General features: G+C 35.4%; 1 pseudogene; it reads right to left on the reverse strand.

Moving 5' to 3' along the window:
* Positions 1–17,058: 17,058 nt before the first annotated feature.
* LOC131827811 (probable mitochondrial glutathione transporter SLC25A39) lies at positions 17,059–34,301 on the reverse strand (annotated as a pseudogene).
* Positions 34,302–72,089: the final 37,788 nt, after the last annotated feature.

A 72,089-nucleotide genomic window follows, 5' to 3' on the forward strand; every position in this document is an offset into this window, starting at 1 on the left:
CAAGGATAAAACTCTATCAAGGCACTATTGGTTCAGTTTCCTTTCTCCCTTCTCACATTCTCTCTATCCGCTCGCCACTTTTTCAGTCATATGTATACATGAGTCAGTATATATTGGCAGCAGGAAAACTGATCTATGCCCTATCTTATGTTCTTTTCTGATTGTTATTAACTTCATCATCCAGAGATTTGGGTTCTGTATCATGAGCTGACTGGAGTTAAACCAAGCCAAACCAAGCCCTTTTTGAAATTCAAAGCAATTTTTTTTTCTCTCTCAAGTGCCTAGTTATTGTAAATCAAAAATTGTTTGCGTTCGGTCGATTGTGCCTGATGTGAGTTGAAAATCCATTCAGCTCAACAGATATCTTTGTTCTGCTCTATAACCTACTCTTCCTGAAGCAATGAGCACCTGTGATTAAATGGACTGGGAATGTTAGGCTAAGCAGGAACAACAGTGACTACAGAGATCAAAGCTACTGATTAATATTTCAGAAATTTCATCCAGATACAGTCATGCTGACTATTCAAAATAACCAAAAACAAACAGTAAAAAAGAACCTGCTTTTTTTAAAATGGGGGCTTTGCTTGTTTCTAAATATAAATTAAATAAGAGTATGCTGTTTTTACTGGTATTTTCATCACTTTGTTTCGAGCTTGGCGTCAATAATTTATACACATAAATATAGCAAAATTTCTTCTCTCAAAGAGCACACATACAATAATAAAAATTACATTACAATGTCAAGAAAAAACTTTCTTCTTGTCTCTATTTTCTGGACTCGATACAGCTGAGAAAATATTCTCTATATTTTTATACCCTTGGAAGTTGTGCTGGGGGAGGAAATTTCAAACTCTTCACCTGCTGATTTGGTAGCTTACTTGGTAAGAATCAGATACATACAGGATCATAGTTATTAGGGGATGGAGTTTGATCCATAATATACGCTTTCATAGGTGATTCACAGGAAGAAGAAAAGAATCAAATATTGCTTTGGGTTCTTATTTCCATTCAGTAAGCTTCCTACCTTCTAGACACAGCCTGGAAGAGTGTATATAGAAGCTTGGAGATACAGGAAGGAATGGAGAACAACAGTAGTGTTAAATATATGCTAAACAAAAATTAATACTAACAAATAATGCAAGAATACTGTTTTCTGAATATTAAAATAGACATAGAATTGAGATACATGACAATGTATATTAATATATTATAAACTCAGGCAAAGAAAAAATAGAGTTGAAATATTCTAAAACCCTTGCATTGATAAAGCAAAGATGCATGTTATGACCTCTTGAATAATCAATAAAGTAATAATAAAATGTATATAAGTGTCATGCTAAAAGAAGAGAAAAATGTTATAATAAAGTTAATCTATAAAAAAGAAGATAAGAAAAATAATTGGTACAAATACAGAGCAGTAGTAAAATGGAGTTAAACTCAACAGTGTCTGTTGACAATTACCAAGAATAGATTACTTCAATTAAATGCACAAATTGCCAAACCAGATTAAGAATAAGCAACTATATGCTCTTAGAAAATCATGATAGGTGACTAAAGATAAGAAGTTTAAGTAAAAAACAAAACAAAACAAAACAAAAACGGAAGAAGATAACCCAGGCAAACACTAGCCATAGAAAACTGTTACTTGCTGCGCTGGTATTAGACAAAGGAGATTGGGTTCAGGGTCATGGCATAATAAATAAAGAACAGATTTACTAAGAAGCTATAACAATTCTAAATGCAATTGTATGTAACATATATATACATACTATATATATATGTATTTATATATAGTATGCATATATAAAATTTTTATATATAATTTATACTTATAGAATTTATAATATACATCTTCTATAAATTATGTAATTCACATAAAGTGAAAGTTCAAAGAACTGAAAGAGAAAGAAAACCATCTATAATCATTGGGGAAATTTTAAAACACATATAATGCATATTGTTTTGGAATATTTGTAAAAATTGCACATATAGGGCTTTAAGAAAGTTTCAGTGGACTTCTGATGAGTTAAATCATGACATATAATCTCTGAACATAATATAAGTTAAAACTGGAATCATTTAGCATAAATTCTTTTTTTTTAAAGATTTTATTTATTTATTTGACAGACAGATCACAAGTAGGCAGAGAGGCAGGCAGGGAGAGAGGAAGAAGCAGGCTCTCCGCGGAGCAGAGAGCCTGATGCGGGGCTTGATCCCAGGACCCTGGGATCATGACCTGAGCTGAAGGCAGAGGCTTTAACCCACTGAGCCATCCAGGCGCCCCAGCATAAATTCTTCACAGTAGAATTAAGCTAAAACAATCTTAAAACGTTATTAAAATCACTAAACATTTTTTGTTTATTTTTTTACTGAGGACTTTGTGTTAATTCATTTCTTTTTTAAAATACACTTTTTATTTAGAATGTTTTTAGATTTATAGAATTATTTTGAAGATAGTTCCAGAGTTTCTATAGATCCCATAAGCAGGTTCTTCTATTATTAACATCTTACATTAGTATAGTACATTAGTCACAATTAGTGAACCAATATTGATATATTATTAGAAACTAGTGTCCATACTTTGTTCAAGTGTTCCAGCTTTTTCTTAATGCCCTTTTCATTTCCAGGATTACATTCAGAATACCACATTACATTTTGGTATTCATGTCTCCTTAGGCTCCTCATGGTTGTGACAGCGTTTCAGACTTTTCTTGTTTTAGATGACTTGGACAATGTTGAGGAGTACTGGTCGCTAATTTGTAGACTGTCCCTTTATTGGCAGTTGTCTAAAGTTTTTCTTATAATTAGGCTGAGGTTATAGGTTTGGGGAGGAAGACTGGAGAGGTGAATTGTCATTCTCATCACTTCGTATCAATATGATTATTGATATTGAGGTTAGACTTGATCACCTAGCTTGACATAATATTCATCAGATTTCTGCGCTATAAAGTTACTCTTTTTCCCTCACCTTTCCACACTGTGCTTTGTAGGAGAAAAGCACTACGTGCAGCCCAAACTTAAGGAATGAAGAGCTATTCTGTCTTTTAATAAGGGTAATTACATCAGTGATTTGAAATTCTTCTGAATGGGAAATATCTCTCTTCTCTCCATTTATTAAATTACTCAATAGTTTACATCAGTTTGGACTCAGGAATTTGTTTACATCAGTATGTATGGACTCAGTCTATAGTATGGTCCACAGTAGAGTATAGTCTACACTATAAAATATAAAGTATGTTATACTTTAGGTTAAAATACAATGCTGCTTTATTTATGTTATTGCTCAAGTTGTTCTAGCTTTGGAAAAATGGAACCTCTTTCCATTGATTTCTTCATTACTTAGACACACTCCATCATTATTTGTTGCATGTTTGTTCATTTTTAGCATTTTCTTACTTTCTGTCTCCACAAGATGTTCCAGGATCATCTTATCTCTTTCCTACCCCAATCCCCAACTCATCCATTTCTCCAAGGAGCCCTGGCTTCTTTTAATGGGCAATAAGTAATATCAGAGACCAGTATCTGGGCACTTGGTATGCTTGGTAAGATTGGGACATTATTTCTCTTAGGTCCTCCCAGTTGAAAGAACAAGGAGATACAAACGTGTGTTTCTAAATATTTCAAATTGAAACTATCTGTGTCAAGCTAAACACAACTTCATACTGATGTATCGAACTCTGAATCATTATCACAAGAATGATTTTAAGATCTTCCCCTTGGTTTTCTCTAACCTCCCGCTGCACCACTGAGAAACCCATCTTCCACCCTCTACTGTTTACTGAATTGTTCAATTTAAGTATGGACTTATAATGTTTTCAGAATTGTTAAATAGTACCCGATAGGGTAGAAAAACTGTCAACTACAGTAAAATGTTTACTCTTCCTTTTGCTTTAGACTTATAAACCCCACTCATTTCCAAAGTCACTGAGGTCAACACTTACCCCCTCACCCTCTTCACTGAGGGTGAAGAGACAAATATACATTTGTCTACATTCTGAATCCATCCTGAGATTTCGAATTTTTAAAACTTTACGTATATTAAAACTCACTCATTGTGCTATAAAGTTTTGGTTTTAGAAATGTTTGATTTATTGTATTTACCATTAGAGTATGCTACAGAATGATTTCACTGCCCTAAAATATCTGCTATACTTCACCTCTCACCCCTGAACCCCTGGGAACCACTGATCTTTTTTATTCTCTCTTTATTTTTGCCTTTTAAGAAAGTCATATTATTGGAACTATATAGTAGGTAGCTTTTTTCAGTCTGGTTTCTTTTACCTGTCAGTATGATTTAGGATTCATCAGTGTGTTTTTGTGGCTTCATAGCTGTATGAGCGCTTACCTTATGACAAAGACAGCATTGCTGAGCAGGGGTGATAGAAAGGCCTGGCTAGCGAATGGTACTGGGTCAAAGAATTATACAAATTACAGCTCTAAAATGTTAAAGGCCAAACAGACTTGGGAAGATACAGAAAAATATTCTCACAACCTTGAATTAGAAAAAACATTCAAACAACTTACAAAAAAATGAACCATAAGGGGGAAAACTTGAAACTAAATTAAACTGTAAAATTTCTGTTAATTAAAAAATAGCATTCAGAGAGTTCAAAAAAAAGCAGCTTACAGAGCAAACAGTGAATTTACAACTCATATATGTGATAGGATTTATACACAAAATGAAAAAAGGACTCCTATGGATTAAAAAGGAAAAGAAAGACTTCCAATATAATGATTGACAAAGTGGTTGAACAGGCACTTCAGAAAAAGAAGACATCCGGTTATCTAATAAACAGAAAAAAAATGCTCAACCTCATTACTACTAAGGGAAACACTGATTAAAAGAGAGATTAATGAGATACCATGTCACACTCACCATTGATGCATTTCCTAATTAAAAGAATGATGGTACCAAATATTAGTAGACACTTGGGATATCAGAACTCTCGTACACTGCTGGAGAGAATGTAAATTGTTACAACTTTGAAACCCAGTTTGGCTTATCTTCTGAGGCTGATCATGTAATCTGTGACCCAGTAAAGCCAATCTTAGGTATAAACTTAACAAAAAGTTTATATGCATACCAAGAATCTTATATATGAGAATGTACCTAACTGAAATATTCTTAATAGCCAACACTAGAAGAAAACCCAAATATTAGGAGTAGAATAGGTTAAAAAACTGAATGGCCTGTTAATAAAACAGAATAATAGGCAAGAATGAAGATGAATTAGCTGCAGCTACAAAGAGCAATCTTTACAAATTTCTTAAATATGATATTGAAGAAGCCAGATATAAAACAAAATATGCCTTAAACAAGACATATACCTACATTAGACACGAAGAATGTGCTCACACAGACAAAAGTCATGTGAAGACACAGTCTTCAAGCCAGGGAGAGAGACCTCAGAAGAAACTCCTTCATCTTGGATTCCTGGCTTGCTGAACTATGAGAAAATAAATGTATGTTATTTAAGCCACCCAGTCCTGGCATTTTGTTTTGGAAGCCCAACCAAATTCAATACAGATTATATGTTTTATATAAATAAAATATACAATGTTAAGAATCAAACCAAACTAATCTACAGCTTTAGAAGTCAAAATAGTGGTTATTTCTTAGGAAAAGAGAGTAGTGACTTGGAAGAGGTCCCCAAAAGATTCCTGGACAATATAGATATTCCATTTGCAATAATTCATTTTGCTCTCTGCATATTTTGTGCATTTTTGGAATACATGTCATCTACTAATAGAAATATTATATTATCTATATCTGTCTATCTATCATCTAGCTGTCTCATAGAAATAGCAATGTCATAAGAATTTAGGAGCACTCATTCTGTACTTAGGGTCTATTTCAGGATTTAATACACATTTATCTTGGAAAAATAAACCAGATCAGTAAACTCATAATATTTTGAAAAGAGAGGTATAACTGTGTATCTGATCTTCCAGATATGCACATACATTTAAAAGCTACATTACATAGCTATTAGAACACATCAATGGGTGTTTTGATCAATGGTACATACTTGCTGACTCTAGTGTTTAAAATGTTTCATAAATCACGTGCAGGAATTACTAACTAGTAGGAATGGGTATGTGATAAAATAAATAGTACTGAAAAACTAATCCATTATTAATAAGTAATTTATATCCCAACTTTATGGCAAAATTGAAATAAATGTCAGGTAGATTTTCTTAAATAAGTTAGAGTTTAAAATATTAAAATATTTCCTGACATGGATATTAACATAATCAGATGGCAAGGGATTTTCTAGTTGTGAATATAATGTATTGAAAAAAAACTGTTTGATATGGTCAAAAATATAAGCTAAATTCCAAACAGCAACCCGAGTAATAGCTTTTTATGTGCATGAATGAGAAATGATAATGTCCTTAATATTTAAAGAGTTTATACAAGAAACAGTGTAGAGTAGAATTTCAGAACTCTGATTTAAGAGTAGACAAGTTTGAACTGCAGCTTAACTACGTGTTAGCCATTTTACCATGGAAAAGTTACTTGATCTCTTTAAATATTAATAGCTCATGTATAATGTAGGTATAGTAAGTATCAACTTCTTAGTTTCATAAGAAAGATCAACTAAAGTAATGCAGTGTTTGGCACACTGTAAGCGCTCAGCTATTATTGATACTATCTCAATTTCTATTATGTTATAAGTTCGTACATATTTTCACCATAATAGCAAAGACATAAATATAATATTCCAATTTTCTTGTCAAAGTGGTTTAGGTAGAGAAAGAAAAAAATATTATGTTGTATTGATGATATAGTACAAATTGCTGCAAGTTTCAAATACTTAATTTAGTCAAGAACCTGAAGAATGTTATGTTCTTCCAGTGATATGACTTCTATTGCATTTTTTAAACTAATCTGTTTCTTTCTTAGACAGCCTCTTATTTGGTTTGACTGTTTCATTTGCCTCTGTGTCTATCATTTCCTTTGTTGTTTTAAAATATTCATTCTGCTTCTCTTTTTTCCTTTTATCTTGAGATCTTTTCTAGTCTAGTTTTAGTTTGCTAATTCAATGTTTGTATTTCAAATTTTCCCATTATTGCTTTTAATGTATTTAATTTTTCTTTTTTAATACCTTTTCAACCCTTTTCATTTTATTTTTATTGCTATCATTTATGTTATCTGATTCACTTGTTTTATCAATTCACATTTATCTGATATTCCCCCCTTCCTGCCTTCCTATGTTTCTTCTTTCTTCTTTTTTTCTATAATGCAGATACAATCTAGATTATTCTTTGGCTTTCTGTTGTAAATATTTATCTAACACTTGTCTTGCTTTATAGTTTTAGAATAGTTTCTGTCTTGGGACGCCTGGGTAGTTCAGTTGCTTAAGCAGCTGCCTTCAGCTCAGGTCATGATCCCAGCGTCCTGGGATCGAGTCCCACATCAGGCTCCTTGCTCAGCAGGAAGCTTGCTTCTCCCTCTGCCTCTGCCTGCCACTCTGTCTGCCTGTGCTCACTCTCTCTGACAGAAAAAAAAAAAAAAAAAGAATAGTTTCTGTCTTTAAGTCACAGAATACCTTTTGAATCAAAATGTTGTGTTTTTTTTTTTCCTGTTTATTGATTCTTGAATTAACAGTAGTCTATCAGGTTTGATATTTGTGCCTAAGATAGTGTCAGTAGATTACTTTCCCCTGGATTCCATTGCTGTCTACTTGAACACAGAGAATACCAACCTCTCATATCTCAAACCACATAATAAACCGAAGCATCCCTAAATACACAAATTTTAAGTGCCTGGTATATTAATAAGGTAGTTTAACTTTGTTGATGTGATAAATCTGATTTTGCCTAGCCAATCCATTAATTTTGAAAAACACAATATATTTAGACTGTATAGAGTATATAAAAAGTATTCAAATACACTGTTCCTGATGCTCTGAGGGCCAATCTTCATGAACAGTTCCTTTTGTCTTTATACTTAACAGCTCCTAATCAAACTGTTTTCCCAAAGTTTCTTAGATCAGCCCTTCATAGAACCTGTTTCACTGAGGTTGTGTCATACAATTAAAAAGTTTGATACAGTGGCCACATCTTGCACTGCATCCTGGGATTAGTGGGTGTATGCACGTGTGTGTATTTGTTTTTTTATACATCAAAATTCACTTTTCATGATGCATAGCCTTTTGGGTCTTGATGAATGTATACAGTCGTGGATCCACTACCTCAGCAGCATATATAACAGTGCCATCATTCTAAAAGTTCCCATGTTTGTCCTCTTCACAGTCAACCTCCCTACGCTATCAATCCCTGGCAACTGCTTTCCATTTTGTAGTTTCTTTCCTCTCTTTCTTTCTTCCTTTCTTCCTTTCTGTGGCATGTCATATAAACAAAAGGGATCATGCAATCTGTGACCTTTGGGTCCAGATGCTTTTACCAAGTAAAATGCATTTAAGATATATCCATGTTGGATGAATCAATAGTTCATTCCTTTTTATCAATGAATAGTATTGCATTCTGTGCATGTACCACAAGTACTTTATGTATTCCTCTTTTGAAAGACATCTTATTGCTTCTAGTTGTTAGTGGTTATGAATTAATGTGCAGGTTCATGAATTCATGTACAGGTTTTTGTGTGAACATAAATTTTTAATTAATTTGGAGGAATATTTAGGTTTACAATTGCTCTATTGGATAAGTCTATGTGCAACATAAAAATAAAAATAAAACCTTGCCAACCCGTTTTTGAAAGTGGCTATATAATTTTGCATTCCATTGATACTGAACGGAAATTTCTTTTGTTCAACATCCTTGTCAATGTTAGGTATTGTTGGTTTTTTGGATTTTTCTGAAAGGTGTATAGCTGTACCTCATAATGATTTTTAATTTGTATTTTATTATTACAATTTGTTGATTGTCTTTTCATGTGTTTATTTGTCATCATATAGCTTCTTTGGCAAAGTATCATTTAGATTTTTGTCTTTTTAAAAAAGATTTATTTATTTACTTTAGAGAGAGAGAGCACAGAAGCAGGAGGGACAGAGGGAGAGGGAGAAAGAATCTGAAGCAGATTCCTCACTGAGCCTGGAGCCTGACATAGGGCACAGTCTCACAACCCAGAGATCATGACTTGGGCCAAAACAAGAGTTGGATGTTCAACTGACTGTGTCAACCAGGTGCCCCTTCTGCCTTTTTTTTTTTTCTTTTTAATTAGAGTATTTGTTTTTCTAGATTTTTTTTTTTCATTTGACCTCCTAATATTCTAATACCCCAAGGCAGTGAGAAAGATCCATGTAGATATGCCTGGATCACATTACTCCCATTCTTAAATCCCATTCACAATGTCCCCATTCTACTAAGTATAAAATACAAAATTAGGAACATTCTTGCCTTCTTCTTCAAGACTTCATGTGCTATTTCTACCTCATTATACTCTTACCACACTTGCTTTGAATTCTTCAAATACTTAGTCTTTCCCAATACAAAGACTTGGAATATATTTATCCCTTGGAAACACCTACTCTTCCTTCATATTTTACATTTCAGTTTAAATACCACTGCTTCTGAGAAAGTTTCTGTAATCACACAAAATAAAAAAGATACACACACACACACACATACACATACGTACTTTCATTGATCATACTACCTTTATTTATTTGTTTTTAAAATTTATAATATTTGTCCTATCAACTAAGCTTCAGGAAGTGAGCTGTAGGAAGTCAGGAACTTGTCATTGTAGGTCCTTCAAGAAGCCAAGCAAGCAATCCTTACTCAATGAATACTTCGTACACAAATGAATTAACTTAATGAAGTGGTAACAAGATGGTGATACAGATGTTGAAAAGTATTCATGTGGATAGGTATTCGAATTTGATCTTGATAATGTATAAATATGCACATCTCTCCCATAATAATTTGAGTCTCCTTGAAGTCCAAAATATTCTTCTTTAGTAGGCAAAAGTTATCAAGGCAATCAAGGTGATCTGTAATGTATGCCTTCTGCTTCAAGAAAACCCCAGTAAAAATGATTTATCTTAGTGGTTCTGACCTGATTAGCTATTGTAGCACTCAAAAACTATTCTTCATGGGATACAGTTTCAATTGTAAGTTAGAACATTGTAGGAGACTCTCATATCTTTTTTATTTGTGATCTAATTGACATATGACATTATATTAGCTTCAGGAGCACAAATAATGACTTGATATTTGTATACACTGCAAGACAATCACCATATTAAGTCTAATTTCCCCTGTCACCATATAAAGTTAATATGCAACATAATATTATTGACTATATTCACCAAGCTGTACATTAGATTCTTATGATTTATTTATTTTATGACTGGAAGTTTATACCTATTGACTCCCTTCTCCCATTTTGCCTACACACCCAACTCCATTCCTCTGACAACTACTAATCTGTTATCTGCACCTTTGAGTTTTGTTTTGTTGGTTGGTTCTTTTTTTTTTTTTTTTTTTGGTTTTACGTATAAATAAAATCATACAGTATTTGTCTTTTTCTGTCCAACTTATTTCATTTAGCATAACATCCTCAAAGTCCATCCATGTTGTTGCAAATGGCAAGATTTCATTCTTTTTTTTTTAATGACTGAATATTCCATTGTATGTATATATATCACATCTTCTCTATTCATTCATCAATCAATGGACACTTAGATGGCTTTCATATCTTGGCTATTACAAAGAATGTTGCAACATAGGTGTACTATATCTTTTTGAATTAGTATTTTTATTTCCTTTGGATAAATACCCAGAAGTGGACTTAATGGATCACATGGTAGTTTTATTTTTAGTTTTGGGGGGAACCTCCATACTGGTCTACAGAGTGGCTGCATCAATTTACACTTCGACCAGTAATGCATAAAAATTCCCTTTCTTCAGGTTCTTGCCAACAGCACTTGTTTTGTTTGTTTGCTTGTTTTATGTTTTTGTCTTTTTGATACTAGTCATTGTGGCAGGTATGAAATGGTATCTCACTGAGATTTTTATTTGCATTTCTCTGATGATTAGTGGTGTTGAACATCTTTTTAATGTGTCAACAGAGATCTGTATGTCTTCTTAGGAAAAATCTATTGAGATCCTAATCTTTGCCCATTTGGATTGTTGTTGTTGTTACTAAGTTGTATAAGTTCTTCATATATTTTGGATATTAATCCCCTATTGGATATATGATTTGCAAATATATTCTCCCATTCAGTAGGTTGCATTTTAATTTTTTTGATGGTTTCACATTATACTGGTTTTTGAGGACTGATCTTAACCAGCTGTAACCTCAAGTTCCATTGTGCATGTGCTCCCATTCCAAGAAGCAAAAGCCTGACCTGATGTTGAGGTCTCAGCCTTGCTATACTCATATTTAGAGTGATTAAAAAGTATGAGCACCTAAACAACATTTTTTGAGGATCATGATCAAAATAAAAATAAATTTATCATGGTAAAAATTCATGGTCAAAAATATACAGCTTTAAGATTACTTTACTTGTTTTCTTACAAGTTTTTATAACCATGAAGCTCTTCTGTATAATCAATAACTTCAAGAAGCACTTAACTTCATCCTGTCACTAACACTAGATCTTAGCAAACCTCCATCCAGCAAACCTTCCACAAATAAGTTGAATTTACTAACACATAAATCTATTAGAATGCTCTTTTCTTTTACTTTTTATAAAGAATAAAAGCATGAATTTAAAATACGGGGTGGAATCCTGAAATAAATGTTTGAATTTGAGTGGCAGGTTTGACACTTGACTGTATAGACTACTCTCAAACAACACAAAATTAATGATAATATAACAGAAACATGATAGTGACACGTGATGCTTTAATTTATGTTTACCCTACAAATAAAAATTTTCAGCTTCATTTGACCAGGTCAAAACTAAGTTCAAAAGTGGAATCATAATGTGTTAAAGAAATCATTCAAAATAAGAAAAAAAAAACAGAAATATTCTTTGGTCTTGCATAGATAATATATATTTAAACAGAAAGAACTATTTTGCTGAACTTGCACTTTCCAAACCAAACACACAGACTCTATTCCGACTTCTGTCTTTCTTTTATTAGTTGGTAAGTCCTAGGAAGATTGTCTTTCCCATATTTTTCCAGTCACATCAGCAGTGCTTTCTTATTGGTCTCCTGTGCTACTGCAATACTCTTGTACATTATTTGACTACATTTTCGCATTATTTTACAAAATGCACTCTATGGTTGCTTGCCTTTGAAATGTATGGTTGATAAAAAGAAGTTCAGTAGTTAAAAACTGTGTAAGGTGCTGCATGCATTCTCCCTCCCCTGGAAATCTGTGATCCACTATAGCATATTCACATCTCTGAGATGTTCCTGCTGGGCTCCCAAATTTGTTGTCTTTGTTTTACTTTGCTCCAGAAACTACTAGTAAAGAAGGAACAGGTAAATATAAGGAGAAAGTTGCAGTGGAGAAGAAAATAGCTGTTGACTCTTAATTCCTCCAGTTGGCGCATCTAGGTCACTGGTCTTGGCAGTCCACATGGATTGAAGCATTTGCTGGGTCAGAGGAGCCAGAACAGCAAACTCGCTATGTATTATATCCCCAAACTTATCAGTACCCAGAGGCAACTTATGCCATCCTATAAGGCAATGATACTGCTTCTCAGAAAGGCACATCTCAATGCTCTAATGGTTTGATTCTATACCTTGAGCATCTTGCTGTGTCAGCACAAGACACATCTCCATCTATCTACTTCCTCAAAACAGGGGCAAGAGTTTTCCATTTTTATTCCCGTAGGGGATTTTATTACACATTGCCTATTAGAACTCTAAAGTAAAGCAATCTATCTAATTTTGTTTAATCCACAGTTCCCAAACAAATCTGACTAGAGAACCCTTCCTTTCCAACTTCCAACTAGTGTCTGGTGTAAATATCGTGTGGGGAATTACTTCGCTACAATGAGCTCTCCCTACATTTGTGTGCCCACAGAAATCCTATTAAGAATAATGAATTCAAAGAGCTGAGACATTTGTGTGATTTCTGTGAGCTCAAACCACAAAATTGCAGCTGGATTTTTTATGGTGCATATTTTAATAAGAACACTACGTAGCACAACAGATACTAATACAAAGCTAAATTTCTAAGGCAGAATGTGGCTTTTCGTAGCAGCCTCCTATATCTCTTCCTTAAAGAACTTGTAACAATATTTAACCAGTGGGTTTAACTAAGAAGAGAGCTCCAATACAATTCCAGATCTTTCTATGAATGTTTCATTCAGTTTTGTGTTGGAATCCTTCTTCCTTCTCTTCCTTCTCCTCCCCCTCTCCCCTTCTCCTCCTTACCAATCAATCTTTGCTGAATTTTTTTAGCATTTTACTTGTATTACTTGTATTTACATTTTACTTGTATTTCTTGTATTTGTTTAGTTATTTGTAAAAGTATTAAGACCACCTAGTCCCCACCCTGCCTGCTTTTCTTTTCTTCCCTCTTTGCTTCATGAACTGATTTCAGTAAGTTGGTATGTATTCCCCTATAACTTTATCCTTAAGTTATTTTATCCCTATATATACACCTATATGTACTTTGTTTTAAATAAATGGATTACATACTATAAATGCCTGAAATATTTCTTAGCTTATCATTGAAATTCAATAGACCTAATTAAGCATGGTTTGCATGTTCCTAGTATTGTGGAATATTATGTAATGATAATACTTGTGACTAGTGGGAATATAGAGGAAAGTATACACTGTAGAATAAAATGGGAATTGATGCAGTTTTTTTGGAGATCTGATATCCATTAAAAAGATAAATGTATTGGGATGCCTGGGTGGCTCAGTCGGTTCAGCTGGTGCCTACGGCTCAGGTCATGATCCCGGGGTCCTGGGATCGAGTTCCACATATGGGCTCCTTGCTCAGCAGGGAGCCTGCTTCTCTCTCTGACTCTGCCTGCTTCTGTGCACTCTCTCTCTCTCTGATGAATAAAAAAAATAAATAAAATCTTTAAAAAATAAATATATTAGGGAGGCATGTATTGCTTGGAACACTGGGTGTGGTGCATAAAAAATGATTCTTGGAACACTGACAAAAATAAAATTAAGATGTTAAAAAAAGATAAATGTGCAATGCTTTATACATATATATGTATATATATGAATTCTACAATATAATTTGTGAGGATGACACAAAAACTATTAATTAGGGGTGCCTCGGCGGCTCAGTGAGTTAAAGCCTCTGCCTTCCACTCAGGTCATGATCCCAGGATCCTGGGATCGAGCCCCGCATCGGGCTCTCTGCTCCGCGGGAGCCTGCTTCCCCCCACGCCCTTCCTGCCTCTCTGCCTACTTGTGGTCTCTGTCTGTCAAATAAATAAAAATAAAATATTTAAAAAAACAACTATTAATTAAATGTATATAAATGATTATGTGTTTTAAGATGGTGGTGCAATAATGTTTTAACTTGATGTTACCTTTCTCTTGACTCTATCCTTAAGTCTACTTTTAAAAGAAACCTTTCAGACTTAACATATTGCTAAAAAGAAAGAAAGAAAGAAAGAAAGAAAGAAAGAAAGAAAGAAAGAAACCCACATATATCTTCTCTAACTTTCCACTCAAATTGATAGAAGGGCATCATGTCAAGAGACAGTTGAAAATGTAAGTTTAGAACTCAGAAATCCAGAGGTGAATATTCAAAATTAGGACATTTCTAGGGTCATGGTAACATTCTGTTTTAGGATTAGAGTTACCTAGTTGTGTTTTTATTTTAATTTGGGGGAGGTGCACATTTATGGTTTATGTGCTTTTCTCCATGTATGTCAATTTCAATAAAATTTAAATGAATACAAAAATTTGCCTACTTGTTAAGTTTGACTTCCCACAGTATCCCAGCTTTAAAAAAACATAACAGACTGTACATTGTCTGTCTCTTCTTTTTTCTTCTAATTATAAACATGCTCCTAATTGGCAACCATTTTGGGAGGAGAGAGGGGAAATTTAGATCTGGATCAAGGTTTCTCAATCTCAGCTTTATTACCTTTTTTTTTTCCCCCCGGAATAATCCTTCATTGTGGGAGGTTATCCTGTGCATTGTAGGCTATTTAACAGCAGCCCCTTTGCATCCAGCAGGATGCCAGCAGCATCCTCCTAGTTACAGTAATGAAAAATATATCCAGACATTGTCAAAAATCCCCTGGCGAGAAGCACTGCCCCCTGGTTGAGACTAACTGGTTGAGGCAAACTAGATATGACAAAGGAAGTCTGCGCAGAATCCCGAGTGATGAAATTAGATCATTATCAAGATTAAAACTAGGAAGGGAAGCCTGCTGAAAACTGGTCATTGAAGAGAATTAGATCAAATTTCAGAAAACTTAACAAACTTCCAGGAGTAGAATTTATACTCAGAGTTTATAATAGCATCATTGTCCTCAGTCACAAAACCAATATTGGAAATTCCAAGAGAGGACTAAATTGTCATGCAGCATTCCTTTGACAAAAGTAACACCCATAAACTCCCTATTAGGATAACTGATTGTGTATATTACTAACATCTAGCAGTGCATACTCTTTAATCTCAGAAAATAATATTGTTTTTTCCTTTTATTTCTTTTTTTCTTCTTATTGTATTATGTTAGTCACCATACAATACATCATTAGTTTTTGATGTAGTGTTCCAAGATTCACTGTTTATGCACCACATCCAGAACTCCATGCAATAAGTGCCCTCCTTAATACCCACCACCAGGCTCACCCATCCCCCACCCTTTCCCCTCTAAAACCCTCAGTTTGTTTCTCAGAGTCCACAGTCTCTCATGGTTTCTCTCCCCCTCCGATTTCCACCCCCCTTCAATTTACCTTTCCTTCTCCTAATAATTTGTTTTTCTAACTTCATCTGCATTTGGTCAGTTTTAGCCTAATTGGATATTATGAAATGTACTCATGGTTTGGAGGAGCAGTAATTCATGCACATGATAAAGTTATCCTTTATAATTAAGTAAGCTCTTAGATGAACAGTTCTTGGTCCGGCGTACTCATATTTTATATCAGCTACTATGGTGAATGGTGTAGCACCTAATTATTTCTTATTTCCTGTAGCATCTTTAATGGAAAATGTCATCCATCAGCTACTGTACAAAGTTTCAATCTAAATGGTTGGATTAACCAGGGTGACCCTGGAAAGTAAAGAAATGAATGCATCACTGAGGGCATAACTACTGGCAATCTGTTAAGATTTTTATAGCTTGTATAGTTAAAATTCCCCCCATATTATTATGAACTGTTGTGTTTTAAGGATTGAGTGTTTTCATCGGTGATGGCTCCTGTTGTGTGAAATGCCTTCAGGAGACAAACTATGCATAATGCAAAACCTTGTGAATGAGGTATTTACTATTACACAGGAGCAGCAGACGGCCTCTTAGACTTACAGAGTAACAGCGGAGCAACACACCCACAGATGCAGACAGGATTAAATTTATTGGGCTCCTTCAGGGGTGAGAGACATACTTAGAACATTTTATATGTAATATGGCTTGAATTAATAGATGCTTTTAATTAGCCTAGCTTTCAGAAAACCTGAGAGAACATCAAATCCCTATTTGGGCACAAAGAATGTTTAAGCAAATGCACCATCAAACCATACTACCATGTTTTTACTAGAGCTATTATTATGCTGTATCTCAATTAGAGCTTTTATCTTATCGATATTAAAAAAACTTGCAGCCGTGTTTTTCAGGCTGCACAAGGCATCACCTTATTAACACATGTTTTGGGAAATCAAGCCGCGCTTAGGCTTAGCATATGCTTCCCGTTCTCTATTTTTCTTTGCCTTCTCCACCGTAGTAATTTTACACCTACACTGAAGACATTTTGCCCAGATGTAATGTTCCTGAGTTTTCTGTTTTGCTATTGAAAGTGTAGGGAAAAAAATGTACCGGAAAATCTCAGTTGACAAAACATTTCCATCAGCCTGATGTAGATTTACTAGTCCTCATTAAGAGATCGTCTCTATTCAGACTCTCTGGATTTATCGTGTGTATACATACAGGGTTTTAGGAATTCCAAGGGTTTCTGAGAGCTTTAGCTCTTCCTGTGACTGGTTGATCATCGGCGTGTGAAGTGTCGGACACGATCAGAGCACAGGGGAAATATGTCAGCATCTCGGTCAGGTGCCAGGAGAAGTTCCAGGTCCTGAATAAATTTTCCCTGCGTAAACAGAATGTCCAAGGCAAATTCAATCCCAGTTCTGTTTTGTCCTCTCCATGGCTACAAGTGGAGATAGGGGATTTTAGAGGGACAGTCTGTTTTTTTTTTTTTTTTTTTTCAATGGTTTGTAAGATTTACCGGTCTTTTGGGGTCATAGATACTTTGCTATGGTAATGAGAATAACCTCCAGACCAAAGCTGGCCCTGAGGTCTTTAGGTTTCTGAAATGCTATACTAAATTGAATTTATTTTATGAATAATTATGTGCAGCTGGCTCTGCTCCCTGCCTGGATCAAGTATTGGATGATAATAGGAAGCCTGGCTGGGATTTGGAATTAGTAGTGGTTTGAGGCTAGGAGCCCTGGTAAAGAGTGAGATTGGTTTAGAGAAGGATAGAGGAGAAATACTGACAGACTGTTTTGTAACACGTGTCTTTATGTTTACAGGCAGCTGACTTTGCTGACAATTGATGACGTTATTCTTACCATAGATTGTAGAATCATAAGACCTGTTTTCTAATCATGGATCTTTCCTTACTGGCATTTTTCCCTTTGGTAATTTTCTTAATCTCTCAAATGCTCTGTTTTCTTTTTCTTTTTAGATTTTAATTATTTATTCAGTGGGGCGGTAGTGGGAAGGAGCAGAGGAAGAAGGGGAGAAGATCCAAAAGTAGCCCGACCCAGGGCTAGATCTCACAACCCAGAGATCAAGAGTCAGTGGCTCAACTGAGCAAGCCACCAAGGCACACAGCTCTATTTTCTTATTTATAATAGGATGTAATGATTCTATTTTAATGAGGGATATCATAAGCATTAAGCACCTTTAAGATGACTAAATGGTTAGCAAGGAATTCCGGGTGAACCCTGGGTGTTCGTGCCCTGTGGATGTCACAGAGGACAATGGATCTGTAGAAAAAAAATTTTAATATATCAGGCTGTGAAATTCTGAGGATAAGAACTGTATCTAATATCACTTTGCATAACATTCAACACAGTGTGGAGTATATAGTGAACACCACACGTGTTGAATTAATTGAATGATGTAGATCCAATTGTAAGGAGAGAGAGAAAGCTGGCGGCGTCCTGTTAGACCCAGTTATCTGCTGTGGAACAGCATTTATGAGACTGGAATCGTCGGTTCCAAAATTTTCTCATCATCATAAGTGTGAGTTATTAGTTCACTGACTGCAGTATTCTTTTCTTGCCATTCTTTTAGACTCAAAACATATCAATATACCATTTTAGATAATTTGAGGAATAAAAACAATATTATAAGTAGGTAGTGGAGAATTTATTACCACGGTACTATGTTAACATTAAGAAATCCCTGCCAGAGATACAGTTTAGTACTTATGAAAACAAATCCTAAACACTAAAAAATGTTATTCATTGCCATTGATAGTTCTTTATACACTTACAGAAGACGTTTCTCTACTTTCCCCTCCAAATTAGATTATTATGTTGGGCTTTGATGTGCAGTATGAAAACTGTGCTTGTAGAAGGTGACAGTAGAGTAGATAATTCATAAAACTTGTTTCTGCTTATTTGGATAGTTTTTTCTCTGTACGTCTCTTTTTAAAATTTCAGCTTCATTGCAGTTTTTATTTATTGGCTTGTAATATCTTTTAACTGTTAGCAAAGTATTATTGTAATATTGGCATATTACTAATAATGGAATTTTTTTTAAAGATTTTATTTATTTATTTGAGAGAGAGACAGTGAGAGAGAGCATGAGCAAGGAGAAAGTCAGAGGGAGAAGCAGACTCCCCGTGGAGCTGGGAGCCCGATGCCAGACTCGATCCCGGAACTCCGGGATCATGACCTGAGCCGAAGACAGTCGTCCAACCAACTGAGCCACCCAGGCATCCCACTAATAATGGAATTTTATTTCCTAGAAAAAGTAACCATTTCAGCTTCATTTTTTAATTAATAAGTACTATAATATGGCTTTTTCCAGTTAAGATTTCAAAAAATTCTTAAAGGATAGGTCTCCTAAAAAATAAAAAATTCCTCCCACTTAGACTTTAAGAATAACACAGTATATGTGCTATGATCAGTGCTGTGAATGGTATGACTGAAGAGTCACAGACCTGTACCTCTAAACAAGTAATACAAATTATAATATAATAAAACATATTATAAAATATAGCAACATATAAATAATATAACATAAAACATATTATATAATAAAACAAATTATATGTTAATAAAATTTTTAAAAGAATAATTTGACACTAGTTTATTTCTAAATAAATAATTTTCTAAAATTTATAATTTTAACATTAATTAATTAAATTAATAAATAGTAATAAAATTAATATTTCTAAAAAATAAATTTGACACTAGTTTATTTCTAAAGAATATGTTTAGTTTTATATTTAACCTCCCAGAAATTAGCGTAATTTATCTGGTCTGGGCCTATATGTGTGTGTGTGTGTGTGTGTGTATACATATATATTTTTAAAATATTTTATTTATTGAGAGAGAGAGAGAACAAGCAAGGGGAGGCCAGAGGAAGAGGCAGACTCCCTGCTGAACAGGGATCCCAATATGGAGCTCTATCCCAAGAGCCTTGGATCATGACCTGGGCTAAAGGCAGGTACTTAACTGACTGAGCCTTCCAGGTACCCCAAATATCTCCTTTTTCTTATAAGTAAATTCCTAAAGATTGAGATGATAGAATTGTTTCAGTAATGGCCAGAAAGAGGCAAAGAATCTGGGAGAACATGCTTCCAACAAAATAAGACAAAAAAGGATATTCAGGGTAAAGCACTTTATTTATTTGTTTGTTTGTTTTTAAGAAGTTCATCATCTTTAGACTTAAGGAGTGTGGATACAGACTACACCAGACCCAGGGTTTTGAGTCTGCTGGGAGTAGACACAGCTATGGCAAACACAGGGAAATGGTGAGAGGGGAGGGGACACATAGTAGGCTCTAACTTGGCAGGGATGGTGGAAAATTGATGATCATGGGGGGTTGGAAATGAGGAGCAGCAGGAAGAAAGTTGTCTAAGATGGGGTCTGGCAGGCCCAGAGGGCAGCCCCCTTTGTCTGGGGCTCATAGTTGAGAGGGAAGGAAAATGAGGCCCTCCTCTCAGTGCTAAGGACCAGGCTCTTGGCTCAAGTTCCTTCTGCCCCACCCTCATCCATGGAGGAGATAGGGTCCTTGCCCCCTGGCTCCTTTCAAGAACCCAGAGGCTTTCCCCATTGAACCTCTGGAAGAAGCTTTTGCTGAACTCAACTCATAAGAGCTGATCATGATGACGCATGAGGGAGGGGTGCCGCTGAAGCCCCTTGTCCTGGGAAGGAGGCCCCGTGAGCTCCCCAGACATCCCTCAGCTGGATCCTCTGTAACAGCGGCAGTCAGGCGGAGAGGGTAAGGGAGGGGTGTCACTCTCACAGCCTCCAGAGTTCTCAGTGTGACCTGGCCTTGAGTCTCCACCCTGGGGAAGGGTAGAGTCTGCACAGCTGCCAGCTGCCGCCATCCCTGAGATGCCACCAGCCACAAAGCCCACGGGTGCTTTGTCCTTTGGCCTGAGCCCACTCAATCAGCTCTTCACCAGCTCATAGTTGAACCAGTACAGAGCAGAAAAGGGTGCATCCTGAAGGGAAGTGAGGTCCCAGCCCTGCCACACTGATCACCAGGTGCCCTGGGTCACGGCCTCCCAGACAGGAGCACCAGCCACGGTGTAACATGTGCAGAGCTAGCAGTTTTGTCCACACTAGCTCCAGGGAGCTTGTCACTGTCACGGTGCCCATGCTAGCTGGTGCCCCCGCCACCCTGTGTGCGAAGAGGTCAAAAGTTGGGTCAACCAAAAAGAAGGCCTTGGGTTGGGTTGGCTGTAGGCAGGGAAGTACGAGGCAGAGGTTGGCATAGTCACAACCAGGTGGCTGGGAGGCTGCTCCACAGGGTCCTGGTGACCTCATGTCTTATCATCTTCACCACGGCAGTCATGGTGCCAGAGAAGGGAGCATGTCCTGAAACCAGATGGCACAGCAGGCACTGTTTGGGCACAGGATCCAGGGCTCCAGGGCACCACTGCAGTAGAAGTGGTACTTCCTCTTGGCCTACTTGCATTTCATATCTTTTGATATATACCAGAAGTGGTATATGAGAGTGGGCTCCAGAGTCTGCAAGAGGGCATTGGCTTATTGGCCAACGAGGGACACCGTGACTGCAAGCATACCTTCACCACACCCAGGGGTGTCATGAAGAGGGAGGTGACCAAAACTTCAATGCTTGAGGCCACTATTCATTGGAGGGGCTACTGTCCCCAGGGTCCTGGTCAAGCTTATAGCTTCAGTGCTGGCTGTAGGCTGGTGCTCATGCAACAAGGTGCCCATGGTGGCTCCTCAGCTGGTGCATTGTCCACATGCCCTCTAATCTCTTTTACTACATTCTGTATTTTAGATAATTGTAATCTCTGAAATAAGAATTTACCTGGGGCTTGCAACCATCAGAAAACAATGCCAGATGGAGAGCTATAACTAACCAATTGATTGGTTTTAATTATGACGTCTATGCAAGCAGTGTCCAAATGGGAAAATTTCATATCAGTGGGATTCTCTCGAGTCAGATTCCAGAGTCAAGCTTCCTCACCTAACTTGCAGAAATTTCCTAGAGACTGAGATATACACTGAAATCTTTCCCTCTTTGCAAATCTTCACCTCTCCCAACACCTTCCAAATAATCTTTCATTCTACTTTCCAGAAAAAAAAAAAAAATTGAAGCTCTCAATTTCTACTCATCACTACAAAACTATAAAGCTACCCAAATCTTAACCACCATTAGATGTTTCACTTTTATACATACAGTTCTTTTTTTCTCCTATGTAAAGATAATCCTTCTAGTGTGCTTTAGATGTATTTCCTCCAGATCCCTACCAAATATCAATGCCCTCTCAATTGTCCTTTTCTCCGATACATCTTTTTGTTGCTGAAACATTAAATCTCATTTCCCCATAACAGCCAAACTTAAAAAACAAACAAACAAACAAACAAACAAACAAAAACAGCAAACAAAAAAACTCTTCTAATTTTTTTTTTTTTTCTATTTCACTTGCTTTTCAATCTGAGGAAGATTTCTTCTTCTATTACTACTCCTGAAGTAGTTCTCCCTAAGGTTAGCAAGCCTCTCTATGTTGCTAAATTCAAAGGACTGATTTCAAAATTTGCCTAACTTAATTCTCAGTGATTTTTAGTAATCCCATTGTGCTGTGCTTTATTCCTACTTGTCTGGTAGTTCTTTGCCAACCCAACTTGGTAGTTCATTTTTCTCTAACTGGTAATTAAATATTAAAAACAAAAGTTTACTAAGGCTTTCCTTGGTCCATATTCTCCAAACTTAATTCAAACTTTGGTTTCAGTCACCACCTATATTTCAAGGACTTCCAACTTTTTATATACAGTTCAGACCTCTGTTCCGAACTCTATAGATTTAACTCTTAATTCCATTTCTTCACTTGGGTTTTTCCCTTATTTTTCCTTTGGTACCCATATACAAATCATCACCAAGTAGTGCATATTTTATTTTCCCACATCACTGCTATGATGGTCCAAGTATAGACAGACACAATTAATTATTTGTAAGGAATAAATTCTTAACTAATTTCACTGCATCCATTTTCATCGCCTCATATTCTGTCTTCTAGGTTATCGCCATAATAGTCTTTAAAAATCCCAAAATTGATTTTATTCTCTATTGCACAATTAAAGCCTTCCAGAAACTGTCATTGCTCTTTGGATAAAGAATAAATATCTTCAATAAGCCTGTGTTTCAAGCATATTCTCCATGACATGCCTGGACTCTGCATATCTCTCCATCCTCTTCGTGTACCAACCTCCAACTTTTTCTCTGAAGTTGAGATGTCCTGGCCTCCTTTCACATCCTCAGATTCCTGCCCAGGGTTTTTGCATGAGTTGTAAACTCTGCCCAGAAAGTTCTTCTTTCAACCTCCTCACTTCATGTATTTCAGCTCAAGCCTACTTCTTGATAAAATTGTTTTCCTAACCTCTTATTATAGTTATACTCACTTTTAATATTTTTAATTAAGGCATTTATTTTTCCCATTTTATTGAGGTATAATTATCAAATAAAATTGTATGTATTTAAGGTATATAGCATGATGATTTTATATCAGTATACATTATAAAATGATTACCATAATCAAGCTAATTAACACATACATCACCTCACATAGTTGACATTTTTTGTGTGTGGTTAAGAACATTTGAGATCTACTCTCTTAGCAGATTTCAAGTAAGCAGTATTATTAACTAAGTCACCGTACTGTTCATTAGATTTTCAGATCTTACTCATATTGTAACTGAAAGTCTGTACATTTTGACCAACATCTCCCTATTTTCCCCACCTCCCAACCCCTAGCAACCACCATCTACCTTCTGCTTATGTGAGTTTGACTTTAGATTCCACATGTGAGATTATACAATATTGTGCTTTCTGTGTTTGGTTTATTTACCTTAATGTCCTTGAAGTTCATCCATGTTGTTGCGAATAACAAGATTTACTCTTTTTTTGTATGGCTGAATAATTTTCTATTATGAATGTATTATGACATATTTTCTTTGTCCATTAATCTGTTTATGGACACATAGGTTGTTTTTTTATGTCTTGGCTATTTTGAAAAATGTTGGCTGCAATGAACATAGAAGTACATATATCTCTTTAAGATATTAATTTCGTATCTTTCGATCTATACCAGAAGTTGTATTGATAGATCATGGGGTAGTTGTATTTTTAATTTTTTGAGGAAACCCCATTTTCCAAAATGGTGTACCAATTTATATTCCTAACACAGTGTACAAGAATTTCCTTTTCTCCACACCCTCACTGACACTTGTTATCTCTGGTCTTTTTGATAATAGCCATCCTAACAAATGTGAGATGCTATCCCCAGTTTTAATTTGCATTTCCCTGATGGTTAGTGATGTTGAGCATCTTTTTATATATATACTGGTCATCTGTAAGTCTTTTTTGGAAAAATGTCTAATATTTTTTTCTTAAAATCATGTTCTTTTTCTTCTATTATCTCCATTTGTAAGTATACTTTTTCTCATTTCTGTGAAAACTTGCATTTTTGCAACACTGCATCCTCACCAGTGTTTTTTAAAAACTTTATTGAGGTATAGTTGATACTCAAAATTGTATACATTTAATGTATATATCTTGATGACTTTGGGTATATGCATAATCCTTAATACCAGTGCCACAATAAAGATATTTATATATCTATCACCTTTCCTTATGTTCTTTTGTGTATGTGTTTTTGGATTTATTTGTTTGTTGAAAAAAATCACTTAGCATGAGCTCTGTCTTCTTCATGTATTTTAAAGTGCACCGTATGTTACTCTTAAGTACAGGTACTCTGTTGTACAGCAGATCACTAGAACTTCCAGTGCATTAAGCATCAATACCACATGACTCAGGAATTCTCTTCTTAGGTATATATCCCAAAGAATTAAAAGCTGGTGTACAAACAAAAACAGGTATATGAATGGCTGTCACAGGATGATTCAGTAACTGAATGGTGGAAATAAGCCACCTGTCATCAACTGCTAAATGGGTAAATAAAATGTGGTACATCCATGCAATGTGAAATTATTTCAGTCATTAAAATAAATGAAATACAAATAAATGATACAAATTGGATCAAAATTGAAAGTGTGCTGATTGAAAAAAGCCAGAATAGATAAATTCATAGAAATAAAAAGCAGATTAATATCAGGGATTTGGGGAGGAAGGGATTGAGAGTGACTGCTTAATGGGAATGGACTTTCCTTGTAATGTGATGAAAATATTCTGGAACTAGCTAGTAGTGATACTTCCCCATCATAATGAATATATTATATGCCATGGAACTGTATACTTTAGAATGATAAAATTGTTAAATTTTTATATGTATTTTAATTATATAAACACACACGTTGGGATGCCTGGGTGGTTCAGTGGGTTAAAGCCTCTGCCTTCAGCTCAGGTCATGATCCTGGGATTTTGGCATAGAACCCCACATTGGGCTCTCTCTTCAGAGAGGAGCCTGCTTCCTGCTCTCTCTCTGCCTGCCTCCCTGCCTACCTGTGATCTCTGTCTGTCAAGGAAGTAGATAAAATCTTTAAAAAAAATCATAAATTAATTGACTAGGTCATGGAGGGTTTTTTAATTACCAGATATTTATTGAATCAGAGGCTGTACTCTAGGATCGAGGGTAAAATGGAACAAAATCAGCATTGAGCCTTCATTCTTGTGGTATTTACACTCAAGGAAATAATGAGTCAAATCACTACAGAAATAAAAGGATTATAATAATCTAATTAATATGTGTTGTTTGAGTTAGACACATTGAAAATACCCAATAAAATAATAAATACAAAATTATTATTATTGTTTTTAATTTTCATCCTTGAAATAACATATCCACTCTGTTCCACAGAGTGTTCCACAGAGTGGATCTGTTATTGTAGCCATCTTGAAAATTTGTACAGTGAGTCACAGGGATTGACACCTGACATTTATGGCTCATTCAGTGGAAGCCGTCAGCATCTCTGAGATTTTTAATATGTATTCATGTAAGTAGGTGTTAAAGCACATTCATACATGTACAGTACACACACACATGCACACACATAGAATAATATTGCTGCAAATACTCAGAATTCTTTTTTGTTATGCCTGAAAATAGCTTGTTCTAGTGCATATTTTCAATCAACTCACTTTTCCTGTGTTTATTTTCTGTATTTAATTTTTTTTTCGCTTGTAGACAACAGAAACTTATTTTTCAAAGACCTAGAAGCTGGGAGTCTTATGAATTTCAGAACAATCTGAAATCTTTATGCTCTTTTCAAACATAATATCAACTCCCATGCCTTGGTATGTTGTTGGATTCTCTGAAACCACAATTCCATGCACCGTATGTGAATTAAATCTCTTGCAGGTATCCGGCTACTTCAGATTCTAACCATGTAGAGTTCCTTGGTGGTAAGTCTTTTATCTTGGAATCACAAAGAGAAACAAATTCAAACCAGTTTTACATTTAAACACACGATTACATAATAGACACTCCATAAAAGCAATAAACATTTGAATTCTAAAAATAGATTGATTTATTATTAGTAAATAGCAGAACCTCATGAGCCCAAACATTATTCTTCCTATTGCCCCTTATTTGGCGTGGTACAATGAACTTGCACTGCTAGCAAAACAGGAGCTCCTGATTCATTCCAATCAGCTAACTATAAATTCTCACAGTACAAAAATCACCAATTCCTTTCTTTTGTGCTTTGCTGGCATAATTTAAGTATTTGAGCAGTCATTTGTTAAGTGATCCAGCTCCTTGGATTTCGGCTTTCCAAGACACTTCTGACATCCGCTAATGTGCTCACTTGAGTAATGTTTTCCATTGCACAGACATTTATATAGCCTTCCGTGTTTTCAGATGGTTCCCATAGAAAGATGCTATTCAAGTCAAGATTTTGCAACAAATGTTATTATCATCAATATAACAAATAAACAGTTCTTTCTTCTGTTGATTTTTAAAAACTCAAAAAAAAAATCACAATATATAATATGTGCTAGACTAAGGTTATAGGAGATCTAATGGCATTAATGGTGATATATTATGAATGTATCATGTTCATTATTTTTCTCATTGTTGTCAGGGTTGTTTTTTTTTCTCTAACTAGTATTCCTAGTTTTGGAGAAATACCCCACTCTCACTTCAAACACACAATTCTATAGAGGTGGAAAATCTTTATTCTGAGCACAGGGGAATGGTAGCATTTCTAAGCACCTTACATATATTCATTGATCTCATGACATTTGTATTGGATAAGCACTATTGTTATTCACAATTTACTGGGAATAATAAGGTCCAGAAAAATTAAGTAACTTTCTAAAAGTCACATGGTTAATTAGTATCAGAGATGAGATTTGAATAAAACAATCTGTTTCCTAAGTTCGGTCTCTTCCTATACTTCAAGCCAAGCTTGTTGTTTAGTCTGCTGGGGTTGCTCTAGCCAATTATGATAGACTGAGTGAATTAAACAACAAACTTATTTTTTCCAGTTCTGAAAACCTTGAAGTCCGAAGTTAAGATACCAGCAGATTTGGTTCTTGGTGAGAACTCTCTTTCCAGTTTGTGGGTGGAGAGCCGTCTTCTTGTAGCCTCACATGGTGGACACCCAGAGAGAGAAGCAAACTCTCTCCTGTTTCTTCCTATAAGGTCACTAATCCTATCATGTGGTCTACACACTCATGACCTAATTACCTAATTACCCAAAGGCCCCATATGCAAATACCATCACACTGGGGAATGCAGTTTTAACATACGAGTTTTGTGGGGCTACAAACATGAAGTCCGTTACCCTAATGTTTCTTGAAATTTTCACTTTACGGCTCACCTTGGGAAGGTCTGAATCTAGGATCTGCCAGGAGGTGGTATTTCCCACCTGTGGAGAATGGCAGCTTGAAAAAAAATGAAGCCAGTGTGGAGAAAGAAAGCATGCTGAGAGAAAGAGTGCTGGCAGTATTAGGGATTTGTTTTTATTGCTCTGGAGAACACTTACATGCTAGCATTTTTCTGTGCTTTGGGTGGTCACTACTTTTTCTTTCTGGCAATCGAATGGGTTTTCTAAAGCACTCATCTAAAACAATGTTTTATTAGTAGCAAGTAGACTTGTTGGCCACTAAAAAAGATACAAAGGTGTTCGGAGATAAGGTCAGAGAGGCAACAGGAGTGGGGGCAGGTACACCATTGGATACCTTTCCCTTACATTCACAGTGAAGTTGGGAGCCATTTCAGATTTTTGAGGAGAGAAGTGGCCTCATCTCTGTTTTGGGAGAATCACTTATAGTGGTAACTTATGTATCAGAATAAAGGAAAGAAGAAAGGAGACCAGTTGGGGGCCTTTGCAATGAATCAGGTGAGAGGTGTTGTGCATGGCGGAGGGTAGTTCCAATGGAGAGAATGAAATGTAAGGAGGAACCAGGGGGGTTTCTTCATGGCTTTAGAAGTACGGTGTAAGAGAAACTGACAATCTAGGATGGCCCCCAAAGATTTAAGTTTGAGCAGCCAAAATTTTGCAGTCACCAGCAAGTGAAATGAAGAAGATTGTATAAGCAGTTAATAGAGAGAAGATCAGGATTTTAAGAATCCATGAGCAGAAGGAGTGGTCAATAGTATCAAACACTATACAGTTAATCTGTAAAATACAGGCTGAAAAAATTCCAGATTTATTTGATTATTAATGCTGAATTTGTAAGAGTTGATGCACTGCACTGGTACATAAGATACCAGATCATAAAATTAGAAATAACGAATGATAGGTAAGGATAGGGATCTAGTGGTGAAAATCAACATTCTCAAGAAATGTACTTCTAAAGAAATGGAGATAAAATTCTAGCCAGAGAAGGACAAGGGTTGGAAAGGATACTTAAACATAATTTTATAGAAATGGAAAAAATAATTTCTTACATATTTCAAAGCATACGTCATTACAGCATATTTACATTTCTTATGTGTGTGCAATGCATATGGCTATAATTTAATGGAGAAATGTAAAATATTTCCCTGCTTTTCAGAATATTTATCTCGGGATGAGTTAAATCAGGAGCAATTTTCAATGAACATGACTTTTTCACCTTAACAAATTATAAAGGAAGTATACTTTCCTGGGTACGCTCCAATATGATTAAACTAATGACATGTAATATCTGTGAGAACATCTACTTTCCTCCACCTATTACTTTGTGTTTCCTGAAACTTTGCCTCTCCTCAAAAGTGTTTGCAATCAGCTGGTGACAGACTACGTTTTTAAAAATTAATAACAGTCTATTAGTGACACAGTTCTTTGTCTTAGTTATGTTGTATTACCTCACTTTCATTCAGGTGATCATTTTTTCCCAAATGATGTAAGAATAATTCGTGCTAACTCTTTCCTAAAGTTCCTTGTGGTGAATGTGACATTTTAAAACTCACTAGTGTTATCTTAAACCAGGAACCTAAAAACTGTCCCTCTTTCCCCCATGCCATAGAGATTGATGGCTGAACAAAACAGCTGTTTTTTCCTTTTTTCTGAGGCAAAGAATCTTGGTTTTTTTTAGAGGGAGACACAACTGTTCAAAGTGAGTATTTTATTTCCCAAACGTCTTTGTTCCAAGTGATTGACATGTGACTAATTTGGGGTCAATGGCATGAACAGAAACACAGGCATACCTTGATTTATTCAGCTTTGCAGTTATTTATTTATTTTTTTTAACAAATTGAAGGTTTATGGAAACCCTGCTTTTTTTTTTTTTTAAACATATGGAAGGTTTATGGAAACCTTGCATTGACCAAGTCTATTGGCATCATTCTTCCAATAGCATTTGCTCACTTTGTGTCTTTGTGGCTCATTTTGGTAATTCTCATAGTATTTCAAACTTTTTTTCATTATTATTATATCTGTTAAAGTAATCTGTGATTAGTGATCTTTGATATTATTGTTGTCATTGTTTTGGGGCACCATGAAGCACACCCATACACAACATCAAATGTAATTGATAAATGTGTGTGTCTGGGCTGCTACATCCACCAGCCATTCCCCCATCCCTCCTCCTTTCCTCAGATTTCTCTATTGCCCAAGACACAACAATATTAAAATTAGTTAACAACCCTATGATGGGCTCTAAGTGTTCAAGTAAAAGAATCATACATCTCTCATTTCAAATCAAAAACTAAAAATGGTTAAGCTTAGTGAGGGAGGCATGCCTAAAGTTGAGAGAAACAGAAAGCTAAAAACGTCTTGCACCAAAAAGTTGGCCAAGTTGTGAATGCAAAAGCAAGTTCTTAAAGGAAGTCAAAAGTGCTACTCTTGTATTCAGAAGATCTAGCTAAGGTAACTCATAAAGGTGGTAGTGCTAAACAACAGATTTTCAATATAGACAAAACAGTTTTCTATTGGAAGAAGATGTCATCTAGGACTTTCCTAGCTAGAGAGGAGAAGTCAATGTCTGGCTTCAAAGCCTTAAAGGCTAGACTGACTCTCTTATTAAGGGCTAATGCAGATGGAGACTTTAAATTAAAACCAGTGCTTGCTTACCAATCTGAAAATCAAAGGGCCCTTAAAAATTATATAAAATCTACTCTTTTTGGCTCAATGAATGAACACGAAAGCCTGGAAGACATCAGTCAGTCTACAGCATGGTTTACTAAATATTTTAAGCCCACCACTGAGAACTACTGCTCAGAAAAGAAAGATTGCTTCCAAAATATTACTACTCATTGACAATACATCTGGTTACCAAGAGCTGTGATGCAGATGTGCAGTGAGATTAATATTGTTTTCATGCCTGCTAATGCAATATAAATTCTGCATCCCATGAATCAAGGACTAATTTCAACTTTTAAGTCTTATTACTTAAGAAAATTTTGTAAAGCTGTAGCTGCCATAGACAGTGATTCCTCTAATGGATTTGGGCCAAGTAAATTGAGAGCCTTCAGGAAAGGATTCACTATTCTAGGGGCCATGAAAAACACTTATGTTTCATTAGAGGAGTTCAAAATATCAACATGAACAAAAATTTGGAAAAAAAATTGATCCAGTCTTCATGGATGACTTCTGGGGGTTTCAGAGTTCAATGGAGGAAGAAAATACAGATGTGGTGGAAACAGCAAGAGAAGTAGAATTAGAGAGAGAGTGTGTATGTGAGGGAGAAACAGAGGGATAGGGAGAGCGAAAATCTCAAACAAAGTTCCCACTGAGTGGGGAGCGTGAAAGTGGGCTCCATCTCAAGGCCAAAGATCATGATTTCAGAAACCAAGAGTTGCATGCTTAACTGACTGAGCCACCCAAGTACCCAAAGAGAAGCAGGATTAGAAGTGGAGCCTGTATATGAGATTGAATTGTTGTAGTCTCGTGAAAAAAATCTCAAGTTGCTTTTATGCGTGAGCAAAAAAACATGGCTTATTGAAGTGGATTCTACTCCCCGTGAAGATGCTGTGAAGATTGTCAAAATGACAGCAAAGGATTTAGAATATTATATAAATTTAGTTGATAAAGCAGCAGTGGGGTTTGAGAAGATTGACTTTTGAAAGAAGTTCTGTGGGGAAAATGCCATAAAACAGCTTTGTATGCTACAAATAACTCTTTTGTGAAAGAAGAGTCAATCCATGTGGCAAACATAATTGTCTTGTTTTAAGAAATTGCCACAGCCACTTTAGCCTTCAGCAACTACCACCCCGATCAGTTAGCAGCATTCCACAAAGAGGCAACAAACTCCATCAGCAAAAAAGATTACGTTTGACTTGCTGGAAGCTCAGATAGTGCTTAGCATTTTTAGCAGTAAAGCGTTTTTAATTAGGTTATGTATGTTGTTTTAGACTTAAGGATTTTGCGTGCTTAATACACTACAGTATAGTGTAAATATAACTTTTATTTTCATTGGGGAACTGAAAAACTCATTTGGCTCCCTTTATTGTGATACTTGCTTTATTGCAGTTGTCTGGAACTGGAACCACACCATCTCCATGGTATGGCTGTAGTCTTGTGGCAGTTTCTTGGACATTTATTTAAATAACATTTGCCTCATACCCTCTTTCCTTTCTCTTTATTTCTTATTACTTTTTATTAAAATAGGGTATTATTACTATTAAAATAGGGTGTTATTATTACAGTTTTAGCCATTTTCATGTGCCCAAGGACAAGTCCCTACCATAGGAATGGGAAATAATTACCTGGAATGAGCTGTATCCCTGAGGACTTTGGGGAGCAGAACTAACACGGCACCTCTGAACTTTTTGCCTCTAAATTTTTGTATGAGACAGAAATCAAGTTTTCGTTTATTTAAAGCTATTATTTGTGATCATTGTAATTTATGATTGAATCTTAAATAATATACTGTGATTCTCATGAAATTTTGTATCACTGAAGTGTAGACTAATACAACTTTTAAGTAAAGTAACTCATAATTACTATCCTATTTTTATCATCCATTTAATAGCCATATTTTAACACTTCCTTAAAAAAATGTAAGTGTTAAATATGCTAAGAAAAATGTGCAATCATGAAGGGAATTTAGCTGTGTAACCTGTACCCACATAAAGAAATAGAACATAAACAGTGGAGCAAAAGATCTTCTATAAGCCCTCGGCTTTCACCATTTGAAGACAAATACTATATTGACCTCCAACAGTATCTGTGGGTTTTGCCTCTTTTTGAAATGCAGATAGTTAGAATCATGATATAGACAGTCTTCCTTTTTGCAGGAGGGTCTGGTGTCCTTCACTCAATATTACACTTATAAGATTTGTGTGTTTTCATATAACAATTGTTTAATTTATACTCTTTTCATTGTGTAAAAAAATACACCTATATATCCATATATGTATGTGTATATATATATATATATATATATATATATATATATATATATATATAATTAATGTGGAGGTGTGTCACCTAGATCTCTCAAGGAAGGGCTTGCTGCCTGGCTGCTGGAAATATGGTCAGCATACATCCTTCAGTTCTCCACATTTTCGGGGTCTGCGTAAGTTTCAGAGAGCCACTTTTTACAGAGCTCCTATCTTTCTGCAGGGAAGCGTGCATCTGCTGAGAGTCAGGATCTAAAATCTGGTCATTTGGTTCCCATAATGGACAGTCTGATGGGCAATATCCCCTCCAGATCTCCACCCCCCAGAGATTACTGACATTATGTCAGACCTACATCACAGTTTAGTTCTTCTTCCCAGTCATGCCTCTTTCCTTTCCCCTTAACACATGCTCATTCCTAATAAACATCTTTTCCTTGTCTGTTTCATAACCAGTGACAGTTGAAACCAAGAACACAGGAGGTAAGATGGTGTTTCAGCACTAGATCACTAATGTTCGATTGGTAATGAGGACTCCCTTACTGGTGACAGGCAGAGCACAGACAATCCCAGCTACAAAGTCATGGTCCAATTATTGAAACTTTCACCAGTAGTGACCTGGGAGAATGTCACCGGTGGAAGAAAATGAATCAGGTATTGAAGAAAAAGCATTATAATAAGAAAAATGGACCAAATAGCTATTGCTGATTATCACTGGTGCTCTAGAACAATGGTTCCTAATTAAGGACAAGTTTGCTCCTGCCCTCTGCTCCCTGCCATCATGTAATGATGATCATGATCATGATTCCTATCAGAATCATCATTTCATATAGTTGAGGTCCTTATATATATGTCATTGTAAAATGGAAGTTGTTTAGCTGGGATCAATCCCAAGCAAGAACAGAGGGCCCAAGCAAGCAGCATGAGAAGATAACCAAGAATCCCATGGCACATACCAAGTCTGTATCAGTGCTCCTCCCTCCACTTACAAAGTAGGCATGTGTGGAGTGTCTTGCAACTAGCTAAATGAGGAGAAAGAAAAGAAAAATGAACAAGTTTTAGTTGACAGGTGGTTGGCTTGGAAATTGATAGTGATTATAGTACAGCCTCATTCTGGAGTGTCCATGAAAGAGATTATAGAAGACTAAACCTGCCAGTTGGAAGATCTTCAGATTGTGCCCCTGCCATCCAACTTGTGTGGAAGAAGTGTCCCAAGATTAGAAAATATATAGACTCATGGGCAGTATTAAATGAGATTGAAGGCTAGTCAGAAACTTGGAAAAAAACAAAATTAAAAAATTAAAAGTGAAGAAATAGGATGTGTGGGGGTAAAGACACACAAATACACATAGGAAAATGGTAACAAAAAATGAAGAGGGGCACTGGGGGGCAGCAGTGTCCTAGGATCTGACCCCACATCGGGCTCCCTGCTCAGCCGGGAATCTGCTTCTCCCTTCCCCTGTTCTAGTGCTCTTGCTTGTTCTCTTTCTCTTCTCTCTCTCTCATTTATTTATAAATAAATTAAATCTTTAAAATAAAAAACAAGAATGAAGAATCTATAGAGCATACATATGTCTACCACGATGCACAAACTATGCAGCAAGCACTAAATAATGATGTAGACCAAAAAAATGCCAGTTGACCAGCCAGTCTTTGCCATCAACTACTCCAATGTTGGAACAAGGGGTATACAATGAAAGTAGCCATGATGGCGGAGATGGAAGCTATGCATAGGTTCCATGACATGGACTTCCACTTTCCAAGGCTGACTTATTTACCGCCATTGCCAAATGTCCAACCTTCCAGGAACAGAGACTAGCAATGAGTTATAAATGTGTTACTATTCCTTAAGGTGACAAACTGGCTAGTTGGTTGCAGGTTGGCCATTTGGATCCTTCCACCTTAGAAGAGTCAGCAGTTTATTGTCATAGAAATAGACATGGATTTTAAGCATGGATTTGCCTTTTCTCCTTGCATGTTCACAACCAGCACTACTATTCAAGGCAATTTGAAGCAGTTGAGCCACACATGGGATTCCACATATTTCTTTATATTAAGGGGCACTTATTTTAGCAAAATTGATACAGGATTGGATCCCATGATAGTCCAATTGATCAGTTTCTCTCATTATAATTAGTGTATTTTGAGTACTAGTTAAGAAATTCTGTGTATCCCAAGTCATGAAGATATTCTCCTAGGTATTTACTAAAAGCTTTATTGTTTTATATTTCCTACTTAGATCTATAATACATCTGGAATTGATTTTCTGTGAATGGTATGAAGTAAGGACAATTTTTCCCCCATATGGATATTCAGTTGACTCACCATCATTTATTGAAAAGTTCATCCCTTCCTTTCTACACCACTTTGTCACCTTTGTTACAAATAAAAATCTGAATATGTTTTGCAATTCTGTTTTTCTCCATTGTTTGATGACACAATCCTGTGCCAATACACACTGTCTTCTTTCTTACAGTTTTATTAAGTTTAGGAGTCTAATAGTATAAGTTATCCAGCATCTTCAAGTTCATCATGACGCTTCTGGCTCCTTTGCATCTGCCCAGAAATTGTACCTTGGGTTTTCTAATTTCTATACAGAATGCAAAACTGAGTAAGAAATTATTCTGATTTCATTAAATATATAGGTCAATTTGGGAAGAATGAGCTTTTATGACATCCAGTCTTACAATCCATCAATGTTTATTAAGTCCTCTTAATTTCTTAATTCCTTAACAAATTAAAAATTTATCCATGGTATTAATTCCCACTTGCATATCACCTAAGGTTTCCACTTCCATTGCAATTTGCAGTTCACCACTTAGGAATTGACTGAAACTTTTCTAATCAAGCTCACCAATGTATCTGTATTTGGAGGTGACTCTTGCTTCTTGTTTTGCTTAACTACAGGTATATGACACTACTTCTTGACTAGTACTTCCATTATGAAAATTTTATTCCTTTGGCTTCTAGTCAATAATCTTTTTCTGCATTTCTTCCTATTGGTAGGGATTCTCTTTATTTAAGTTTTCCTTTCCAGTTCTTTGCCATCTTTTAATTGTCACTATAATGCAGGTTTCTATCTTAAATCTGTTCTTTTTGCAATTTATATACACTGCTGAGTGTTCAGTGTTCAACCCATTCAATTTGTTTGAATTATAAATGAGATGCATATTGTTACCAGTTTTTAAAATATCCAGTTCAAATCTCTTCCTAGGTATTAGACCATATATCAAACTGTTTATGAATAGATGTCTCAAGGGATAGCAAGATCAATGTATCCAGAATGAAATTTACAATCTAATTTTCCAGCTTAAGCCTCTTCATATGTTTCCTATTTTAGTTAATGACATCTCACTCATCTCATTTGCAGGAATATTAACACAATCATGACAAATTTCTCTTCTTAAACTCAAAAATCCAATGAATAACCTGATAATTTTTCTTTTAATTCTTTGGCACTACTGTATATATATACATATATGTATATATATATATGTATATATATATGTATATATATACACACACATACATGCATGCATATATATATATTTATATATATAATTTATTATATATATATAGATATATATATATAATGAATTTGGGAAAATCTCTAAACAGGATTTCCTGTCTCCAGACTTGATCATGTTGACATGTTGATATGGAAGATTATGTTGGCTGACTGTGTTCATTGGGAGAGTTTACTTCACACCAGGATCTAAACACTTAGAATTCTATATTAGAAAGCTATGTATTAAGATAATTTAGAGTGCCTATCTAAGATCAAAACCAAAAATGATTGATTATCAAATACTCAAAATGAAAACTTAACTCAAAGATAGTGTTGGAAGATTGCTGAAGCTAAATGGATAATGGAATTAAGAAGGTTAAAATAGGCATTAGAATTTGGGGTTTCAAGATCCCTGGAGAGAGAAATTGAGACCTGAAGCCTATGTGATGCAGAGAACCTGGACTGAGCTTCTGTGGTATAGATAAAACCCAAAGTAATGTCTTTTTCATGAAGTAGGAATTTTAAAATATGGCCCTGAAGCCTGATATATATTGAGATCTGGAATAGAACTAGATTCATCTGTGACTATTTGGTAATATTAAATTTGGATCACTTATGGACATAGAACAAAACGCCTATTGTTCAAGATAATTGACATGAGAATAGACATAAAACCAGTGAAATCCATTAATTTTCCATTAAAGATGGAAAACACAAAAGGGTTCTGCTGAATAGTATTTACAACACAGACACTCAAAAATTCTTCAGACTATCGCAGTCTGCACTCTGAACAACACACACTTCAGATGAAATCACCATTAAGAAAACAAACAAGTAAAAAACATAGTATGAAAGAATGGAAAATCATTGAGTTGAGAAAGTCAGAGTATTTAAACGAATTTATATATGAGATTTAGAGATAATAATCTAAAAGAGTTTGGAAATATATTTAAAATATTTTAAAATAATGAGCAGAGGGGAACACTGAGATAACAGGATTGAATGCACAAGTGGCCAATTATGTGAAGAAAACAAATGGAGTTCTAGGAATAGAAAGTATCACTATTGCAGTAAGTGTACTCAATGGATAGGTTAAATAATAAATTAAATAAAGGAAGTGATTTTGTAATTGACAAAATATCTCTGAGGAAGTTATCCAGAAATCTGCACAATGAAGTAAAGTGATAGAAAAAAGAGAGTGGGAAGGAATTTAGGGGTTACAGAAGCAAACAAGAGAAAGTATGGAGGGAAAACACCATTCCAATTCATGACGGTTGAATGTTTTTTGAAATTGAAAAAATATTTTTAATTTAAAATATGTTCAAATTTTGAAGAATCACATGTAATTCTGAATAGGATACATTTAAAAAGAAATCTCGATGTGGACACATGACAGTTACACTTTTTAAAGAAAAAAAATCTTAAAAAGCACCCAAGGAAATAGACTGTTTACCTAAAGTTTAAGGCAAATAGAGTTACAGCCAACTTCTTGTGAGTAACAACACACCCTAGAAGATAATGGGATAATATTTTCACAGTGCTTGTAAAGAGTGATTAATCTAGACATATTTTATACAGAAACAATCGATCAGTGCTTCAAGAGTCAGGGTGAAATAATGACATTACCAATTATGCAAAAACAGAACAAAATTGTTATTTGCAGAAAAAAATGGCAAACTGAATCAAGATTAAATGTGAATAGATTTAATGACTGGCAGAATTAATGGATAAAGCAAGTAACAGATTTGATCAGGAAAAAGGGCAAAAACATGGTAATGTTGGGAAACCTAAATATGCACAAACAGAAATTTTAAAAGAGCATTAAGTCTAGGGCTTTAACATCAAGGTAAAAACAACATAAACCTAGAAAAATGGAGGACAGGCATTCAGAGCCAATGTATCACAATACCATTCCAGATTCTGAAGGAGGATAAGTGTCTTTGCTATCTTGGCCAATTTGAAATGTACACACTGTGGAACTTCTTTGAGGTTCACAATTAGCTGCTTTGCAGAGTCTCCTATCTAGACTCTAACATGTACTGGGCCTTGTTTGTTTCAAAACTTCAGCTGGTCAATTCTTAAACATTCCTTAGGTTTCAGTTTAAATGTCTCCTCCTCTTAAAAATGTTCCTTAATGATTCAGGCCCTCTTGGGGTTAATCGAGGGTATGTGATTTGGTGAGTGCTGTGAAGTGTGTAAACCTGGTGATTCACAGACCTGGGAATAAAAATATATGTTTATAAAAAATATATGTTTATAAAAAATAAAAAATTTAAAAAAAAAATCTGAACCTTATATGTTCTATAGTTTTGTGAACTGATGTATGGTTCTAATTGATTGCCTCTTCTACGAATCCTAGAAACCTCCTAGGGAAGTGTTTGTGTCTATCATTTTCACTACTTACTCTGTGTGTCTCACAAAGTGAATGGCATATGACAGATGCTCAAAATTTTTGTTATTAAATGAACAAACGAGTAATCTAATCACATAAAATCAAGAAGTGATCTTCAAAGGTCCTTTTAGAACTAAAGTTTATAATTTTATAAATCCATGTATTAATTTTTGATTAACCAATGAAAATATACTAGTCTTAAAGTATTACTGAAGTTGTTTGTTCGTTTGTTTGTTTTTTAATTCTGAGGTCATTAATTAGATATAGGAGATTCATGTGTTTGGAAATCAGTCCAGAAACTGGAAGAGCCATTTTTTTTAATCTGTTCACATTAAATTTTAAATATATAATGTTCTTCTTTCTTTTCTATTCTTTCTACAATCCATAGGTTTGAAAATTAAGAGATGTCACACATGCTGAATGATGAATGAAAATATCCATGGCTCTGGAAGAGAAAAACTTGTTCTTTTTTTGTCAACATATCTGCTTTGTTCCTTTCACTCTGTTTGGCATGCTGAGCCTTTCCATCCCATGGTAGAAGTAAGATGACTTAGCTACATGAATAGTAGTTAACTACAACCAAATTCCCCATAAAGGTCATGCATAATGACTGTATATATATATATTTTTAATTTTTAATTTTTTATAAACATATATTTTTATCCCCAGGGGTACAGGTCTGTGAATCACCAGGTTTACACACTTCACAGCACTCACCAAATCACATACCCTCCCCAATGTCCATAATCCCACCCCCTTCTCCCAAACCCCTTCCCCCCGGCAACCCTCAGTTTGTTTTGTGAGATTAAGAGTCACTTATGGTTTGTCTCCCTCCCAATCCCATCTTGTTTCATTTATTCTTCTTCTACCCACTTAAGCCTCCATGTTGCATCACCACTTCCTCATATCAGGGAGATCATATGATAGTTGTCTTTCTCTGCTTGACTTATTTCGCCCGAGTGTTATATAAAAATATATATATGACTGTATATATTTTTATATAACACTCGGGGAAGCTAAAAATCTTGTATAACTGTCTAACCATAAATTCACATTACATATTGCCCAGATAATATTAATTACATATTTGACCAACAATTATTATTTTAACTATTGTTTATGGGTCGATGGGTTTTCTCAAACATTTTATTCCCTAGATTGCTTAAGGAATTTCTGGAGAAGAATTCATATCACCCCCCCAAAAAAAAAAAATTATACTCCATGAGAAACTGGTTGGGGCAGAAGGCAACAGCCAGCAATCCAGGGATGGAGTTTAATTTTCATGTCAATGAAAAGAAGTAGCCTCGTATGAGTGTCATGGAGCAGTGAATTTCAGGAGATATTAAAAGATTAAATGTATAGGATCCGGTTAACCCAGAATTGTGGTGTACATAGTAATTCTGAGGTTTTAGTCAAGGAACACATCAATGTCCTTGTGCTCCTTATAGCGGTGGGGAGGTTGAAAGAGTTTGGAAAATATGGGGAAATTTTATCCCACTTCCATATCAAGTATTGCACAGCAGCTGTCTCAAACGTTTTACTGTCTTAAAATTGCCTGACACCCTGACTTGGAATATGACCTCAAAGATATTTTACTGTTAAGTGTTAAGTCCGTATCACTTCAACTCATTCCCATTTTTTTTTCTTCCTGTTCTTTATAAGGTTCTTCAGCCTCATGATTCATTCCTGACTCCTCCATTTCTTTCACACCTCACATCAAAGCTTTTCAGCAAATTCTGTGAGATTAGAATGAAGAAATATCCAGAATCTTCTAACCATGTTTGATCATCTCCATGGCTCCCATCTAGGTCCAAGCCACAATCTTCTCTCACCTGCATTATCGTAATAGACTCCTAATGGCCCTCCCTGCCTCTCTCTTTGACTTCTTAAAATCTCTTCTCCACACAGCAGATAAAGTAATCCTTTTCATAACTCATGTGCTCAGAACTCTAGCAGTTACTCATTTCACTCAGGATTAAACCCAAAATACTAAAATGGCCAGTCACATCGTTCATGAACTAGACCCTCATTACCACATGGACCTCACGCTCCACGACCCTCTCCCTTGCTCACTCTGGGCTGTCTCACTGCCTGCCTTGCTTCCGCTTTAACACATTAGCTCATTCCCACCACAGGGCCTTTTCACTGGCCATTGCCTCTGCCTAAAATTCTTTTCCCTCAGATTTTTACAGGGTTAACTAACCTCCATCTTCATTCAGGTCCCTGTTCAATTTTTTTTTTTTTTTTTTTTTTTTTTTTTAGTACACCTTTCCCCTATTTAAAATTGGATCGCCATTCCGTTTAATAGCCCCATAACACTAACCACTTCTTTCCTTCTCCCTTTTCTCCTCCCTCTCCTCTCTGGCTTTTTTTCCTGCCGACTTTCCTATCCCTTTCCCTTACCTTTTCTCTTTCCCTTTCCCTCTCTCCCTCCCTCTCTCTCTTTCTTTCGCTCCTTCCTTCCTTCCTTCCTTCCTTCCTTCTCCACTGGATTGAATGGTTACTTTGAATAATTGGATGGCAGTTTTTGCCAACTAGAATGTAAGCCCCAAAGGCAGGGTTTTGGCTGTTGTAATCACGGCTAGTGTCCAAGAGTCTAGATAGAGTGACACCTATGGGCACACGCGAAATAAATTTTGATTTAAGGAATGAATTATCTCCTTCTTTCTTTACTAGAGGGTGAAGTAATGCCTCTCCAAGGCTAACATTGTTGTCTGTGCTATAGATTTTTTCAACATATGCCCATTAAGTACTCTTTTTTTTTTTCCTTCAGGCTTTACCTTTGATTACCTCATGAACATATGCAGATTTCCTCCAGTCCAAGGAAAGCCTACAGTTCTGAACCTCCTTATCCAACTAGCATATGTTCTGGCACAGTAATTTGCATTTGGCACTTTTATCATGTCTTCCCATTCCCATTTCATTTCTTTGTAATCTTGTTTCTGTTTCTGGACTCTCCTTAACTTATGTGAATAGCTGTCATTATTAGCTTTTTTTTTTTTTTTTTTTTTTTTTTAAACCAATTCATTGATACATTTTCAGTTCCCAGATTTTTTGATCTCAGGATATCTTGAGCAACAGATCATTCTGTCCTTTGGGAAACTTCTCTGATTAATGAAACAAGTAGGAATTAGTTGACTTATCTGTGGTCAGATTTAGTCTCACTTCCAGTCCTTTTCCTTTGGAACCAGGAAGAGTTATCGGGGCATCCTTTCTAATTATGAAATGCTTCTGCAGCTTCCAAGGGAAATGAAAATGAGGCTAACAGCCTGAGGAGAAAGGAAATACTAGTAATGTTCTATAATATAATTGTCTAGTTAATATTTATTGAAAATATACCACAACATGGAAAGTTCAAGAAAAGGAAAGTGGGCTTTCTGGCTTTTTCTTCTTAAATTAGTATTTAATTTATTAAAGCCCTTTCTTATAACATCAAGGATATTATAAAAGGAATAGAAATGACAGTTTTTAAGGACAGGAAATACATGTGGATTTAACAGGAACTAGGTTTGCAAAGACACACCTATAAAACCTTTTGCAGTAAAGGTACAAGATTCTGTACAAGCAAATGATAGGATGAAAATGTGAGTGATCATGAAAAATATTTGTAGGAAGTTTATAGAGTTTTGATTTCATATTGTTTAGTTTTTAAAGTAAGCCTTTGATACGTTAATGTTCTTGCCATTCTGATGAACCTTAACTTCAGAAAGGTTATGGGATTCCTAAAAAGTCATTGAGCTTACGAATCTTATTACTTTTAGTCCAGAGCTCAAGCTTCTTCTATAGGTCTGTTTATGTGGCTATGGATGTTTCCATTCCCAGAGCTTCCATTTTCTATGAGGAGAGATTTACACTAATGCGTTGACTCTCAAAGTGCTGTCTAGGGACCATGAAGATTTGAGACTCTTTCATAGGATCCAGAAGATCAAAACTATTTTGACAATATTAAGTTGTTATTTGCCTTTTTTCGTGCTTATTCTCTTATGAATATACAATAGAGATTTCCAGAGCCTATCTGACAATGCAACTGATATTGCAACAGACTGAATGCAGAAGCAGATGTAGGGCTCCAGCTGTCTACTACGCAAGACATTAAAAAGATATGGGAAAATATAAAACAATGCCACTTACAACACTGTTTTTTAACTATAAGTATTTTTCATAAAATGTTATTTTAATATTTAATAGGTTTGCTGATATTTTAAATAATTAATACTATTTTAAGTATTTCTTGGCTTAAATTTCCTATATACTATCAATGGATTTAAAAATTTAAATAAAAACTCTTTAGAATACCTGGTAATTTTAAGAGTCTAAAAGACCCCTGAGACTGTTTGAGAACCCTGCACTTGGGCAATAATTCTAGTAACACTTCCTGCCCCTTATTCGAACTTCCCCATGAAGTTATGGATTAGTAGGTTACATCTATTGTACTGTGTATTGACTCCTCCTTATCATCTCCTCTGCCTTACTTATTAATTGGCTGAACTTAAGAAATGGGCAGAGGGAGGTTATCTTTTGAAATAGATGTCGTTAGGAGACCAGAAGGATATGAATTTATTTCTTTTTAGCCTTGAGGATTAGAAGAACTACTCTTCTCAGGGCATCATTTTCTTTATAAAATGAAAATGCTTGGGTGAACTATGGTCTAGCTGTACATTCTATAATCTTTTATTTTATATTAAAGCCATTTATATGATAATTATATTATACCAAAACATGAAGTTTCCTGTCCTCCTTCATCCAAAGTTTTATTTCTCTTGGGTATACTTAGAAGGAAAAGATATATCTGCCCCTAGCAATGGTGCCTCTGGATATAAACTCTGAAACACCCAGAAGTTTCAGTGTGAAAAAATAGTTTGTCAAACATTAATGTAAGTAAAAAGTAGCTTTAAAAAAATTCTAGTGATTTATTCGAAGGTAATTATTTGCTTAATGAAGGGAAAAATCATTGTGATGTTCTTTGCCTTTGATCAATACTTGTGATTTGAAGAACATTACTGGTGAATTATGTTGACATAAGAATCACTTTCATAATACAAGTTTGATATTCTGTGCAAAAATCTGTTGAAAATTATGGGAAAATAATCTTAGAATTTTAAGCCTATGCTTTGAAAAATATTTGTCCTGAAGAATTTCAAAGGAAAATTCCAAAACTATCTGCCTAGATTGTAGTTTTTGTAAATCAACCTAAACAAACATGAAATTTTACAGAAAAATTAACCTGAGGTTTCATTTCCTGATATTTTCTGTGAATGATTTTTTCTATATGATCAGGAATCAGGAAAAGCTCTTCTGAGATTAATCTCATGTAAATATTTTTAAACTATGGGAAATGTATTAACCATTTATTGAACAGAAATCCATATTAGTGTTCAAAATAATTGGCCGACATTTGTGATTTCAGTGGTAAAGATGATTATGTTTGTTCCAATTCGACCTTTATTGAACCCATGGTAAGTATTTGGCAGTATGATAGGTAACCACATACCCAAAAGGTGTCAAAATAGTACTTTGAAACTTCTTAAATAAATCAAAATTAGCAGGTAGCTTCTAGGTGATCTAGAAACATATGTAAATGTAAAATAGGAAGACTTCTTGATATCATGAGAGAGAATTTAAGTGAAAATATAGCTTTGTTTCTCAGAGTGGCCAGAGAAGAGGTTGGAAATGGTCGTATTTAAGTCAAGCTTTTTAGAATACATGTTTTCCAACTAGAGAGATGAAGGAATTTAATAAAGACTGGACAGCTTCAACAAGGACATAGAAAATTAAAATCCCTTAGTGTGCATGGCAGAGTAGATAATATAGCAGATTTGAACGTGTTCAAACATAAGTAGCATTAAGAAGAGATAGGTAGACTGCCGTGGGTAGCAGACACCAGACACGATTGTTCCCTGGCCACATCTCTTTGGGCTGTATGTTTTCATGAGTCCTGACCCATTTTCAACTGTCTGAGGGCTCTCTCTGGTGGCTGAAGCCTGCTCTGGAGGAAAAAATAGAGTAAATGCCTACTGGAAGCTTCCTTCAGCTTGTGATTGGAGGTAGTTGGTGCTTTAATGCTCCCGCTTCCTCACTTTGGGCTGGACAACTCTTGAATATCATGTTCTATTCTGGTTCCTTGAGCTCCCTGGCAGGATGAGTTTCCCGTTCCCTCATGATAATGGTCTTGTCAGTGCATTCTTTATTGGCTGTGCTCTTCCTGCCTTCTGTTCCTTCTTCCCTCTTGGTGTTGCTTGAGATTACACCTAAATAAGCTAAACACTCTCCCTTGACTCTCGCAGACCCTGCTACTAATGGAGTACAAACTGAAACACTTGGATTTAATTGATAGGTAATACTTTCTAAGAGTCACTGAATCCAAGAGTCCTCTCCATCCTGTGTGATGATTCTGCACCAATAACTTCTTTTCTTTTCTTTCAAGCTCACCAGCAAGGTGCATTTGACAAGTAGTGTAAGTGTATAATTTAGTGTGATGTGGAAACTGAACATTTTAGTACTATGATCTGAGAAATTTGGTTCTCATTTCAATACCTTTATAATTTCCTTTACCTTTAAATGAGGCCACTGAGCAGGCTGCTTAAAAGCAAAAAATTGAGGGTCAGATCAATGTGAAGTTTTGTATCCCATTTCTGTTTTCTAACTGTGATCTTTGGCAAATATTCACATTGCTGTCTGTTTTAATGGGAAAAATAAGAAAATTATGAAAAAAAAAATGAAATAAACCCTTCAAGAGAATTTCTGCTACATATAAGAATACTTATTGAATATCATTTATCATTGTTGTTCCTTTGATTTTATTGTTTAGGCTAGATGTTAAGTACTCAATATGCAGGAACTGCAAGTTGAGATTTTAGCTTTGAAATTGAAGCCTATATTCACTTTCCAGGTTATTTCACTCCACTGTCTATTTAGGATCAAATAATAATATCTGTAATTTATTGAGCTTTCCTCTGTAGGTGCTAGACTCTGCTTTAAGTACTGTCTGAATATTTTTTCATTTCCAACTCAACTTCATAAAAACCTAATGAGATATCCTATTTTGCCAATAGGATAAATTAGGGTAACCAGCTAATCATCTTGATTTGCTTTTAGCTGAAGTGTTTCCTGTGACCTGGGTCTCTTAGTGCTAAAACGAGGAAAACCTCAAGCAAACAAGGACCTGAGCATCAGTGAAGAAAATGAGCTTGTCCAACATCATAGATTTATAAGTGGAAATTTGGAATTGAACTTTTCTTGTCGGATTTAAAAAAAAAAGATGCTTTATTGCCTTTTTATAGTAGATTCATCCATATTTTCCCTGTTCTTCTAAAAATGTTCCATGTTATAAATCTCAGAAAGGAGCTGAAGATATCTCTTACAGTTGTAACTCAGTATGGGTGATGATACCCTTCTTCTAGAAAGCATTTTTAAATCTGCAGAAGCCATTTGGTTTGCCATATTTATTGGTGGGGCACCCCTGCACTTAGTGGAATGGTCTCACAACATGAAATTCTCCCAATTTTAACATGACTTTGAATGTCTTCTTAGTCATTCATATAGTTACCCATGGAATCCCACTTAAGTATGAATAACAATTTTAATAATTTGAGCAAAATACTATTTATATAAGAGAATAAGAAATGTAAATAATGGTAAATTATAATATACTGAAAAACTGTACTATTACAAATATATGATGTAAACATTACATATTGAAATATTTACTTCCTTGGGGTTGCCTGTTTATTTTAGTCTTCAGGAGTGTCTTCAGAGGACTTCACTTTCTATACCTTCTTTGTTTACTTTTCCTTTCCAACTCATCTTCTATTACTCTTAATCAATTACGATAAATTTTTCTTTTTTTTTTTTTCAAGTTCTAGAGTCTGAATAAAATGTCTTGTTTTGACAGGTGGTGAGAATTCAGAATTCACAAAAGAAGACTTGTTTTCTGTATCACTTATATGCCATACCATAACATACAGAATTATGCAGACACTACGCTATCAATAAGGTCCTTTATAATAACACAATATTTCTTGGTTTCTCTATTTTAAAAATTCTTAACTTGCTCTAACATTTTATTCCAACTTATTTTTTTTAAGATTTTATTTATTTATTTGAAACAGAGAGATTGAGCAAGGAAGGGCAGAGGGAGAAGCAGACTCCCCGCTGAGCAGCCCCCCCCCCCCCAAATGTGGGACTTGATCCCATGACTCTGAGATCATGACCTGAGCTGAAAGGACTTAACTGATGGAACCACCCAGGCACCCCATTTTATTCCAACTTAAAATGAAATTGTTTCTCTTTCTGTTACCATATACAAGAAATTCTGGTCCATTATTAACTTGTTAAAACAATAGTTCTTATTCTGATACCAATCTTTTTTATTGGAATTACTTCTTTCTTTCTAAAATAAATTTATTTAGATATGTTTGACATATAAAAACTGTGTAGACTTAAGAGGTACCACTTGATGTTTTTATATATTTATACATTGTGAAAAGAACAATCAAGCTAAATAACACTTGTACATAGTTGTCTCTGTGTATGTTGAGAAGTTTTGAGATCTATCTTTTCGACAATTTTCAGTTATACAATACAGTACTAATAACTGTAGTCACGATGCTGTACGTTAGACCTCCAGAACTCATTCATCTTGGATAACGGAAGTTTTTTACCCTTTGACCAATATCTCCTCATCCCATCAAGCACCATTCTTCTCTCTGTGTTCAACTACTTTCGATTATTGGAAATACTTCTAATACTATTTTTCATATAACAACTATGTAAAATATTTGGCCACTCTATTTTGTTTCCCAGTGTGGTTACATGTGAGCATTTAAATATTAAATTTCATATAATTTAATTATAAATTATTTTCCTTTTATCCTCCATTATATTAGAATAGACATTACTATTATTTAAAAATTATGCATGTGGGTAGCCTACATTATATTTTAATTTAACTTTAGAATAATAGAATTAGCATTATAGGGTATTTTTTTTTTTAAAGGAGCCATTGAGTCAGGCAGGGTTGTAAACACTGCAAAAGAAACAGACTATTTTTAAATAATATTAACAGTTTCTAAGAAGCAGATGAAGTTGATATAATCACCTTTCTCTCTTCTGTAATGACCAACTTTAATTTAAATTTTAGAAATTCCATTTAGATATGAAAATATATTCTTGACCACCTAGAACTTAAGATATATTTCACAGGGAGGTTTTCAAATTTTGAGACACAGCAAAACCTAGTCTCTGAGCACGCCATAGAAAAACACTTTTGGAGCCAGTTGGCAAGGATTGTGCGAAAGGAAGTGTGGATAAACTACAGCTATAAAGGTTTACAGAATCTTGTTAAAAGAGTAGGAGAAGGCGAGAGAACAAAGACCATGATCCTAGGGAATTAATCTCTGAGGAATAGTAGAAATAATGAGGCATATATGCGTGTAAAATAATACTATGGAAAAGATTAAGAAAGAAGAAAAACTAAATTTGGAATTCACATTTTTAAGAAAGTGAGTTGTGATTTATTGAGTGTTCACTGAAAGAGTATTGTTTGGTGATAGGGAAGGTTATAATTTGGAATATAATGAAGTCCATTGCCCAAAGAAACACTTGTAAAATATTGTTTGTTTTTTCTAGTTTCTCCAATAGAGAAAAATTTACTCTCCCAGTATGATTTAGCTATGTTCTGGGAAATATCAATAAGAATTTACTTAGAGATCTTTCAAGGTCTTTTCTATTATGAGTAATAAATATTATCAAATGAGTACTTATTTTGTGTTAGACATACTGGCTAAGAGTTTTACATGTAATTTTTTTTTTCAAAAGATTTATTTATTTGACAGAGAGAGACACAGTGAGAGAGGGAACACAAGCAGAGGGGTGTGGGAGAGGGAGAAGCAGACTCTCTGCCGAGCAGGGGGCCCAATGCTGGGCTAGATCCCCGGACCCTAAGATCATGACCGAAGCCAAAGGCAGACACCTAAAAACTGAGCCACCCAGGCACCCCACATGTAATGTCATTTATTCCTTTCAATGACATGGTAAGAATTGTTTTCCCTACTGTATGGATGGCGAAACTAAGCCTAAACAAAGAATTTTTTTTTAAAGATTTTATTTATTTATTTGACAGATAGAGATCACAAGTAGGCAGAGAGGCAGGTAGAGAGGGGGGAGGGGGAAGCAGGCTCCCTGCTGAGCAGAGAGCCCAATGCGGGGCTCTATCCCAGGACCCTGAGATCATGACCTGAGTGGAAGGCAGAGGCTTTAACCCACTGAGCCACCCAGGCACCCCAAGCCTAAACAAAGAATTTGACCAATATCAGAGAATTATGTACTGAGGTAGAATTGAAATACTGATGTAATCTTATTTCTTTGAGTATTCATTTATTGTAAAGTTCTATATATATGTGCTCAAAGTAGTCTTTTGTTTAAAAACTACATTGACAGATTCAAACGCTATGGTAAATTTTACTGACATTAAGCAAAATTCAGCCTGCTATTTATAAATTAGGTCCTACAATTAAGAAACTTGACCAAACATATCTCCAAAATATCTCAAGTCTGTAAACATATCTCCAAAATATCTCAAGTCTGTATTTTCTCCACTCTCTTTCTCTTTTCTTCTATTTTGCACTATATACCTTCATACAGATTCTTTCACTTGAACTTCTATCACCAATGACACCATCATACACCGATTTTGCTTGTTTGGAAATAACCGGTTTGCCTTCTATTTTATCTTTTAACCAATTAGCTTTTTCAGCAAATATTCACAGATTGTTTCATGTCTTCCAGATTTTTTGGCATTATATGCTATTTGGATCTTTCTTTTAAATTCTTTTCAATTTAACTTATCTCCAGCTATTGACTTGTCATACTTGAGCTCCTGCTGCGATACTCTCCATGGCCTTAGCATTTTCATAGATCTTTCCAGCCTCCACTGAAAACACCTGCTTCTGCCATAAGAGGCAACACTCTATATCACAAATCTAGTTATTCTTCTTCATTGCTTTAAAACTTACAGTGCTTTTTTAATTGCTTTTGGGATGGTGTTGGAATTCTTGCTTATGGCATATCATGCTCCTAATTGCTGATCCACAGTCAGCGCCGCTGCCTAGACTTTTCCTAACACATCCTGTTTATAAATGCCTCACTGTGTGTTTTTCCTAAATACGCCCCATTTGTCCCATGCATTCCTGTTTGACCTCACTTACTTACTCCACCTCCCTGCCCCACTCCACACACACGTGCGCACAAAACTTCCAGACCCACCCAGTTCAGATTATTACTCTGTGAAATCATCTTCAGTCTCTCCTTGTTAAATTGGTCAACACTTTTCTGCGCTCCCTCAATCATTTTCTATCATTGTCCATTTCACATTGGTTCATACGTCTTTGCTTTGTGTCTGTGACTCTTTCAGTGTGTGAGTGCTTCCCCTGACTACTCCAGACGGTGACTACACTGTCTAAACACGGCCTTGAATAAAGGCAACTCTTTATTATGTAAGCTGATACACTTTGACTGTGAAGATAGTGCCCATGCAATAGACATCTATCTTTTTAAAAACTTGTAATCTAGAAATATTAATATTGAAATCAGTAAGTGTCCTTTGGCAACATTAGATCCTCAGTTTTGTTTTTTTTTTTAAGATTTTATTTATTCATTTGACAGAGATCACAAGTAGACAGAGAGAGAGGAGGAAGAAGGCTCCCCACTGAGCAGAGATCCCAATGTGGGCTCGATCCCAGCACCCAGAGATCATGACCTGAGCTGAAGGCAGAGGCTTTAACCCACTGAGCCATCCAGGCGCTCCTAGATCCTCAGTTTTGAGAAAGATTTGTGTCTACTTAATATGTTACTATTAAGACTTTCTGTTTATGGGAGAATCAAAATATCTGAATCCTAGAAGATGAAACAACCAAGACACTGGAGAGGTGAAGATCAGATGGAATAAAATATTGGAATTATTTTTACCTTTAGTTCAGAAATTTGAATTCTCTCCAAACTTTTGAAATGTTTGGTTAGTCGAGGTGGATAATTTTAAAGGAAATTCACAATCTCTTCCGACAGTAGTACATTGTTTGCATTCTAGCTCTCAGCGTTGATAGGTATGAAGGGGAGTTTTATCTACATGTGAGAGATGTAAGAAATTAACAACTCAGCCATGGAAAAACTATAAAATATCTCTTTCTAGAACAATGTCCAAAGGAGGTTTCAATGTTATTTGTGTAAGATAGAGACAGTTCTTGCTGAATTTAGGGGTGATAGTGAAAAAGAACTAAAAAACAGTGGTCAGCCCAAAGTGGACTAGTTTTATAAGAAACACAAAACTGAAAGGCATGATAGTTGTGGAGTTATCAGGAGTAAAGGAGTAGCAAGTGAGTGCAAAATACGATTTTTCAATCAAAGGGAAAACAATGTAGAAAAAAATACTTTTCATCTGAGGGTATCAGAATTTATGAACAAGCACGTAGCATTATTTCTTAAAAGGGAATTGTCTACTCAATTGCTGTCCCCTATCTGAAGAAGTTTCTTTATTTCTTGCTAGCCAGTATTTCACAACAGACTTTTAGAATTTAACTTCCAACTACCTTACCAGTTTCAAGTGGTCTTATGCGCCTTATAGTTTAATCACATTGAGTCATTTAGCGTTTCTCAAACATGCTAAGTGCCAAATTCCTCTTCGCCTTTATTCATGCTGTTTACACAGCCTGGGAATGTTTCTCCCCTATTTTTAGCTGTATAATACTTAACACTTCCTCAAGGTTAAGTTCAAATTCATTACTACTATGAAAGCTGACCAGCCCCAAATTAACCCTCGTCTCCTCTGAACTCCTATAAGCGTCTTATTTCTATCTATACCTTTCTCTATTTCTTCTCCTCAGTTAGTCTTTGAGGGCAAGTACTTTGATTTACTCAACATAGTTTCACAGTGAGGACTTGAACTTCATGCCCAACTTAGGAATTCAATATTATCTAGTTACTACTTACCAAGAGTTACATAGTTTCAGGATGTATTTTAAAGACAGAACTAAAATGATATTCTGATACAGAAGGTGGGTGTGAAAGAAGGAGAAGAATTAAGAATGATTCTGAGGTTGTTGGCTTGAACTACTTGAAGGATGGTGTTGATATCTTTTACAGTTGGGACGGGTATGGTTTATGGTAGCAGAGATGAGGAAGACTTGGACTTTGTTTAGTATATATTATACTGAAATGCTTACTAGATATTCAAATAGCAAAGTTGAATAGGCAATTGGTTATAAAAGAAGTTTATGTGAGTTATCTGGGTTAGAAATGAAAATCTGTAGGGCGCCTGGGTGGCTCAGTGGGTTGAGGCCTCTGCCTTTAGCTCGGGTCATGGTCTCAGGGTCCTGGGATCAAGCCCTGCATCAGGCTCTCTGCTCGGCAGGGAGCCTGCTCCCCCCCCCCCCTCTGCCTGCCTCTCTGCCTACTTGTGATTTCTGTCTGTCAAATAAATAAATTAAAAAAAAAAAAAAGAAATGAAAATCTGTGAACCATGCATTTAGATGTTATTTAATTTCAGGAGGCTGAATGAGATTTTCTGGGAAGAAAAGGCATCTGAAGTTAGTGCCCTACATATAGAGGACGGGGACAAGAAGGATCTAGCCAAACAAAAACAAAAACAAAAACAAAACAAAACAAAAAAAACATTGAAAAAAGGGCAAAGGAATAATCAAGAGAGAACAATGTCCTGAAATCACAAGAGGGTAGTGTGGAATGTTGCCAGTGGGTTAGTCAAGTTGGAGCTCAGAATTGATCAAGGATGCAACAACGTTGTGGTATATTGGCAATCTTGACAAAGGTCTTTCAACTGATAGAGCTGGTTGCCTGATTGGAGTGGGAAAATGGGAGGAGGAAAGTGTGATAGCAGCAAACATAGGCAATTAAATACTAGAGAGGAACGAAAAATGGTAACAACAAAAGCAGTGGGTAACCAAATGATAGTAACCAAATTGCATTGTAATGTTTTTTTAAAGGTTCTTATATCATGGAACAGCACTAGACAGATTTAGAATCAAACAAAATTGTACTTATCACTGATACCCTGAGTGTTCTCAAGAATGATATGTCAAGGGAAAATAGTGCTCATCTTTTTATACTTTGTTGCCTATCGTGGTGATTTAATAGAGTAAGTACTTCATAAATATATATTGACTCTTTGTGTGGATAATGGATGGATGCGCAGATGAATAAAAAATTGAAACTTATGTATATTAGTTATAGAAGGCGATTTCCTGGCTGCCGCATATGACAGAACTGTCCTAAGAACTAGACATATATACATCTTAAATACATGAAATATTGGGCTTTGGGAATAAAGAGAAAACAGTCTCTCTTTAAAAAGCCTAAAAAAATCGTACATAGTATAAAAACTCCCATTATTGGAGAGATTCCCAGGATCCTGAAAAACTATAAATTTAGGGATATTTTTTATCAGAACCTTCCATCTTGGTAATATTATTTTATCTTTTACCATGACCCTATAGTTCTTCGGCTTCTGAAAGATTCTCTTTCTAGTTTTTCATAACTACAGAAGTTACGGGCTCCTCTTCTCTGTGTCCCATCATTTGGGAAGTATAGTAAGTCATGTTGTTGTGATCCGTCACCCATGCTTGGAAAACATTCTTCTTTTGCTTGGAAACCTACCATGGGACTTTTGCCACCACTTGCATGGATATCCTACTCAGCTTGCCCCTGCATGTTTCTTGTGAGTGTTTTCCATTCCTATACGAAGACCCTCTTTAACCCTGCAAAGCTTTGAAACTCCTTTCTAGGTGACTGGCCCCTGACCTTGACCTGGACACATAGCCTCAAACCTTGCCTGGCTTAACTAGTAACTTCGCTCTGAATTATGACAGACGGAAGAAAAAATAGCAAGAAGGATGGAGGACAGCAAGGGAGAGAAAAGCAGGAAGTCAAAAGGGAACGTGTGCATGGAAAAATAAAGCCCTTTCAGCATTTTTATGCTTCCTACTTTCATAGTACATATTTCTTCATCTTTTTACTTTCAGGAGAGCTGTTTGTCTCTTTTAGAAAGCACTGGTTTCTAACTTTCACACCCAATCTGAAAAGCTCTGCCTTTTGCCTTGTTATGTTAATTGTTGCTATGATGATAGCGATATATATCTTCAGGTTTCCACAGTTACTTAGAGTTCAAATGGATGACTTTATGTAAAATATTATAAATTTGCAGCAGTACCATTTTTTTCCAGCTTTATTAACGTATGGTTGATATATAAAAATTGCACATATTTAATGGATACATTTTGGTGAGTTGGGCATGGTCATACACCAGTGATGCTATCCCCATAACCAAAGGAACAAACAATTCCATCAACCCCAAATGATTTCATATGTCTTTTTCTTTATGGTGGGCATACATTGAACATGAGATCTACCTCTTCGCACATTTTCAAGTGCACAACACTGTATCATTAACTATAAGCTCTTGTTCATTTTACAGCAGATCTCTAGAATTTTTTTTATCATGTATAACTGTAAACTTACACCCATTGAACTTCCCTTCCCCATCCCCCAATAACCACTGCTGTATTCCCTGATCTGTGAGTTTGACCATTCTAGATAGCTCCCACAAGTGGAATCATGCAGTATTTTTCCTTCTGTGACAGAATTATTTTGCTTAGCATAATGCATTCCAGGTTCATCTATGATGTCACTAATGGAAGAATTTCTTTTTTCTTTTTTAAAGGCTGAATAATATTCCATTGTGTGTATATACCATGTTTTTTTTATTCCTTCATCTATTGATGAACATTTGGATTGTTTCCGTTTATATCATCCTGTATGCTGTCATTTCCCTCTATGTTATATCAGTATTCATCCTAAACTGCATATTATTGTGTTACGAGTTTTGCTTTAAATAAAATTCCAAACAAAATTTTGAAATATATGTAGTAAATTTCACATTTATTCACATATTTGTCATTTCTGATAGTCCTTCTTTTCTGTGGATCTGCATTTCCTTTTGGTGTCATTTCTCTTCATCCAGAATGACTTTAATATTTTTTTAGTTCAAATTTGCAGATGATAAATTCTTTTTTAATGACCTTAACTTTTTTGGTATTTTTTGAAGTATAGTTTTAGTTATCTATCTGGGATTAACAGCTTTTCTACTTTTTAATTTCAGAACTTTAATGATGTTATTCCACTGTCTTCTGTCCTTTATTACTTCTAATGAGCAGTTAGCTCATCATTGCATATTATCATATTATTGTTGCCCTATATGTATTGTACCATTTCTCTTGTAACTCCCAAGATTTATAATCAATCTTTGGTTGCCAGCAATATAACTATAGTGCCTTGGTGTGTATTTTCTTTTTATATTTATATCTCTAAAAATTTTTAATTTTCATCAACTATGGTACATTTCTGTCATTATTTATTTAAACATTTATTGTGCCTCACTCTACTATCCCCATGAATATTAGACTGCTTTATATTGTCTTACAGATCACTAAGGTTGTGCTTAATATTATCAGTATTTTTTGTGTTCTTCAGATTGAGAAATCTGGTTGTTTGTCAATAGCTGAACACTCTAAGCCCTTTTAGCTTTTCATCTGTTGCTTATCATTGAGTTCCTTGAAATTTCCCTTAAAAATCCAGTCAGGGGACAAAGATTTGGATGGAGTTTACATGCACATTTCAGGGCTTCACCCCTGTGAGTCTTTTCTTTTGGGGTTACAGCTGTGAGTTTCCCATACCCACAAACTTCCTACTACAACTCTCAAGCCAAAAAGACTACAATTGTTATTTAAATTCTAGCTCTCTTGCATTGAATGGGATGGAGATTGCACTCTCTGAAGGGAAATATAAACATAGATTTCTCCTACTATTCCCTTCTTTTAAGAGTCAAATAACTTTCAGTTTCTGTTCTCTTTCCTTTGTTCTTCAATGACAGTCGTTAGTGAATATCTAGTCAAGAGTTCATAAATTTTATCTGTAGGAGAGATGATTGTTAAATAGAAGTTACTCTGCCATTACTAGAAGCACGACCTTTGTTTTATTTTTTTTAACTTTAAATACACAGTGCATACATTCATTTGTATGTCTGATCTATTTCCCAGTAATAATATAAAAATTGTAACAATGTAATTCATTATAATTGACCAAACAGGATCTTTGATTATATCTGAAAAGAAGAAAAAGAATGTGAAAAATTTCATCATTTATTTTTTATTCATTGCTTATTTGTATAAGAAAATGAGAACTAGGAATAACAAGCAATTTTTCAATGTGATTAACTGCCAAAAACTTACATTAAATATCATACTTAAAAAGGGAATTTTAGCTATTTTCCGTGTAATTTGGAGGAAAAAAGCAGTAAAAGACAGTATCTTCATTGCTACTATACAATATGTTAATATCAAAATAATATAACAAAAAAGGGGCTTAGCAGTTGTAAGGGAAGTAATAAAATTCTTCTTAGTTAGAGATGGTATAGTTAATAATATGAGATGTCAAACAGAATCAACACATAACCTATTTAAACTAGTTAAACTAATAGTGAATTAAGGCAGTTTTGCTGGAAAAATCAATTTGAAGAACATAATGAAATTTTTTTCAATATTATCAATACACATCTAGAAAATAGAATATAAAATAAAGCATCATTTTACAATGCAGCAAAATATCAAATTTTCCCATGACCTATTTGGAAATGATTTAAAAGAAGATCTGCAAGATAGAGTAATAAATTATTGTCATGGAGAGGACAACAGAATTTCTTTTTTTTTTATGATGCAACTTAATAAGTTTATATAAGTAGCATGGGGACAGGATCCATGGGCAGAAAGAACTTTACTTTTTGCAGTGTGAAGCTGGTGATTATATACTTAGTAATCAAAGGGAAGGGAGCATGCAGGGAGTATCAGATTACAAAAGTTTCTGAGAATTTCTTTGAATTTCTCCTCAATAAGACAAAACACAGAAGCTTTGGTTTTCTGGGCAGATAAAGAAGAAAAAAAACTTTCTTTATAATTTCTTATCAAGAGCAGACTGTCTTTTTAACAGAGAGGAAAATAGAATTTCATTCATATATCTGTGTACTTTTAATCTTAGTTCTGACAACATATAAAATTCTTTTCCAAAGATTTCCCTTCACAAACCTTCTGTGGCTTTCTTTTGCATTCAGATTTGTCCTTGGTCTTTTCTTTCTAAATAACCAGTCTCATTTTGGACACAATTACTTTCTTTGTCCCTGAACAAAATGTATTTACATTTCTTATACTTTCCTTACACATTGCCTACTTTCTACATACAGAATTACTTTACTTATCATTTCCATCAGTCTTAATTACATTTTAGTTTAGAAAATTAAGTTTCCAGTGAAAATTAAGTCCCCAATGAAATTAGTCTCCAGTGAAAATTAAGTAGTAACCGATTATGAACTGTCTGTTACTACAGAGTTCTTTAGATTGGCAAGTATATGAATACATTTCATAATTTCTAAAAACATGTCTTCCCATAGTACAATCTTTCAGTAAAGCATAAAGTATGCTTTATGCTTTAACCAACAGACTGAAGTTTCTCCATGAGAAGAAGCCGAAAGCACAAGCCTATATTCAATAACTAGTGCTTTAGTATTTTATCTTATTTGGGAAAGACTTGGATATCCAATAAGTTCAACCCAATTTTTTATTTAACTTAGCAAAATCTTAAAGTTTCAGGTTACCAAAGATTTTGAAAGCTATTTAAAACTTTTTCCTAGAAAACTTTTTATTTATTCACTGTGCTCATTCTTAACAATTATCCATGTGAATTCTGTAAGACACAAAATTAACGATCATTTTAAGCCATTTTTTTGCTGAAAAATTGCAACAAAGACAAAATGAGCTTATTTTACCTTCAGTAAACTTTGGTAAAAAACCTTTTATATTTAATTGTAGTAACTCTGAACACCTGCCTATCTTCATTAAACTAAGAAGTTTGAATTAGCTTTGATACAGAATGTGTTACACCTGTGCCCACTAGACATCAGTTTATTTTCCACTGTCAGTTTTACTTGGGGCACCTGTGGGGTAATATGAAGGAGGTGGCTTTAGTCCAAGGAGCCCTTTGATCCCTTTATGCTGATTTGGGAGCTGTTTCAGTTTGAACCTCCTTCAGTTGGAACCTCTAAAAGACAGAGAACCTCCCTGAAACAAAAGGAGTTTCAGCAGCTGCTTGGGAATGTTCCTCAGAGTCCTGGTAAGGTAGACTACCCAGAAGATTGGCTCCAGTTATCATAGTGAGTAACCCAGGAAATGAATGAGGGAGAAAACCCATACAGTGAGCCAGGCAACATTCATCCAGTCCTCTCAAGATATATTGCCGATCTGACACACAAAAGGAGAAGCAAACAAAAAGAAGAGTGTCTTAGTACAGAGGGAGGTGTGAGAGACAAAGGGCGTGGGGGGGTCCCATAGAAAATAGGACAGAACACAGGCAAGGTGGTGGATTAACAGAAGTAGAAGGGTCTGAGGTAGCTAATCTGATGATGATTGGGTGGATAGTAGAAGGTGAGGAGATGGGTGTTCTCAGGCCCCCGAAAGGAGTATGGAGAGATCAGGGTTTGAGTATAAGGCCATAAAGACCTGGCCAGCTCGGATTTCAGTCCATTTTTCTGGTCAGTTTTCCCTCCCCGCCTCTAGTTTATATTAAGGACAACAATGTCATGAGAGAAGCAGACTTGGGAAGGAAGTATTCAAAGTGTCAGGGTCAAACTGGAGCCAGTTTCTCAAGATAGATCCCAAGTGTTGGGGTGGATTCCATGTTAAAACATGTTAACCCCCTAGGGCCTGCCTGGGCCTACTTAGCCATAGTGACTCCATGTTGCCTAGGTAGACATTTTGTTGTTTAATAAAAGCCTCAGCAGTTACTGTTCTTGGTTCCTGGTAACTGTTACTAAAACACAACACCTAAAACAAGGCCGGTTCCAGGTAACTATTACTAAAACACATACCTAAAACAAGGCCATTTTCTTGTTTAATAAACGCCTCAACAGTTACTAGTATCGGTTCCAGGTAACCTTTACTAAAACACACAGGTAGGAGACATCCAATCAGCCAAAGCCACATATGCAGATGTCTGCGATTGTGCCCTATAAAAACTAGCCTGTAAGACCAAGGGGCTTCGCTCTCTTCGGAGGCGGCCCTGGCCGGTCAGTCTGACTTCTAATGTTTGGCATAGAATAAAACTTTACATAACTTTTACTTTATCTCAGCCTCGTTTCCCTGGCCGGTCAGTCTAACTTCTAATGCTTGGCATAGAATAAGACTTTGCATAACCTTGTCTCAGTCTCGTTCCTTTGATAATGGACCCAACACAAGGGAATGTTATATGGGATTGAGGATTTAGAGTAAAGATAGACCTGGGATAGAGGTATCCCTGCTGGCCCCAAGTGCATCACAATAGAAAGTCTGTGCCCCAGGGACATCTCCCTGGAACCATCAAACTATCATCCCTGGTGCAGGTGAGCATTCCCAACATGTCAACCTCTTAGGCCTATCACATCTCCTGAAGAGGGAGCCCCGGCCCGTTCTTCCTTTTAATTAACATGCATTTCCTTGGGAGATGGGAGAAGTCTCCCCTACACTGAGACTGCATTTAATCTGATGAACCAGTGGTTTTTGTTTCCTTCTTAGGCCTTTTCCCAGATAGAGCAGAAAGAAAAAGTCAAACAAAGGAGAACAGTGAAAGCAACTCCTCAGCACAAAGAAGGCGAGAGTTGGAGAGTCACTGGTGAGGAGAGCCTTTCAACTCGCTGTTACCCTTTTAAGGATGCCAAAATGATGTTGCTGGGTGAAGAGGGGAGACCCTCAGCACTGAGGCCTTGACCCAGCTAGACCCAAAGGAATCCCTGAAGATTCCTTTGTCACAGGAAGGAATGCAAGGACAGACATGAAGCACAGAGTGTGAGTAAAAGAAGTGGGGGAGTTTATTAAAGCAAGAAGTACACTCTCGAGATCTGAGAGCAGGCTAGCTCAAGAGAGAGGTGCACACCCTAGGGGGTGGGTTTCTATTTTTTATTGACAGCTGTTAACTAGGGGGTGGAATATTTATTATTTGGGGGTGGGAGCTAAGGTTTGGCACTTTGTCTTTAAATCCAAATTGACTCCAATGTGTTAGGAGACAGCCCAAAAGGGAATCCTTTGGGACTGAGGAGGTCGATCCCATAGTTAAATCCCACAAAATGAGGAAGATGTATCACCTAGGAGTTCATTATCAAAATCCCTCTCAGCTTCCAAATGGCATCCCATCAAGAATATTGCTGAAAGTTCCTGCTGAAAGTTCAGAGTGGCAGGAGGCATCATTCTTCTAGACCATTCTTACACCTTTGTAATACTTGAGAAGGGATGGGGTGCCTGGGTGTCTCAGTGGCTTAAGCCTCTGCCTTCAGCTCAGGTCATGATCTCAGGGTCCTGGGATTGAGCCCCTCATCAGGAATCTCTGCTCAGCAGGGAGCCTGCTTCCCCCCACCCCCTCTCTGCCTGCCTCTCTACCTACTTGTGATCTCTGTCAAATAAATAAATGAACTCTTCAAAAAAAAAATACTTGAGAAGGAATATCGACCTTCCTTCCTTTCCTACCACACTGTAGGCTTCAGTAGGTGCTGGTGGATGAACTGAACGCCACAAACATTGATGCTACATCTTTCAGTTTTGAGAGTTAATATATTTGGGGACCAATAATAATACCTTTGTAAGCAATGAGGGGGAGCTCTGGCCTTCGTTGAGAAGGGGCAGCTATTTTAGATCAATTAAGTGTCATATATCTAAGCTAGAAGTGTCTTTAATCTGAGAGCAGGACCAAGAATGCCCAGTAGCCCACGGGTAAGGACAAGTGAGAGACATGAAGAAAAAAAAAAAAAAGTGTAGACATCCAATCTAATCCCAGCCACTTTCTCATGAGCTTTATCCATGATCCAGTTCCAAGGGAGTGGTCCACCTTTGAGAGAATGCCCCAGTTGGGTAATGGGCCTGATGGTTCCTTTCAGGAAGAACCCAGTCAGATGTATCTTGGATTTTATGCTCCTCAAGGGATCTTACCAGGTTATCAGGAGGAAATCTTACATGGGGATCAAGATCAGCAGCCTTCCCAATGACACGTAGGGTTGTCCCATGCCAAACAAGAATACAAGTATTAACTGGTAAAACAGAGAGAGTGATTTCTGAGCCCAACACATTATAGCCAAGGTACCGGTGTCTAGATGGGCTGTGGGAGCAAGTTCCTCCCCGTAGTGTAGCCATGAGCAAGATGTTCTCTCCTGAGCACTTGGGTAAGGCACACTCCAATGGGTTGTACTCTTCAGGACGTACTCTTCAGGACGTACTCTTCAGGTCGTACTCTTCAGGTCGTACTCTTCAGAAAAGAATAGAGAAGGAGCAAAGACTGGGGGTAAAGAACACTTACGAAGCCACATAAAAGCTCTTGTATTTATTTTTGTCACTTTCCCCATACAGGCCATCAAAAATGATGTGGAATCATCGACTGCAATGGTCAAGAAAGAATTCTCTAGACATTTTATGGTATAACTTAATTTATTTAAGTAACGTGGGGACAGGACCCATGGGCAGAAGGAGCAAGAGAATTTTAATGTACTTTTTGTACAATCTCAGTTCATATTTCTCAAAGATATTTTTGGAAATGAAATGAACATATTCTAAGGTTGTGTGTGTATGGTGTGTGTGTGTGTGTGTGTGTCTGTATGTGTGTGGGAAAAAAATGTCCTAATAACTAAGTCCAGTTCTAAGAAACAAGAACTAAGGGAAGGAATGACTCCATCAGATTCTAATGTACAATTGTTTTTTAAAAAGCATTAATGTGGATTTGCAGGAAATGAAAAGCAGATAAATAAAATAGAATGTATTGGTTAGTCACATGTTTTATTATAAATAATAAATGTGGCACAATAATTCAATGAGAAGGATTGCTTGATCTATAGCACAGTTAGTATTGGTTCATTGCCTATATGCCTATATAAACAGCTCATTAACAAATATAGTTACTTCTACTTTGCATTGACTAGGATGAGGATGTGCTACCCCAGAATATGACAATTTGGCATACTGGATATTTTAAGCTGAAGGAGTCTGAGAAAACAGCAGAAACAAGCTCACTCAGACCTTCCCCCTACCCTTCCCACAACAAATCATAAAACCCATACAGCTGCTTGCTTTCCCTTTACCTGCAGGAGAGGAGCATTCTTGTCTCCAAAGACACAAGGACACTGAGAAAATTGAACAAATAGGCTTCCTAAATTTCTCCCAGTTTAGTACACTTATCTCATATTCTATAACATATTCTATTTCTCTGTGAATGTTCACTTTTCATCAAGTGCAGCATAATGATAAATAGGTCTAACTGTTTCTTCAGATATTTTTTCCTCATGCAGTTTCCTATATCATATAAAACATACAGTAAGTAGATTTGTATACGATTCTGTTGTCAAATTGTCTTTGTTAGTTTAATTTTCAGACTCGGCCAAGGACCCTAAGAGTGTTGAGGAAAATTTTTTCCTCCCCTAAAGCATCATATAAGTTAATTGGGTAGACTAGATTGTGTCTAAATTACATAGATAAAATTACAGTACTAACAGAAAAAAGTGTAGTAGGAGAATGTGTATGTGATCTAGAGTTTGCAAAAGGAAACCTAAGGAGAACTCAAATACATATAATAGTGAAACAGTCACAAAATTAAGGATTTTTATTGAATGATGACACAAAATATCAGGTAAGTGACAGATGATAAATTAAAAAAAAATGTGCAGTAACGAAACCATTAAGTAAAACTGTTTTACTAACTTTAAGAAGCTTTTGATTTTTAGATACTTTATTATTTTATATACTACTAAGAAAGGGAAAAATGCTACTAAATAAGTTATGGTACTACATTCTACCATTACTTAGAATTTTTTTTATTTATAAATATCAAAACCATTCACTTAAATTTATTTGGATATGAAAGTACTGCCTATAGGAAAAGCAATGGCCAGATTCATATGTTATAAGACCCATCTTAATTGCTGAGATGTTTTAATGTGTAATTAAGGTGCATCTTATGTTGGCATATAATGATATTTAGAATAAAAAATAATCCCTCTAAATCAGCAAAAAATGTATTGATATATAATTGGAAAATAGGAAAATAATTTGGATAAACAAAAAGGAAATCCTAATTGGCTATTATAATACAAAGGGGTATATCAATTTGTTAGTACCAGATAATTGCAAATTTTAAACACTAGACACTTTTTTAAAGCCATCAGATAGGCAACAATTAGAAATGTACAATAGAGTAATATGCCAGTACCTATTTAACATCAATATTTATTATGGTGTAATCTGTATTCCACTCCTAGGTATATGAACTCACACAAGCCTACAAACTTGTATAGAAATATTTCTCACAATATATACTAACAAAGAATGAGGTGCCTCAGTGGCTCATTTGGTTAAATAGCCAACACTTTAATTCCTCTCAGGTCATGATCTTAGGGATTGATTCCCACATCGGGCTCCGTGCTCAGCATGAGCTCTGCTTGGAATTCTCTCTCCCTCTCCGTCTGTCCCTTTCCATTAGTTCTCTCTCTCTCTCTCTCTCTCTCTCAGATCAATAAATATTAAAGACAAAACAAAATAAAAAACACAGTATATACTAACAAATGGCTGAAAGCAATCTATGTGTTTATCATTAGGGGAATGGACAAACAAACTGTGGGAGTGACACGCCATAGGGTACCCTTGAGCTACCAGAAACAAAGAGCTGTTGGCAAATTGCAACTAGTGCATACACTACTTTCTATATTCTTTAGATAGAATTTAATATATATGATATAAATAAGTGTGAATGAATTTAAGGCAAATACATTTATCCAAATCAAAAATCATACACATGAAATAAAAAAATATATTTTGCAAAGATACATGCCTATTAAAGGGCATGTAACAAAGACACTAGTGGGGTGCAACTGAAATGGCAAATGAAAACAAAAGAAAAAAAATAAGTAAAAAGAACAAAAATCTAGCTTTATGGACAAAGGATAGAAGTAACATAAGGGGCGCCTGGGTGGCTCAGTGGGTTGAGCCTCTGCGTTCAGCTCGGGTCATGATCTTGGGGTCCTGGGATCGAGTCCCGCATTGGGCTCTCTGCTCGGCGGGGAGCTTGCTTCCTCCTCTCTCTCTGCCTGCCTCTCTGCCTACTTGTGTTCTCTGTCAAATAAGTAAATTAAATGTTTAAAAAAAAAAGAAGTAACATAAAATGAAGAGCATGGTTAACGCGGTTTTTACTTTAACCAGTCCTATTCACAGAACTACATCCTTCCTCTTGATTCTTCAGTTTCCTATTAACCTCTGCAGCTATTTTTTTTTTTTTTTGTCTTGATAAAAATATACAGTGATAGGCAGGATTCACTGATTTGGACATATTAATATCTGCTATACATGCACCTTGACTAACCAAAACCTTCTGATTACCTCTTCACTTTGCTTCGTTTTTTGCATAGTTACCATTAGAAAATGTGTTCTTGTTTCTTGCAATGACGCCATTAAAACCTGCTTGCAATTTTCAATATTCTCAGATTTTCACCGTGTTTTGTAGGCAGTGTGTAGGTGATTCTATTAAGGGGCTAACATAGGGCATATGCGATTATAAGCATGAAAGTTCTTAATTCTTTTAGGATGTAAAGTACTCAGGCTAAACAAAGGCATTGTCTTTAGTATTCGGTGGTTGAATTTGACATAATTAAAGTATCAAGAGAAATAACAAATATAAGGGGAACAAATCATTCTGATGAAATTGAAAAGGAAAACTTGCTTCAAATTCCCTTATTCTCTTTAGAAGAAAGTGCATACCAGATCAGACAAGGGGAAAAGATTAGACAAAATTTATAGTAAAACATTATTTGTTTTATAAACCCATGGCATATAGAATTTGGAGATTAAATGAGGGTCCACAGTAAAATATAAATCTTCCTAAATGTTCCTCCAAGTTCCCAAGTTTTCTTCCTCTGAGGGATTCACTAATTAGTGAATTTTTAGAGTTTTGTGTTATTTTTAAGGACATTTCACATATTTGTGTATTTGAATATAGATAGATTAAGCTCTTAAAGCACATGACTGTTTCATTGACATTTTATTCATCCAAAATAATTCTTTATAAGATGAGACAGAATAAAAATTTTTGAATGAGTATAGAAATGCTTTGCCAACCACAAAAAGTAGCTATTATGAGACCATGAGGTGCTGGTAACCTGGTTTAGCATCTGGTTGCAAAGTCAGTCATTACGTATTGAATCTCCCCAGCTGCTTCCTGTGTTTAGCTCTCCTGTACAAAAGTTCATTAGGCACAGACCTGTTAAAAGTTTCACACTGAGGGTTACAAAGCCTACTGTTATTTGAAAAGTTTATGCCCTGGTTGCAACAAAAACCCTGAAATTTTAACTAGCAATACATCGAGGGACCAATTTCCTTTTAAGCTCTAGGAAACACAGATCTAACCCTCATGTGGTACAGAAAGTTTCCCATGCATACCAAAGTTTCTTGTTATTGAGACTAGAAATTTCTTTCCAAATTGACTCATATTCTCCTTATACTGCAAAAAGGTATAGGGTAGAAATCGATTCCCTCTAATAAAATTTGTTTATAAAATATAGGTACCCAAAACTAATGTTATGTCCTCTCTCTACCTTCCTCTCTCTCTCTCTCTCTCTCCACACACACACACATGAGTATGTATGTACTTAGTTAAATATATGTACTGTTGACCCTTGAAACAATGAGGGGGTTAGAGGTGTCAACTCCCTACATAGTGGAAAACCAGCATATAATTTTTCATTCCCAAACTCCCCCACAACTTAATTACTAATAGCATACTGTTGACTGGAAGTCCCACCAATAACGTAAACAGATAATTACCACACATTTAGTATGCTATATATATTATATATTGTGTTCTTACAATAACCTAGAGAAAAGAAAATGTTAATTCAAAAAAATCATAAAGAAAGGTACATTTGCAGTACCTATATGATTTTTGCATATATGTGGATTTTAAAAGTGTGATTTTAGTGTGATGATAGCATCAGAGCTCACAGAAGACATGAAATATTGCAAAAGAAAATAATAATTATTCTGATGTTATTTAACAACTTTTTACTGAAAGCACAGATATTTCTAGAAAGTTCCAAATACCTGTCTCATTTGACATTATTTATATACCACTTCTCCACCAAGATAGGCATTCTTTCTTAGTTGCTTTTAGTGATCCCCCAAATATTTTATTATATTCTGTGCTCTTAGGAGCTTCAAAATGACAAATAAAAAGGGAATCTGGGAAATTGGCCATAAACTTAAAATCCAAGAGTATAATGTCCCTAGAAAGACATACGCTTCCAGTTGCTAAAGGAATAACAGATGTAAATTTTCCAATTAGTTTTAATAGGGAAGACTCTCTTTCCCTAGAAAAATTAAATATACTCATTATCAGAAAAGTGTTTCACCTTAATGCCATTTGATTCTATGGTCAGAACTTTCTTTTGACATTTAAGCTTCTGGTAAAATGAAAACTGGGAGCAATAAGTAATTCCAACCCAGCCCTTGAAAGCTCACTGCATCATTTGCTAAATTTGCACATCCAGAGAGGAGACACAAGTGTGGAGCAGCTCATGAATTCTCAATCATATGCAAGCCTCTACAAAAGTCCTTGAAGCAGTCATATAGAATCTGCTATATGCTGATAACTGCATTCAGAAAACTCACTCATCATAAGAAAGGATGATGAATAGTTATGCTGAGTCAGTGGTTACAAGTTGGCAATAAACTTGAAGAAAATTGAGGTCATTTGTTAGACTACAGTAGAAAGCTTTGCCTTGAGACTCCAAAAATTCCATTGATGAAGTAGAATTGAAAGTGGTTACAGGATACTATGTCTGGGGCTGAATTCTACAAAATGGTATACAGAAAGCAAGGAGTATTGGTTAGCCCAGTACTTTGTTGCTAAGCAGTAGATAACGTGTCAACAATAGGACCTCAAATTTCAGAATGAACCAGATAGACCAAATTTTACCTCCATTTCTAGAGTTTAGTCAGAGACATGCAAACTACAATTTTGAATCTCAAAATTATTTTATTGATACTCCTATGCTCTAAATTACATTAATCTGATTAAACTTAACAACTCTACAATGAAGAACCACATGCAGAAAGTCTGTGTTAGGGATTACACAGTAAAGAATGCGATTTTGCTTTCAAAAAAGGAATATGCTTACTAACTCCCATAACTTTCTCTTGGTACATGATCCAACATATTATTGATATTTAGTTCTTTATTCCTCATCCCCCCTCAAGTATAATATGTTCTAGTTCAGGAATCCATTGGTATTCATCTTTGTGTTCTTAGTTTCTAAGATAGTACCTTATAAACGAGGCATAACTTATTCTTGAGGTAATTGATCTAAAATGGTCATTTTTCTATTGTTTCTGAGATTGTACCCACTGCAAACATTTCAGAACATCTTGGAAGTGTTATGATCTGCATGATACAAATTCATTACTTCACGGTGGTCAAAAACAGTTATGTTTCTTGTAAAGAAAGTACTGGCCATACATGGCTTCTTTTCCTCTGATTTTTTTCCTGTCTTTCTCTCTCTCTTTCTTTCTTTCTTTCTTTCTTTCTTTCTTTCTTTCTTTCTTTCTTTCTTTCTTTCTTTCTTTCTTTCTTTCTTTCTTTCTTTTTAAGATTTTATTTATTTATTTGACAGAGAGAGAGATCACAAGTAGGCAGAGAGGCAGGCAGAGGGGAGGGGGAAGCAGGCTCCCCGCTGAGCAGAGAGCCAATGAGGGACTCTGGGATCCTGACCTGATCTGAAGGCAGGGGCCCTGCTCACTGAGCTCCTCAGGCGCCCCTCCTTTTTTCTTTTTTAAAAGGCCTTTCTGTACCTTATATTTTCTTCTCTTCCTTCTTCATATTGAAGTAATTCTTTCTGATAATCTCATTAACTTTAAATATTCAACAGCTTCTTTTTCTATTGGGATACAATTGACGTATAACATTCTATTAGTTTCAGGCATACAACATACTGATTTGACATCTGTATACATTGAGAAATAATCACCACAGTTGTCACCATACAGTGCTACAAAAAAAAAAAAAAATTGCTTGTGATGAGAACTTCTAAGATTCATTCTTCTAACAACTTACAAATATGTAATACAATATAATTGACTATACTCACTATCCTGTACATTACATCCCTATGACTGACTCATGTTATGACTGGAAGTTTGTACCTGTTTCCTTTTCCTCAACCCCACTTCCTTCTGGCAAACATTAGTCTGTTCTCTGCATCTATGAATTTTGTTTTGTTTTGTTTATTCATTTGTTCTGTGTTTTAGATTGTACATGTAAGTGAAATCATAGAGTATTTGTCCTTTGCTGTCTGATTTCTTTTACTCAACATTATACTCTCAAAGTCCATCCATGTTGTTGCAAATAACAAGATTTCATTCTTTTTTAAATGACTGAGTAGTATTTCACTGGATATACATCCCGTACCTCCTTTATTGAATTGTCCATTAATGGACACTTAGACTGCTTTCACACCTTGGGTATTATAAATGATGTTTCAATGAACATGGGGGAACATATATCTTTTTGAATTAGTGTATTCATTTTCTTCCAATAAATGCTCAGAAGTGGAATTGCCAGATCATATAGTAAGTTCTAGTTTTAATTTTTTGAGGAAGCTCTGTACTATTTTCCATAGTGACTGCACCAATTTACATTCCCACCAACAGTATACAAGGGTTTCTTTTCTTCTATCCTCTTCCAATACTTATTTCTTATCATTTTAATCTTAGTCATTCTGACTGCTGCAAGGTGTTATCTGGTGGTGGTTTTAATTTACATTTCCATGATGATTAGGTATGTTGAGCATGTTTTTATGTGTCTGTTGGCCATCTCTGTCTTCTTTGGAAAAATGTCTGTTCAGGTCCTTCGCCCATTATTAAAATCCAATTCTTTGTTTTTTTGGTGTTGAGTCTTGAACTGTATAAGTTCTTCATATATTTTGGATGTTAATCCCCTATTGGATATATGATTTGTAAGTATCTTCTCCCATTCAACAGGTTGCCTTTTCATTTCACTGATGATTTCTTCCTCTGTACAGAAGCTTTTTAGTTTGATGTACTTCAGTCTTTTTTGTGGTTGTTGTTGCCCTTGCTTTTAGAGTCAAATCCAAAAAAATCACTTCAAGACTATTAACAAGGAGCTTGGTGCATTTTTTTTTTTTAAAGGAGTTTTATGATTTCAAGTCTTACATTCAAGTCTTCAATGCATCCTGAGTTAATTTTTGTTTGTGGTATAATATATGCTCCAGTTTCATTCTTTTGCATGTGGTTGTCCAGTTGTCCTAATACTATTTATTGAGAGAATATATTTTACCCACTATTAATTCTTGCCTCCTTTGTCATAATTTAATTGACCATATATATGGAGTTTTATTTCTGGGCTTGCTATTTGATTTTATTGATATATGTGTCTGTTTAATGCTAATACCATACTGTTTGATTACTATAGCCTTTTAATATAGTTTGAAATCAGGGAGCATGAGTCCTCCATTTTGTTCTCTTTTTGTCAAGATTGCTTGGGCACTTTGGGATCTTCTGTGGTTCCATACAAATTTTAGGATTGTTTTTTGTGAAAAATGCTGTTAGAATTTTGATAAACATTGTATTGAATCTGTAGATTGCCTTAGGTAACAAGGACATTTTAACACTATTAGTTCTTCCAATCCATGAACACAGGATATTTTTCCATTTATTTGTGTCTTCTCACAGCTACTTGTATATAGTGATTTATAATACATATTTTGAACTCTCAGTGTGTTTCTGAGTTCTATTTTGAAAACTTCTTATAGTTGATTGACATCTTTGCTTGGATATCAAAATTAAATCAATTACTCAGCATGTTCTTAATCGAACTTATAATTTTCTCCACCTGTTTGTATCCATACACATAAGCTTTTACAACCTATATATCTATTTTTGGTATTGACATTATTATCATGTAAATTTGAAACTGTTACAAGTTCATGAACTGTAACTAAATTGCAGACATAATATAGTACTATACTGTATCTCACTGCTTTTCACAAATTCTTTATCTTTAATTCTAGTGTTGTGGTTTTATTTAAAGATGAAAGCTTTGTGGTTTTCTGACATGGAGTCCTATCAGAGTACTTGGCTTTCTAACTCTATGCACAGCTTTAAGTGTCAGTTTTCTCATCTATAATATAGATATAACAATAACCATTGCACATTGTTGTAATTATTAGTGAGATAATAGAGGGAGAGAGAGAGTAGTTAACAGCATTTGTAAAATAGCAAACTTCAACATATTGTAGTTAATTTTATTTACTAGCAGTGTTACCCTGGTTTACCAGCTCATCAATTCTTTAATAAGAATATTTTAATTATAAAAACCTAAAAATACATCAAATTGAAATAAAAACCCACATGCTTGGTGCCCAATTTTTGCCACTAATATTTTACTAGAGTTGCATATCACCTATCTGTCTATCCATCCTTTGGTCCATGCATCAGTCTTATGTCAAAGTGCAAATATCAGTGCACTAACTGTTCTTTAGATTCCATCATGCATATTTAGCATTTGTATTTGCTTTCTAGTTTTACTTTTGATGTAATATATCTCTAATGCTATATTTAATAATGTAATATAATATATATGCAGGTTTGCCTTCCAGTTTTACTTTTAATGTTACACACACACACACACACACACACACACACACACAAATACAGGTGTTGTGTATGTGTATATATATAGATATATAGATAGAGATGCTATATAAATATTTATATACAGATAGAGATATGTATATTAAAAGATATATATTACTTTTATTATCTCTCTCTGTTTCTCTCGCTGTATACATACACAGAGAAAGAGAGATCCAGAAATACTAAGAGTGAAACACAAATTCTGTGTAATACAAACTTCTATGAAGTTATCAAACATTAGCATCATCCCAGCAGGTGTCCTCCCGCTTTTTCCTAATCTGTCCTCACCCTCATCTTTCAGAGGCCACCACTGTTCTAAGACTTTTTTGACCATATTAGTTTTGCCATTGGGATTATTATCTATTTACTTTATGTAAGATGCCTTTCACTCAGCAAAATTCTTTTGAGATTTATCTGTGACGTTTGTGTCCATAGTTACTTTTTTTTTTTTAATGACAAGTTTGCTTTTCCACTCTGCTATTGATGGGCACCCAGGATGTTCCCCGTTTGGGGCTAGTATGAATGAGATTCTCTGAAATTCTTATATATAGCCATATGTTTTCATTTTTCCTGCATACATACTTCATGATGAAACTGCTACATTTTAAGTTAGATATATATTTAGGAATGTTAGAAGCTACTAATTTTTTCCCACATTGGTTGTGCAATTAACAGTCCTATAAACTATGTATGAGATTTCAGTTGCTCTATTACTTGCTCACATTTGGTTTTATCTGTCTTTGCATTAGTTTCTGGTAGCTGAGGATGCTCTAAAGTCTCTCTGATTTTTCAGTTCAGAAAAATCTCCAGTTTTATTTTAGTTTCCCCAACGGATACAGATTTGTCTTGCCCCCTGACTAACAGCCAGAAAAATGGTTGCTCACTCAGTGTCATTCCCTTTTTCCAAATTTAGACTCCCCTCTAGAATCTGTCTTCTTTTGATCATGTTCCAGTTGCTTTAAGCTTCATTTATTTCCTCAGATTTTGTAATTATCTGTGAGAGGGTTATGCCCAGTAGGAACTTGCTCAGCTACATTGGAAGGTGAATGCTTCGAGTCTCATAGGCCTATTTCAGTATCATTCTAATTGTTCTTCTGTGTGTCATTTTTCAAGATTTCCTACCCATCATTAACATCAATTCCAGATGAAACATACTAATGCATGTAAGCCTTTCCTCTGTTAAAAATATCTTTAGTGGTTCCTCTACTCATGGAAACAATAGTTCCAAATGCCACTTAGCTTAGTGTTCAGGATTCTCCATTATCCAAATCCGTACCAGTTTTCAGTGTATTTTCTCACAATACAGATAGTTTTTAAGAGAAAAGATCTACCAAAAACCTATTCTTTCTAAAATATTCTACATGATTACTACTGAGACAATCCTTATAATTGTGACCTCTTATTTTATAATCTAGATTGTTTGGGTTTGAGTTCCATCTCTACCATTTATTAGCTATTTATTTTGGCAGTGACCACTCCAGTAATAGTAAGAATATTAATAATAATATGGGACCCCTGGGTGGTGCAGTGGGTCAAGCGGCCAACTCTTCATTTTGGCTCAGGTGGTAATCTCGATGTCCTGGAATTGAACCATGCGGCAGGCTCCATGCTCAGCACAGAGTCTGCTTCAAGGTTCTCTTTCTCCTTTGGCTCCTCCCCCACGCTCACTTGTATTCTCACTCTTGCTAAAGTAAATAAATAACTCTTTTAAAAAATAATAATAAAATACAAGTTATGATTTATTAAATTCTTAGTATACTGGAGAAATATTATTACTAAAAGTTGTAGAATAAGCCCTCAATTTTAGATAAGACTATTAATATATTGCTTAATCTGTATATCTTCTTCTCCCATAAGATAA

The sequence above is a fragment of the Mustela lutreola genome, chromosome 3 (assembly GCF_030435805.1).
Source record: "Mustela lutreola isolate mMusLut2 chromosome 3, mMusLut2.pri, whole genome shotgun sequence".
Classification (NCBI taxonomy): Eukaryota; Metazoa; Chordata; class Mammalia; order Carnivora; family Mustelidae; genus Mustela; species Mustela lutreola.